Source organism: Denticeps clupeoides, chromosome 12, assembly GCF_900700375.1.
Source record: "Denticeps clupeoides chromosome 12, fDenClu1.1, whole genome shotgun sequence".
In the NCBI taxonomy this organism is placed as follows: Eukaryota; Metazoa; Chordata; class Actinopteri; order Clupeiformes; family Denticipitidae; genus Denticeps; species Denticeps clupeoides.
In genome coordinates this window covers 19,391,711-19,445,210 of record NC_041718.1, presented here as the reverse complement: position 1 = coordinate 19,445,210, position 53,500 = coordinate 19,391,711, and the positions used below count along the sequence as shown (strand labels likewise).

General features: G+C 45.5%; 2 protein-coding genes across 3 annotated transcripts; both read right to left on the bottom strand.

Annotated features, from left to right (window-relative positions):
• Positions 1-3,693: 3,693 nt before the first annotated feature.
• LOC114801025 (immunoglobulin-like and fibronectin type III domain-containing protein 1) lies at positions 3,694-16,948 on the bottom strand. Its single transcript, XM_028998969.1, has 24 exons — positions 16,855-16,948; positions 13,004-13,077; positions 12,703-12,825; positions 12,494-12,633; positions 12,304-12,403; positions 11,013-11,054; positions 10,875-10,920; positions 10,603-10,786; positions 10,403-10,516; positions 10,075-10,237; positions 9,717-9,989; positions 8,923-9,384; positions 8,538-8,662; positions 8,167-8,308; positions 7,767-8,060; positions 7,394-7,690; positions 6,787-6,966; positions 6,570-6,698; positions 6,000-6,308; positions 5,833-5,918; positions 5,071-5,263; positions 4,690-4,986; positions 3,902-4,228; positions 3,694-3,698 (listed from the first exon to the last, which is right to left on the bottom strand). The coding sequence occupies exons 2-24, from the start codon at positions 13,041-13,043 to the stop codon at positions 3,694-3,696; spliced, it is 4,071 nt and encodes a 1,356-aa protein (XP_028854802.1). The 5' UTR covers positions 13,044-13,077; positions 16,855-16,948.
• Positions 16,949-18,231: 1,283 nt separating this feature from the next.
• On the bottom strand, positions 18,232-37,025 carry LOC114800966 (immunoglobulin-like and fibronectin type III domain-containing protein 1). 2 transcript variants are annotated; one of them, XM_028998904.1, is made up of 26 exons: positions 36,755-37,024; positions 33,715-33,789; positions 32,684-32,710; positions 31,626-31,745; positions 30,984-31,123; positions 30,788-30,887; positions 30,680-30,721; positions 30,560-30,605; positions 30,294-30,471; positions 30,101-30,214; positions 29,858-30,026; positions 29,496-29,768; positions 28,412-29,104; positions 26,286-26,546; positions 25,112-25,236; positions 24,892-25,033; positions 24,511-24,807; positions 24,137-24,433; positions 23,522-23,701; positions 23,310-23,438; positions 22,234-22,542; positions 21,951-22,036; positions 21,674-21,866; positions 21,087-21,383; positions 20,563-20,889; positions 18,232-18,530 (listed from the first exon to the last, which is right to left on the bottom strand). In XM_028998904.1, the coding sequence occupies exons 2-26, from the start codon at positions 33,746-33,748 to the stop codon at positions 18,526-18,528; spliced, it is 4,584 nt and encodes a 1,527-aa protein (XP_028854737.1). In that variant the 5' UTR covers positions 33,749-33,789; positions 36,755-37,024; the 3' UTR covers positions 18,232-18,525. The 2 variants fall into 2 exon arrangements, with proteins under 2 accessions (XP_028854737.1, XP_028854738.1); XM_028998905.1 differs by lacking the exon at positions 32,684-32,710 and having other exon boundaries at positions 36,755-37,025.
• Between the last annotated feature and the right edge of the window lie 16,475 nt (positions 37,026-53,500).

The following is a 53,500-nucleotide window of genomic DNA, read 5'->3' as shown; positions in this document are numbered from 1 at the left end:
TTTTACTTATACATATACAACACATCTGCGTACATGTAAAATTAAAATACTTTGCTTGGTTCTGCTGAATCTTGGCCTTCACAATCCAATAAAAGTAAAATCTAGCAGCATGTGCATGTCTTGTAATACACATGTCTGATATTCTTGGGTTCCTGGCATTTGGACGTGGCAGCAAGATACCTCGACACATGATAGGTCACATGGCACATAAAAACGATCACAAGTGTCGTGATGGCCCTGATGAGTCGGCGCAGATGTGCTGGCCATAACCTCCTCAGCTGGACCAGGAGCCATGTATTGTGTGGGTGTGGCATTTGAGACTCATTTAATGTCCGGATGATCGCGAAAGTAAATTTGGAATCGCCACCCTTCAGTGACATGACATCTGGTAGTGTGGCAGCAGGGGACAGCGTTTCTCACCCCCTGAGATCATCGAATTCATCCTCTGGACTGAAATTTATTTCATTTCCGCACAGGACATGGGATTTCATAAAGTTTTTCACCTTTGACCTGGGAGGTCATGAAACCTCTTTGTTCTTCTGAATGAACAATGAGGTTTGAGTTGGATTAATGTGAACTGGGATTTAGGGCTAAACCTACATCCCACTGATGTAGGTCACACGCACTAAACCTGTCATACGTACATTATCACAGTAAATCAACAGTTATACCAGCAGCTGATCTACATCCTTAGAAATTCAGACACAGGCCCGGCAGTAAACCATGATGAGTGCTGAATTAAATCAGACTTCACTTCCATTGTTCATTTCAGAATAAATTCTGCAAGGTCTGTGTGTGTGTGTGTGTGTGTGTGTGAATACAAACACAGCTGCTCAGATGAAAATCAGTCTCTGTGTGTCACATGCAGTCCCCTCACTATTCAAACATCCTGACGCTTTTCATCTGCAGTTACTATTTTTGGGACAATTTTTTTATAAATCTTTTGCATCCTTGTCTGTATATAAGCCTTTACAACTATTCCTATATACACATTCATATATGAATTTCTTAAATGTTCATTTTTAGCAGTTTTTGCTGTTTTTATACAGATTAGGTCACAAACACACAGGTGTACGGAAACAGAAACAGAAGTCTTAAACGTAAAAAGTCTTAAACTTAAAAAGAAGTCTTAAACTTAAAATTCATATCTATAGGTGGAGATTGCAGATATGCGTGTGTGTACATATGTGTTTATGTGTTTATTCAGTTCCTCAATTGCTTTTCCTTTTGATACAGAATAAAATTTTAAATTTAAAGCAAATCAAATGGAAGTGAACCTAAGTAATAAAGCAATCAATTGAGTACACAGATGCCGACACTAATAAATACATAGATTTCTAAACTTTATAAGCAAAAAAATCAAAGAGCATCAAGTGAATGATGGTTCACCCATCGACCAATGTCTTACCTTCAGCTGGGACACTCGCAGCTCCCTGCAGCTCAGGCTGATACTGAGACTCAGACTCCCAGATCCGGCACCTAATAAATCCTTCTAGGATTGGCAGCGAGGGCAAGGACCCCATCATCAGAGAGAGTCCGTGCCAGGTGGGTCTGCACCGCTTCATTTTTTGCCAGAAAGGGCAGTCCTGCGGTGGGTTGGGGGTAGGGGCTGTCAGGAGGAGAAGATCTAGATAACTTTTCACACCTGTCAGTCATGTAAAACATGAGAAAAGTCAGGCTTCATAAACAATAGTAATAACACAGAGACAGCTAAATCTATCATGACATGTCACGTGAGTGAAATGCAGATGAAATGTGTTACTAACAGTGTAAAAGGTCGTCAGGGCATTTGTGGTTTCATTTAGGAGCGATTGGCCCAAGGTGACTCTATTTATTGGTGCATGTGAGAACTGCAGCACTGTATTTGCTCTATGACAAGGTGGAGATGAGCAGCACATCCAGCCATAATCCCTCCTTCACTGTCCAGACATAATAAGCCAGAGTGGTGCATTATGGGGGATGATCCTCTCTCCTGTAGAACCTCCTGAGCAGACCAGTAAGGGTCCAGTGTATGTGACCTGTCCCATTTCTGCATCACAGCATGTTGTAATAAAACGACCATGAGGAACACGACTCATCTTTTATAAACTGGCGCCACGTGCCGCCACCAGCCCTGCGCATTTACTGCATATGGTCACGCTTGTGACCTGTGACTTTACAGGGACCCTGTTATGGGAGACAGCCGAGTATTTTTGGCAGTCAGTAAAGCAGGTATGAGAAAATGTGAGCGTGCAAGGAGCGTGACGTCCTTGCTGTCTGGACAAAGCCTTTTCATGTCCCTTGCAGAACAATGTGTGCAATGTTCCTCAGCTAAATGCGTGTAAATTCATATAACCAGTAAACATTTGGCTGAACCAGCCAGGCCAAGCGTCCCGATCTCCTGGACACCAGTCTGTTCCAACGTCATGTTTCCGTAAGGATGTAGAAGAACCCTCTTTTTTTGTTTAAATAACCCCTGGACCAGCCAAATCAAGCTTCCTGGCTCCTGTTTTTCCATCAGTAGAAGAACCCTTTTCATTTAAAGGACCCCTGGACCAGCTTCCTGACTCCTGAACCTCAATTTGCACCAATGTGTTTTTTCCATCAGTAGAAAAACCCTCTTTTCTTTTAAAGAACCCCTGGACCAGCCAGATCAAACTTCCTGGCTCCTGGACCTCAATTAGCACCCATTAGATTTTTCTATCAGTAGAAGAACCCTCTTTTCATTTAAAGAATCCCAAAGGAACCAAATACAAAAATCAATAATTGAGAGGAAGGTTGTTGTGCAAGAGATAACTGTAGCTTTCTCAGCAGAGTCATGTTCTTCCTACTCTTCAAGTGAATAAATGGTCTTTGATTTTATATTTTTTTATATATTTAAACCTTATGAAAAAATACATCTAATTTATGAAACCACTCTCATGTCATTTAGCTTCAGATTGATTTACGGTGTCAGATCCACATGGTCCCGCTTTTCAGTTTTACTGCCGGCCATATTGTGGGTTATTCATGGAAGGTTATAAACTGGGGTCACTCAAGGCCAAACGTTCAGGCATCTCCTCCCAGTGTCCCACAGGTCACCAGTACTGATCCCCACCAGTGCTGCAGCGAACAGTCTTCCCAGTCACAGTTTTACTGAAAGTGCATTAGCGCTTTATGAGCAGGATAACGGGAGGCGATGACATTTACAGGGAAACTAAACCAAATAACATCTCACCTCTCACAGGCCCACACAACAGACAGCACTGCACAGACGACATGGGAATATTCAACAGGCATTTTCACGAGCCACATGCTACCGCCGCTTTCGAAGCAAGGTTAAAGCAAGTCACTATATAAAATGAAGAAATAAGATGGTAAAAATCAAGACACATCTGTAGTTAGCTGGAAAAGTTCTCAAACATCAGAATTGTATTTTTAGGTTTACTGCGTCATTCAAATGGTGAAAAATCCATACCTTCTAAAATTCAAACAAGGAGAATTCTGTGATTTAATTTTAATGAAACATGTATATTTTCTATTCAATTCAGGGTTCATACAGTTTCATGAACAATAATTGAAGAAGTGGTACATGATAATAATTAATTATATAAATACAAGAATTTGAAACTTATCTGGATTAAATGACAATCCCAAAACAACACAAAACCCACATTATATTAGTAAAGCTTTCAATTGAACTCTATTGCTCTCAGTCTTGGCATCTTCATCAATTCACTCTGAAAGAGGAAGAGGGGGAGAGGAAAGAAGCAATTACACACCCTTCGAATTTTGGCAACAAATTATTTTTTTTACAGAAATAATATGAGAGATTCACAGAGAGAAGTGTGAACCCATCCCAGCACACCCCAGAATTCCACCTTTTCCATACCTTTTTCCATACAGAATTGATTTCATAGATAGATCATGTGTGCGTGTTTACCTCGGACTGTCAGTGTGGTGGAGCACTCGGCTCGACCCAGCGGACTCTCAGCCACCACTTTGTATTCTCCCGTGTCTTTGGGTCCCACTCTGAGGATGAGGAGGGAGCAGACGCCGCAGGTGTTGGAGATGTAGTAGTTGGTGTTGGTGTTGAGGCTGACGTTGTCACGGTACCATGTGATGTGGGGGGCAGGGTCACCCTTCACGGCGCAGCTCATGTAGCACTCGTAGCCTGGAGGGTTGCTGTGTTTCTTCAGGGGGAGGAGGAAGGACGGTGCTGCCTCGAATTTGCAGTTTTTGGACTCGGGCAGGGTCAATATGAACTTTTCTGGGGGAGGGACAAGTATTTTTTTATTATTTTTTTAATTTCCTAAAATATGATATTAAATTTACTATTCTGCATTACTGAAATGCAGAAAAATGTACATAAACCGATATATTGTAAGTACCTAAGATGCTAAAAATGATCCACTGACTTGCTATTAGAAAGTGAAGTGATTGTCATTGTGAAACACAGCACACGTTGACACAACGAAATGTGTCCTCTGCATTTAACCCATCACCCTTGGTGAGCAGTGGGCAGCCATGACAGGCGCCCGGGGAGCAGCGTGTGGGGACGATGCTTTGCTCAGTGGCACCTTGGCGGATCGGGATTCGAACCGGCAACCTTCTGATTACGAGTCTGCTTTCTTACCTGCTTAGCCAAACTCCTCTTATGAATATTTAACAGGCTGTGAATTCAGTTGTTACTTTTTACTTTCCATGTCCAATCTGCAACACTGCACCCACCTTTCTTGCAGACCACCTCCCATTTGTTGGACTCGGTGGGCTCAGAGACGCCCATGTCGTTCTTGGCGTAGACCCGGAAGAGGAACTCTCTCCCCGGCAGGATGTTGGCGACCGTAAACTTGTTGTTGTAGAGGTGGTCAGCGACGGTGCGCCAGGTTTGTTTCACCGAGTCTCGCTTGGCCACCATGTAGTGGAGCCGGTCGTCCCGCTTCTCGTCAGGAGAGGGAGTCCAGGACAGGGTCACCGTCCCGGGGACGTTCTGCTCCAGCTCCACTGGGCCGGGGGGCTTGGGGTCATCTAGGGTTAAGAAGATCGATGCTGTCTACACTGCCAGAGTGGTTGTAATGGCACTAATGATAAATACTATCCTGCAGAAGTTACCTGTGACTCTGATCTCGATGCTGCAGGTCTCCTGGCCAACCAGATTGCTGACAACAATGGAGTAAACCCCAGTGTCTAAGCGCTCAGACGAAGGGATCAGAAGCTGGGAAGATCCCTCCGTGTTGCTAATGGTGACTCTTTTGGACACAGCCATCCCGTCCTTCAGCCACGTTATCGTGGGTAATGGCGAGGCCTGTCACACGACACAAACTGTCACTTTCATCAGAAACAGACTTCAGCAGGACGTCAAGGAAAAAAAACTTGGGTTGGGCTGTTGTTTTTTTAGGTGAAGTGGAAACAGAAGTAGTGGAGTCAGAGGATCTAATGCAGATGCTGTGATAGAGAGAATTCTTTTCTGGCCAATCTCCTGTCCTATCCAATATGGCCGTGTGCATCATCTGAAGAGTTCATTAGCTGATGGGGGGGTACGTGGTCTGTCTGTGGAACGCGATTCATTAGAGTTTTAACGAAGCCCTGCAGCCTCCACCGCAGGATTCATGTCTTTTAATATTAACTTTGACTGCAGATCTCAATTTTTTTCATGACCACTGGAGCACATGCTATTACTCTTAATAACACAGTGGCACACGGCTTTCTGCACCTTCTTTTCCAGACTTTACATTACTCTCCCCATCAGAGCATCACTGCCACTGTTCCTTTTTTGCTAATTTTGTTAATTAACATCCTAAAAATTGACGCAGAGTGCGAGCTCCACAATATTGGCAACTGCGTGTAATTAATCTCTGTTTTAAAGCACCATACCACAAAGTTGATGTTGACTCTCGCTGAGTTTCCAGCTCTGATCACCAGGAAGGTCTTCAGTTTGCGGTCGGTGAAATTCGGCCTCACTGGGTAGAAAATGTCACCAATCAGTGGGGCAGCAGGAACTTGTGTCCATGTGTGAGTTTGGGGGTCACCTTTCTACCCACCTGGAGGAGGCATTGCAATGATGTAGTTGTCCAGATCTCTGGAGAGGCCTGGTCCGCCCTCGTTGATGGCGATCACTCTGACCCAGTACATGGCCATGGATTTCAAGCCCAGGATGGTGTAAGAGGTCATGGTGATGACGTTTAGGTTGCAGCGCTCCCATTCCAGACTTTCCGCTGGTCTGATCTCTACGCAATAGCCCTTGGCTTCGTCCTGTACACCCTTTTCCTCTTTTGGTTTTGTCCACCCCAAAGACAAGGAGGTGTAAGTGGAGTCAGTCACCTTCAGGTCAATGACCTTGCCAGGGGGCTCTAGAATATGAAAAAGGAGAAGAAAAGTGACTGCTGGGCAGAGACTGCTATTTTAACAGTTGTAAATTATTCAAGTAAGGCATGCTGATATTCATCTACCATAATTTTTACTACAAATTTTAGAACTGTTAGATTGTTAGATCAGTTATGGCTCAGTTTTACAAAAACAAATGGGTAATTTAGCAGAATTTTGATAAATCTTCCTGGGTGAAAAGTACTGACAGAATGAAAAAAATAATCATACGAAGTGTGTATTTATACTTTTTGGGTCTCTTGCAAACACAAATTCAGAAGGGGGACTTGGTTCTCCAGCACCAGAGAAGTTGATGGCCGAAACTCGAAATTCATACTCTATTCCCTCCACAACGTCCTTCACAGCAACCTGTTTTGCTGAAAATATCAGAGAAACAACAATCATTTCAAAGTTGTCCTGCAGAAGCATTTGCAAGAAAAAAGCAAAAAAAAAAAAATATTGAACCTTTAATGGGTTCTTCTGGAGGGTTTACCGGGCCCCACAGGTTACTTCCACGCTTGCGTTTCTCGAGGTTGTAGCCAACTATGTTTGTGCCACCAGTGTTGGCTGGAGGAGTCCATGACAGATTTATGCAGTCCTTGAAGGCACTGACTACTTTAGGCGCGGATGGAGGACCAGGATATGCTATAATACAGACAGACAATACATTGTGATAGAACTTAGTCAATCAGCATAGCTTCAAACAGAAAAGATGGTCCAAGGACAGAGCTCTGGGGAACCCCAGGCAATTGGTATTACTTTTTTACAGTAATACCAGAGGCCAGGACGCCTTTTATTGTAAAAAATACCCAAGATGCCCAGTGTTGTTGACCAAATGTCAGGGAGTGGGCAACATTAACAGTGGCATGATTAAACATGCTACTATTTTGCTGGCAAATGAAATGAATTAAGAAAATAAACACCTAATTTATACAAGATAATTAATATATTTCTTTATTAATAGGAATTATGTGACTATATTTGGGGGAGGGGGGGCTATATTCACTGGATCAGATTTTTGCGGGGGTCATGAATCAAATCATGTCCCATAATCAGAAGTGAGGCTGGTTACCTTTAGTTCCAGCCTGGATGTCATCAGTTTCCATCACTTCGCTGGTGCCCTCTGCAGTAACTGCCCGAATGCGGTAGCAATACTTCCTTCCATGATCCACATCTGTGTCCTTGTAGTGGGGAATGCCGGGAATCATCCCAATTTTCTTCCAAGTGTTGCGTCCCAACTGCTGCCGCTCCAAGTTGTAGTTAATGATGGGAGAGCCTCCGTTGTCCTTTGGAGCTCTCCATTTGATCTCAACACAGTGCGAGGAGGCCTCAACGATTTCCACTGGATTCTGTGGAGGTGTGGGCTTGTCTGAAAAATATAGGGGTCTTTGTGAGCATATTTACGTTGTTCATGAATGATGAAATGAATGGCTTGGGCCACTAACCAAGGACAGTGAGTTTGGTTGTAGCCTCAATGGTCCCAAACACGTTTTTGATCTTGATTTTAATTTCCCCCGACTGTTTGCGGACACACTTTGTAAGGATCAGGCGACTCTGAGTCGAGGATTTCTCTATTCTGACATGGTTGTCGATAAGGACTTCCTCATCCTCATTGTACCACTGGATCTTCAGTGGCTCCTGACCTACAAAGCTCAGCTGGAAGGAAGCATTTTGACCAGTTTTTATTATAACAGGCTCAGAGAACTTTGCCAGGTCATCTGGATTAATCCTGGGTGGGTCTGCAACACAGAGAAGGACACTGAGTCTGGACCCCATTTATCAACATATGTAAAAAGACCACACTTGGACAAATCCCTGCAAAATAAATGAAGCATAATACAACACCTTCTACTGTCAACATAGCCTCAGTTTTACGTCCATCTGCCTCAAAACGGTACTTTCCAGAATCTTCTTCCTTGCAATTCCTAATGACCAGCTTGTGAAAAGCTCCATCTCTGACAAGCGACACATCCTCTGAAGAGGATAACTGGCAAAATACAAATTTCTCAGTTAAAAGGTTTAAACAAAGGTTAAATTGCATCTGGAATTACGTTGGGAAAGAATTGAAGCCCAAGACTAATGCCAATGAAATCGTCTTTGTGAAACGAGTGAGATCATTTGCATGCATGTTGTTTCGTTCATCTTAAATGTAGAAATGCAATGCAGACATCATTCATACTCAGGTATCATGCTGTCCTTGATCTCTGTGCTTTTACCTCTTCTCCATCTTTGTACCAGACTCCATCAATGTTCTCTTTGCTCAGCTTGCAGATCAGCTCCGCTGTACAGCCTATGATGGCTTTGACATCCTCCAGACCGCGGGTGAAGTGAACCCCAGGATCTGGTGAACACAGTAACACACTGGACTGAAAGAACATAAGTCCCCTCTAGAGCCTCCAGTTTTAACGTCTTCATATCAACTGACACTCTCCTGAGGTTAGGAAGTAATAAACAGTTACATTTTTCTTTTTTATCCTCAGGGAAAAACGACATGGAGTTATTACTGCATTTGAGCCGTACGAAATTAAATGAGAAATTCATAAGGCCCACAAGTCAAAGAGAACTTTAATTTTTTTCTGATTTATATATGTGAGAGCTCACCAATGACAGTGTCGGGTACTAGCGGGCCGTTCCTGACCCTCTTTTTCTTTTCCCCTTCTTGGACATCTGCTGTTGTCTCCTCCTCAAGCTCCGGTACTGATATGTCTTCCCCAGCATCTCCATCCCCACATTCTTTAATCTCCTGCTTGGTTTCCACCACCGCCTGCTTGACCTCAGGCTCCGCCTGCAGGTCCTTTGGGGCTGAAGCTGGTTTAAGTTGCCTTGGCCTGACAGCATCCTGATTGGCTGTCACAGCCTCCGCCACAGCCTCCTCGCCATTTTCTGCCATGGCCGCCACCATCTCAGCTCGTTCCTGTCTCATTTTCTCCAGCATTTCCTCTCTCGCCTTCTGAATCTTGGCATTCTGCTCTGCTGCGATCTTCGCCAGGTCGGCTCCGCCTCCACCGGCCTGTGTGGTTTTGCGAGCTTTCTTCTTACCATGAGTGCTGGGGTCATTGTCAGCTGGTCAACCAATCAGAGCGTTACAAAGGAGAAGGAAGTAGCTGTTTAGAAATTTTTATTGGATTGTATGTTATCTCATCTAGTGCTTATTCTTCTCTACTTTTAATTCTTTTAATTGCCTATTTTTAAGATTCTCTTCAGCACTTTGGTCCTACGTGGTGTTTAATGTTCTACAGAACAATATGAAAATGCCAAAAACTATAATGTGCTTGTAGTCATTCTGAACATATGCTCCGAGCCAATTCCTGTCCTATAAACCATAAATCACCAGCACTGAGGAGAACATGGGCTGTAATTCAAATGAGCCACTGAAGACGCGGTGGTGGTCTCACCTTCCACCACGAGCCAGGCGTTGCAGGACTTGATCCCAACCACGGCAGTGTAGATGCCCTTGTCCAGCTGCAGGCAGTCCTTCACCACCAGCCTGTGGATGAGTTTGTCCTCAGACACCGTGATGTCATGCTTCTCGCCCTGCTGTAGTGGGACGTTCTTCCCCAGCCAAGTAATTTGCGGCATGGGGTTAGACAGCACACACTCGAACACGGCATCCTCTCGCTCTATGGCCTTCACTTCCTGGATTTTCACCAGAAAGTCCACACTGGGGACTGTGGGGAAAAAAGGGAAGTGCATTTATCTAACTTGCGAATGTCATTCTTAAATCTAGATGCAGTAAAATGTGGGCGGGCTCACTTTTGAAGTCTGTGGAGAAGACGTTAACCCCCTCGACGTCCACCTGGTAGAGTCCAGCATCCTCAGGATCGAGGTCCTTCACGGAAAACACAAACTTCCGGCCTATCTGCTTCAAGCTGTGCTTTTCACCCGTGTCCAATGTGAAAGGAATCATCTGCCCATTCTGTATGGAAGCGGGTTCCAAAAACCAGATATTTGAAATGTGACCACAAACCACTATTCAAGATGTCTAAGTGAACCCAGATCCACCAACACGCTCAGCAATTGTTTGGCTCACGAACATTAAATATAGGCCGAGAGCGTTTAGGGCAAATAAAGACTTCTGGACCTTGTAGAGAAAAATCCGTGAGTTCTGGTCTTTCAGCTCCATTTCAAACTCAAACTCGGCACATCCCGGCGTTTTAATTTCGATGGGCTTCAGGTTACTCAGGTGTTCAACGAACTGTGGGAGCAGAAAGGAGGAGAGACGGTTATTCTGGCAGGATCTCAGGTGCAAACATGCCATCCCCACGGAGGCCGAGTCCCCACCTGCGCCTGCTCCTCTTCTCTTTCCCTTTTCTTTTCATTCAGCTTCTTCAGCATCCAGCGGAAGTCGGTCACGCCGTACTCCGCGCAGATCCGCTCGTAGTCCTTCCTGTCGGCGCTAAGCAGGAGCTCCCAGAAGTGCTCGTCGGGCTCCCCAGGAAGCCGATCCTCCTTCTGCCGCTCACCCCTTCATGGAAGACAGTGTTCCAAAAAAAAAAAAAGGTGAAGATGAAGATGAAAAAAAAAAATCCACATCCTTCATCAGTCTCACTCACCGCGTTTTCAGGAGGTTTTTGAAATCGGCCACGTTCTCTCGGATTGCTGGAAGTTTTCAGACAACTTCAGAATTCACCAAACTGCCATTTGTCAGCGATAAATCATCTTCACAATGTACAGCAATAAAGTTTCCTTACCAGTCCTAGACTCTTGCAGTGCCTTGCCCTTCTTGAATCCAACTAAAAAAACACAATTATCTCAATTTTTTGGAAACAAAAATGCATGAAAATCAACATTTCACAGCAACAACAACAACATGTATTTCTTATAAAGCCCATAACCACATACAGTATGTCTCAATGGGCTTTGACAGGCCCTGCAGCTGAGGGGTCCCACACTTGACCCTTCTAGAGGGTAGACTGAGTGTGCAGTTTGTGTCAGTGCAGGGTTGTTAATGAAAAAATATGTAAAAGGATCGGTAAAAAAAAACAACATAATGTAAAAAACCAACATAGATAAATTAAGATTTATCATTTTAGAACTGTGCTGGAAATTCTGCAATATTACTGAAGCAATATTGATGGATGGAAACCAAAAGGTGACAGTAACGGAAAATGTATATGCTCTTATGATCTAGTTGAAACTTTGCTCTTAATGGTAAAACCTTTTTTCCTTTCCTCTGCACCATTGTCCTTCTGTTGAAATTTTTTTTTTCTATTTCCACTACAGTGACATTCTTGGGTGAAATAGAGATACATAACACATGTCTACTGACAAAAGGGATATGAATACATTTTTGATCATTTTAGATTTCTTAAACGAAAACCAAAATGGTGCTTGTGACTATTAAAAAAAAATCTCCTGTAAAGTTGACATAACCTTTTCCATATGGTTCTCACCCCTCAGCATTATAGTTTCATTACTGTGTAATATAAAGTCTTTGGGCCACTCCACACTCTGAATATTAATTTCATTTTTATTCATTTTAATTTGTCATGGCTGAATAAAAAATGGCTGAGAAAACTGGGGAGTGGTAATTAACACTGGCACACGCTTCTCCCACAGGAAGTTCCTCTTCCGCAAAAAAAAGGCAATCTGTGCTTCATTGCTTTTTCGCAAGGACCCAATAAACGGAAATTGAACTGTGAGAACTGAATTTGAGTTTGGAGAACCAAATTCGCATCACATTTTTAGGGATGTAAAAAAGCAGTTTCAATTTCACTGAAACTCAGATTCAGACAAATACATCCAGTTTGAACAATTAAAATTCGGATTGTGCAATTCAAAATCCGTTTGTGCAATTCGTATGAAAAATGCACAAATCTCAGCCCATAATTGTAATGCAGACTTAGGGCTGACTTCAAACGTGTGAGTCAGTTTCCTTCCATGACTTAAGTAAAAACACATTTCCCGAGTAAAAAATGGACCTTTTCAAATCAGATTCACACAGTTAAACACAGTTAAACAGAGATGTGGTGCTTCGTTTACCTTCAATAATGTTAAGTGTCGCAGTAACAACAGCTTTTCCATACTCATTTTCTGCAAAGCACTTATAGGTGCCGGCCTGGTCCACCCCAACGTCTGGCATCTGTTAAGAAGGTCAGGACATTTGGACAAAGTTTAAGCTCCACCGTGGTCCTTCCATCAGAGCCTCCACATGCAGACATGCTCGATGTACCTGTAGTTGATATTCGCCTGAAATGGTTTCATAGATGATCTTGAATCGATCGCCATCTGAAAGATCACCTTTGCTTCTTGTCCAGGTCACATTGGGACTTGGGTTTCCGGTGACTATGGATCTGAAAATTGCAGTCTTGCCTGCGGGACATTGAAATTGCTGTAAGTTCTGCAACCCACAGAACCCTCACAGCCGGAAAAGCTCCTCACCCTCTTGAATTGTGAGAGCAATGGGTTTGCGTGTGAAATCCGGGGTGCTCATTCCTTGTGGAAGGTTCTCCACAAACTGGGTGATCATCACACCAGGAACTTTGGACCTCTTCTTGATGGCCACTGAGGAGAAATGGAAAAAAATCTGTTCATGAAGAAACCATGCTTTTTTATAGTTTGTGGAAATATTATGATTTAAAGAAGCAATGTGAAAGTTTCTCCTGCTGTTGTGTTTCTCCTGCTGAACAGAAATGCCGACCCCTCCCTCACAGAAGGTTTAATATAATTGCCTAGAACTCACATTTCCCGGCGGCAGCAGGGTTGTCGCTTTTCGAGGTCATCCTGGTGTCCTGATACAGGCTCTGGCAAGAAAAACTGTGGGAAATATGCATTATTTTAAAACAATTTATTGGTTTTGATCTGAAGATTAAACTAAAAAAAAAAGGATAATATAAGATCTTCATGGTTAAAAATAAAGTTGCAGTGAAAGCTCTCCAAATATTACTCTGGTCTCTCACAACATTACAAGCGTTATTTGGAATTAATTAAATTAAATTGAGTCAGATATGGCATGCTTCGCCACTTGGCGCGGACCCCTGAGATGAACCAGGATGAATCACTAATGAACCAGAAGACCCAGGTTCAAACCCCACTTACTACATTGTGTCCCTGAGCAAGACACTTAATCCTGAGTGTCTCCAGGGGGGACTGTCCCTGTAACTGCTGATTGTAAGGCGCTCTGGATAAGGGCGTCTGATAAATGCCATTAATATAACATTTTGATTTGTTTATTAAATAATAACATTCATGTTCAGGAATATTTTATTTGAATTAAATTTTAGGCCCCTCCTGTAACTTGCCATAATAGATGGCTTTGAGATCTTTATAGGACTAAACGGTTTGTTAGAATGTATTTCATTTACATTTACGGCATTTATCAGACGCCCTTATCCAGAGCGACTTACAATCAGTAGTTACAGGGGACAGTCCCCCTGGAGCAATTTAGGGTTAAGTGTCTTGCTCAGGGACACAATGGTAGTAAGCGGGATTTGAACCTCGGTCTTCTGGTTCATAGGCGAGTGTGTTACCCACTAGGCTACTACCACCCTTTATTTCTTTATTTCATTCTGTCTATTTTTATATGTTGCTCTGAATCACTGCAGACCTACATTAATGAGTGTGTGCTTTTTAATGGCCGATGTATTGAGGGAATAATAATGTATTTGTGGGTGTTTTTATAAACAGCATGCATTAAAAGAGCCTGGTTAAAAATATAGTAGGGTGGCTGGCATTCCTAACAATTTTATGTACTGTCCTGGGGACATTCCTGCATTAGAAAATGTATGTAAAGGTCAAATTCTTCTAGAGCATTCCTGGACCTAAAATCCTTGATATTTTGAACTCCTATGGAGGCTGTTTTTTTAAGGCGCCTTTAATCTGCTCTTGTCTGTATTTGAAGTGCGCGTTGTACTATTGTGTAGTGTGTGTTAGTGTTGTTTTCTTCAAACAAATTATAACGTGATGGAAATTTCTCCTGGCTGTCCTGTCCTCCTCCAGTGCTTGGATCCCCTCTGAGCACAGCTGCCACCAGGGATCCTAGCACTGGAGGACGAAAGGACAGTCTGGAGACATCAGAGGAGGCTGAGCCGGGGAAACACACCCATGGTTGCCAGCAACACCACAACAACTTCCACATGTCCAACCTGCAAGGGGACATGTGGGTCCAGGATAGGATTATACAGCCATTAGAGATTTCGCCGCTGAAGGACAGAAGTGGGCATCATCATTGCATTTGATGGACAGCCACAAGCAAGCATAATGAGATATATCATGTAATAATGTTGATGAATGTGGTTAACAAAATCAAAAGTGTACTAAAGAGTCTCTCCATTTTCTTATTTATGTTATTTACACGTGGGCTTATTCCTCTCGTTTAATCGCATTCTTATTATGCAGTATTTCTTTTTCCTGAATAATAAAAAAATACTTGTTGTGGTGGCCTAGCAGATGGCTGGGAGACAAAGACAAAGCGACCTTTAGACACAATTGCTTTACAATTGGAAAAGTGGAAAAGCAGAATGTGTGGTCGAAAAACACAAATGGATGTAGAATGGATGTAGTGCATAGAGTCTAGAGATTAAAACTGGTATAAAACAGTCATGGAGGATTCTGACTAAAATAAGACTAAAATGCTCAGACGTTTCGTCGATGAAACTTGACTAGACTAAAACGAGTCTGGACGCGACTAAGACTGATAAAAAAACGAAATGACCGCTTGATGTAGAGACTAGAACTAAAACTAGAATTGGGACGGGCCGCCAAAACCATCAACAGTGTGTGTTTGTCCCTGGAAGACGCTGGACACACTTCTCCACTTCAGTGCTGGTGTGGACGCGTCAGCTTTCAGCAGCCGAGCGAAACTCCATCCGTCTTCAGGTAAACAGACTCCGCCGGAGCCTCTCGCCGCTGGACTCAGGCAATCTGATGACACCCTGCCGGCCCCGCTGAGCTCTTTATTCCAGTGTCCCCTTTTCTTATTTTACTTCCAATTTTCTGCACTTCATGTTCTGGCCGGTGGGCTGCAGCTGCTCGCGCTCTCGGGCCGAACTTGGCCACTCAGAAATGAAGGAATCCCTGTGATCTCACGGGGAACGTCTTCCTGTGTCTGCCATAGCTCACATGCCTCATAAAGCCATCAGTCACGGAGCGGCACATGGCAGGGAGGGCCGCTGACGCCTCTCACTTTCGCCCGGGATTTACGGCGAGGAGCCGCTCTGCGAACATTCAGTCCCGCCGCTGGCAACATCTCCGGTGGTGCTCTTCCAGTCCAGGCCACGAGCTTCAGTTTCACGAAGCTGATCCTCACGCAGTGTAACGTGCACACAACACACAAGGTCATATTTTGCCAGTGAATGTGTAATATTATTAATAATATTATTACACGTTGTGGGTAACACACTCGCCTGTGAACCAGAAGACCCAGGTTCAAATCCCACTTACTACCATTATGTCCCTGAGCAAGACACTTAACCCTAAGTTGCTCCAGGGGGGGACTGTCCCTCTAAATACTGATTGTAAGTCGCTCTAGATAAGGACGTCTGATAAATGCTGTAAATGTAAAAATATAAATAAAATAGTAATGGCCCCCCTGCACTGGTCAAGTTCAGATAATGTCCTGCCACCTCGTCCAACGTTCCCTTCCTGCTGCAGAACTTCTTTGTCTTTCCAGGATTTTCATTTCTCGACCACCCTGTCCCACTCGGTTCCAACCGTCAGGGAGCATCAGGACCCATTTTATACTGTATTAAATAAAAGCGTCGTGGCACAGAACTTAAAAAGGCTTTTCACAGTGTGGGGTTCTGGTGCGGGGGACTGGCGAGGGCCCAGCGGGGCGGCCTGACAGCGGCCTGCGCTTGATTTATAAAGCAGCATGTGGTGCCGCTGTGTCCTGGCGCTCCTGGCGACTTTTAGGTCGTTTTCACACGTTCCCCCGTTACGACGTTCTCGCGCGGATCATTAAGCTCCAGGGAGAACCGTCCAAAAGTGAACTGCCGGCTCTGCACTTATTATTATTAGTTTCTCACCAGTTGGCCATGCTGGTAAAAGATAGCGTTGAGAGAAAAGTTCGTATTGCTAATTCGAGATGGTGGCAATTGCGAATTTGGTTAAAAATAGTGCATGCTAATAAAATGGCGCTAATATGTTGATTATTAATCTCTTTTCTGGGACACGTGCTGCTGTTTCAGGGATGAGGGGCAAACAGCTGAAGTAGGACCCCAGGGATGATTTATTGCCGCCCCGATGACATTATTAGCTTATTAACGCCAGCAGGAACACATCTCTTAATGAGAAGCATGCAGTCGCCGAAACCTGACCGCCCCACGGAGATGCGAAGCCCCCCCACCCCGGCAAGATGGACTCATTATTCCACCATTCACATCGCATGGGCGATTTCTGGTTCCAGTTCTAGATTTCGGCTCTAGCAGCGCCTGTAACATGAAGATGGTTTGGTTGTAAACAGCTTGCGGGCTTCTGAGAAGCCGAACATACGGCGATGGGTCTCAAGTTCGAGACTTTAATCCACGGCGGAATCTTGCAAAAATGTCACTTGGACCCATCGAATCCCTCAAGATGCCAAACTGAAGTCCCTACCTGCTGTGGGCTCCTGCTTTCTCTGGGGTGTCCTCTCCTTCGGGCAGGACAGGAGAAGCTGGTTTAAGATGCTCAGGGCTGGTGTGGCGGCCCCCGCAGCTGCTCAGGATTGACTTACCGTCAGGCGTTGCCCACCAAGTGTGAGGGGGTCCCTGACCACTCCCTAGCCAAATATGAGGCTCCCACAGAATTATTCCACCGGCCGCCGTCACACGGACGACAGAGCGAGGGGAGGCCGGAGCTCTCGAGATGACCCAGGACCTCGAGGTGAGCTTCTGTACTTTTTTTAATTGCACGATTACCGTCCTGCACCACGGATTTCAGCCTTTTTTAGATGGAAAATGCTTTAATTGTCCACGAACCGGGACAATCATTATTATTATTATTATTTTTTAAATATGGACAAACGCATCTCAGAGAGACATCACGCTCACTGGTTTGTGTTGGGCGGGGGAGGCAGTTAATGTTTGTTCCATTCGCCACCGATCGCCGGTTCTATCGACAACATAGTCAGTTTAATGGAATTGCGGTCCGTGCGCAGGCAGGGAACGTTGGGAACAGGGGACGTCTGGTTGTTGTTGCACTTTCACTCGTTTCTGTCCTGCAGCAGGACACGTTTATTTTAAGAAGCCCTGCGTGCGCACGGCCTGTACACTCGCACGTAGATCGTATGGCCACACTTGTTCTGCGAGGCGGCGGGTAAAGTGACCACTCCGGAGGGTAATAACTCTGTCAGGTATAGATTCATCACTTTGGGGGCCAGACCAAATACGGGCAAGTCGAGTTAGAGCCCATGACCACATGACAATGGCCGCATTTAAACCTGAAGCAGTGGGACGTCACTGGACACATGTGGAGCAGGGCTATTTTCAGTTTTTCGCCGTTCGCATCTGAGCTGCAAAAAATGTCTTCGCCAAAGTGTAATGCCAAGTCTTTGGGCCTCCCTACCGCCCGAGCTCAGTTCACTGTCACACTTTAAATCCACACTTAAATCCAGAGTGTGCTTTATCTCTCTGATTCGTCTAAATGGCTTAAATTGTATATACCATTTAATTTTTTTACTGTTATTATGGCTTTACTGTCTGTTGCATGTATTCACTTTACTTAACTTAGCAGACGCTTTTATCCATAGCGACTTACAAGAAGAAGACACCAGCAATTCTCATTCGGTTTCTATAGATTTTTGTTACAAAACTAATAGCCCTAATAAGGCTTGTCAGGAAAAGAACATGCTAGGGAATTGTTAAGTGCTAGACGAAATGTTTTATTTTTTATTTTGTGCAGTGTGTGTGCATGTGTTAGTGTTAGATTTTTGATTGTATGTGTCTTGATTGATCCTTATGTGTCAGAAAGGTGCCTATAAATAAAATGTATTACTATTATTGTAATGTTTATTAGAAGCAGTAGTACGCACACAGAGAATGACTTGTCTGAGCACATGCTTTAATCCTCTTCACGAAACAGCACCTCCAGTCGTAATCCACCGGCGTCATTAGCACACAGACCACAGAAACCCTGTAAAATCATTTAAGCATTCTCAGCCTCTCACCTACAGAGAACTGATAACACAGTGTAAACATGTATAGAACTGAACACCACAATAACACAACAGCACTGATATGACATCAAAAAAAAAAAAAAATTGCAAGAGGAGTCAGCTGCCATGTTGCTTTATTCTGAAAAAAAGAAGAGAAGAAGAAGTAATGTCATAAGCAGTTGTCACTTCAGTCACATCATATATATTAACAGGATTCCAAATTGCACATGGGACATCTGCTTGGTGCTACGAAATTGATTGGGTCGGGTATTTGCTTTCATTTAACATGCTTTTTATAATTTAATGTCACCACAGCTACTATGCCTGCTGCTGCAGACGCGGTTATATTTTGGAGATGAACGCGTGGCCAGATTGGGTGATTTTGTGCTCAATTTGGCAACTTGTAATTTTTTGCCTATGTATGAGGCACCCAGCTCTACTAATTACTCATGTTTTTTAAAATACCGATCTAAACAATGATCCAAGTTTGGTCATAGAAAATCCATTTTAATATGTCAGTCTGACTAAAAATCTGCTGTTAATCTTTAAACTGAGAAAACAAACCTGAAAACAAGAAGAGGAGCCCTGCAATTTCTGTAAAATTTCTACAGTGTGTAAAAACCTAGAATAGCTCCTCCCTGACACGGACTAGATGTGCCACATGGAGTTTAGTGCAGACTGACCATGACCTCAGAGGTCACGTTTGCTTTAAAAGAGTGTCTGCATGACTCTCACGTTTACCCCTCCAAGTGGAGTGTTTATCATTAGCGGTGTGTTTACCTCTGAGTGTTGTCTATGTCTGTTTGTTGTTGTGTTTACCTCTGAGTGTTGTGTAAGTCTGTCTTTTGTTGTGTTTACCACTGATTGTTTGTTGTGTTTGTGGGTTTGTTGTTGTGTTTACCTCTGAGTGTTTGTTGTGTGTGTCTGTTTGTTGTTGTGTTTACCTCTGACTGTTTGTTGTGTATGTCTGTTTGTTGTTGTGTTTACCTCTGACTGTTGTGTAAGTCTGTTTGTTGTTGTGTTTACTTCTGAGTGTATGTTGTGTATGTCTGTTTGTTGTTGTGTTTACCTCTGAGTGTTGTGTATGTCTGTTTGTTGTTGTGTTTACCTCTGACTGTTTGTTGTGTTTGTCGGTTTGTTGTTGTGTTTACCTCTGAGTGTTTGTTGTGTATGTCTGTTTGTACCTCTAAGCATATGTTGTGTATGTCTGTTTGTTGTTGTGTTTACCTCTGACTGTTTGTTGTGTTTGTCGGTTTGTTGTTGTGTTTACTTCTGAGTGTTTGTTGTGTTTGTCTGTTTGTTGTTGTGTTTACTCCTGACTGTTATGCATTTCTGTTTGTTGTTGTGTTTATCTCTGACTGTTGTGTATGTTTGTTTGTTAGTGTGTTTACCTGACTGTTGTGTATGTCTGTTTGTTTGTGTGATTACCTCTGACTGTTTGATGTGTGTGTGTGTGACTGTTTGTTGTTGTGTTTACCCCTGACTGTTTGTTGGTGTGTTTACCCCTGACTGTTGTGTATTTATGTTTGTTGTTGTGTTTACCTCTGACAGTTTGTCGTGTTTGTGTGTGTTTGTTGTTGTGTTTATCTCTGACAGTTTGATGTGTTTGTGTGTCTGTTTGTTGTTGTGTTTACCCCTAACTGTTGTGTATTTCTGTTTGCTGTTGTGTTTACCTCTGATTGTTGTGTATGTTTCTTTGTTGTTGTGTTTACCTCTGTCAGTTTGATGTGTGTGGCTGTTTGTTGTTGTGTTTACCCCTGACTGTTGTGAATGTTTGTTTGTTGGTGTGTTTATCTCTGACAGTTTGTTGTGTTTGTGTGTGTGTGTGTTTGTTGTTGTGTTTACCTCTGACAGTTTGTTGTGTTTGTGTGTTTGTTGTGTGTGTGTGTCTGTTATTGTGTTTACCTCTGTCAGTTTGTTGTGTATGTCTGTTTGTTGTTGTGTTAACCTCTGACTGTTTGTTAGTGTGTTTACCTCTGACTGTTTGTTGTGTTTGTGTGTTTGTTGTGTGTGTGTGTCTGTTTGTTGTTGTGTTTACCTCTGTCAGTTTGTTGTGTATGTCTGTTTGTTAGTGTGTTTACCTCTGACTGTTTGATGTGTGTGTGTCTGTTTGTTGTTGTGTTTACCTCTGACAGTTTGTTGTGTTTGTGTGTTTGTATGTGTGTCTGTACCTCGGACTGTCAGTGTGGTGGAGCACTCGGCTTGACCCAGCGGACTCTCAGCCACCACTTTGTATTCTCCGGTGTCCTTGGGTCCCACTCTGAGGATGAGGAGGGAGCAGACGCCGCAGGTGTTGGAGATGTAGTAGTTGGTGTTGGTGTTGAGGCTGACGTTGTCGCGGTACCATGTGACGTGAGGGGTGGGATCTCCCCTCACGGCGCAGCTCATGTAGCACTCGTATCCCTCGGGGGCCGCGTGCATCTTCAGGGGGACCAGGAACTTCGGAGGCCGATCCAGGGTGCAGGTCTTGGATTCCGGCATCTGCAGCTTGAATTTCTCTGAAAAGCGACAGCGGCGACGAAGAATTTATCAGGATTAAAAAACGTTAGTATAAAAACGTTAGTCCTGCTGTGGGGGACAGCGGGACATTTTCATTAAAGTTGAAGCAGGCCAGCAACTTCCCTTCCCTCTTTGGCAAGGAGTCAAATCTCAAGACAGTGAAGTTAAATAGATGCTGAGAAAGGGACGCACGCACCTTTCTTCTCTGGAATGAACCACTTCTGTGACTCGGAGGGTTCGGACAGCCCCATGTCGTTCTTGGAGTAGACCCTGAACTGGTACTCGCGCCCGGGCAGGATGTTGCAGACCGTGTGCCGGTTGTTGAAGATGCGGTCGGCCACTGTGTGCCATGACCGCTTGTTGGAGTCTCGCTTTGTCACCATGTAGTGCAGACGGTCGTCACGTTTCTCGTCCGGGGATGCTGTCCAGGAGACGGTCACGGTTCCTGGCACGTTGGTGTCCAGCTCCACTGGGCCCGCTGGTTTTGGTTCGTCTGTGTGCAGAAGAAAGAAAGAAGAAAGCGAAGTGATTGTCACAAGTGATACACAGCAGCACAGCACACGGTGCACACAGTGAATTTTGTCCTCTGCATTTAACCCATCACCCTGAGTGAGCAGTGGGCAGCCATGACAGGTGCCCGGGGAGCAGTGTGTGGGGACGGTGCTTTGCTCAGTGGCACCTCAGTGGCACCTTGGTGGATCGGGATTCGAACCAGCAACCTTCTGATTACGGGGTCGCTTCCTTAACCGCTAGGCCACCACTGAGAGTTCAACAACAGCTAACCTGTGACTCGAATCTCCACGCTGAAGGTGTCCTGGCCTACAATGTTCTTAACGATGATGCTGTAGACCCCAGTGTCAGAACGTTCTGCTGAAGGAATCAGGATCTGGGATGCTCCTGGAGCGTTGCTGATGGTGACACGTTTGGACACGGGAATGCCGTCCTTCAACCAGATGACGTCTGGCCATGGAGAGGCCTAGGGCAGGACAGTGGAAGGCGATTATGTGAAACTTTTAAGGATTATGCCAGGTCTTGTGATATAGTGTTTCTTTCACTTTACCTCAAAGTTGATGTTGAAACGTGTGGAATTGCCCGCTCTGACCACCATAAAGCTCTTTATTTTGTTATCAGTAAATCTGGGCCTCACTGAGAGGAAAAAAAAAAAAAAAAAAAATAAATAAATAAATAAATATATATATATATATATATACACACACACACACACACACACACACACACACACACATAAAATTTGGGATTTTCCAGATGTCTGATTCGAATGGCACAGAGGTATACCAGGTATACACTAGCAAACGCTGGCTAATGGTTCTACGGTTGCTCACCTGGTGGAGGCATGGCGAGGATGTAGTTGTCCAACTCCCGGGGCTCGCCCTCGCCACCCTCATTAACGGCAATCACCCTCACCCAGTACATGGCCATGGACTTCAGGCCCTTCACTGTGAACGTACTCATGATGATCGCATTGGTGTTGCAGCGGTCCCACTCGGTGTTCTCTGCTGGCCTAACCTCCACAAAGTAGGCCTTGGCCTCGTCATGCACTCCTTTCTCCTCCTTCGGTTTACCCCAAGACAGGCACAAAGTATTGTAGGTGGAGTCGGTCACCTTGAGGTCAACAATTTTGCCGGGGGGTTCTGGGAACACATGACAAAATCTTAGGGGGAGCATGTCAAGATTGGCTGGAGCGGCTGGGCTGTTGGATCCAAAGCAAAGATGGCAACAATGGCGTGTAGCAGCAACGCGAGTGACTCTGTGTTTCAACAGTGCAAGAAACGCGATTGTTTGTCAAAGATAATGTAGGATGCCAATGACAGACATTTAAGCAGCTCCAAAGCTCATTGTCGGTAATATATGACAATAGATTGTCACCTTCCTAAATCATTCACAAAAAAACATTGCCTATTTTTTTATGATGCTGGACACCTGTAGTAAAATCGCACGCACAATCAGTTGATCAGATGGTATAGGTCCTATATTGTAACACTTTTAGTATTGTGGGTGACTTTTTTGTCTTGTGTGCCATCTAACATTATTTTGCACTAATTTCACTCTTCACTCTTAGAGAAATAAACATGTATTGGAATGTTTAAAAAAAGTTATGTTTATGTAAATTAAGATATGTAATTGCATAAAATGCTATATTAGTCAATTAATGAGAACAATCAAGAATCTAAATTGAAAAACCAAACAATTAGATTAATCGATGGATTGTAAAAAATACAACACTAGATGAATCCTTTAAAAAAAATGATCATGTTGCCCAGCACAGGTCAAGAGGAAGCAGCTTTCAGTATTACTCATGAGATGATAGCTAAAGTGCATCTGAATTGCACTTACTGCATTGTATCCGGCGAGAGGCATTACGTAAAACAGTGATTTCCTAAGTCTTGGATTCACTTACTTTTGGGATCCCTGGCAGTGATGAACTCAGAAGGGCTGCTGGGTTCTCCAGCTCCAGAGAAATTTACAGCCGAGACACGGAATTCATACTGCAACCCTTCAATGACGTCTTTCACGCCAAACGTCTTCGCTGTGAAAAGAGTGCCAGAGTGGAATTAAAATTCTGTAAGTGTTTAAAAAAAAAAAAAAAGCCCTGTACTTCATAAAAAGCACCTTTGATGGGGTCGTCAACTGGGTTTACAGGACCCCAGAGGTTGCTGCCCTTCTTGCGTTTCTCCAGGTTGTAGCCGATGATGTTGGTCCCTCCTGTGTTGGCAGGAGGACTCCAGGACAGATTGATGCAGTCTTTAAAGGCGCTGACCACCTTCGGAACCGAAGGAGGGCCCGGGTAGGCTGCAAATAGGACAGAATAAGTGACAGAATCTTGCAGGGATTTGCATCACACAGTAGCGCAACGCAACTTGTGTTATCTTGGCTGCCATAAGGCTCCCTGCACTTCTGATCAGAGAACTCGCCTTAATTACTCGCCTCCAGCATCAGAAACCGGCAGAGATCCCACGGCACCCAGAGCTGTTTTTTTTTTTACTGACAGACATGTTGAATGAACCCAGAGACCAGTCAGAAAATAGCTTCTGAACATCTCTACATGAAACGCAGTAATGGATCTTCAAAGGCGAGGTGGTTTATGACATCTGTTTGCCTATTTGTGACAGAAACGCTCCCTGTAGATTCGCATTGGAAGCACTAATCACCTTGAGGAGCTGTAGCACCGCATTTTTGCACTTGTTTCACTGGTTCTCTGCGGCACTTTCGGATGGTGCCACGTACCTTTGGTGCCAGCCTGGATGTCCTCTGTCTCCATCAAGTCACTGGTGCCCTCGGAGGTCACGGCTCTTATGCGATAACAGTATCGCTTGCCATGGTCCACGTCAGTGTCCTTGTAGTGGGCGTCACCTGGAATCTGCCCGATCTTTTTCCAGGTGTTGCGCCCCACCTGCTGACGCTCCATGATGTAGTTGGATATGGGCGCTCCACCAGCGTCCTTCGGAGGTCTCCATTTGAACTCAACTGCACTGGACGAGGCTTCAATGACCTCCAGGGGTCCCATGGGAGGGGTCGGCTTGTCTGTGAACAAATGTCTTGCAGATCTACCGGGCGTCACACTGACAAAAATAATCGAAGAACGCAGAAACTGTACGTACCAAGAACCACCAACTGTGTGAAGGCCTCAACTGTTCCAAACTCGTTTTTGAACTTGACCTTGATCTCCCCAGAGTCCTTGCGCTGTAGCTTGGAGTTGAACATGAGGCGGGTGTAACCCGGCTCGATTTCGATCCTCAGGCTGGTGTCGGGCACCAGCTCCTCCCCTTCCTTGTACCACTGGACTTTGACTGGCTCACGGCCCACGTACGGGATCTTGAACTGGGCCCGGTGGCCACATTTGATCACAGTGGGCGTGGCAAACACCTTCAGTTCCTCCGGATCAAACCGGGGGGGATCTGGAGAGCAAATGGAAACGTATTCGCTGAGAAGATGAAAAACAAAACACTGACTAATAGAAAGAAAGAGAGAAAGTGCCAGACCTTCAACAACAATCACGGCTTCAGTTTTGCGGCCATCGGCTTCAAACCGATATTTTCCGGCAAACTCCTCAGAGACTTTGTGGATTTTCAGCTTGTGGTACGCACCATCTTGGGAAATGGTCAAGCCGTCCGAGGACTGAATCTGAAACCAGGAGAACGTTACCCGGTCAACCCAGCTGCCATGCCAAGGATTTTCACTTCGAACCTAAACCAGACCGACCTCGGTCCCGTCTCTGGACCACACGCCTTTGGCCTCCGCGCTGCTCAGCTTGCACACCAGCTCCGCCGGTTCCCCGATGACCACCTTACAATCTTCCAACCCCGCCGAGAAGTGAACGCCGGGTTCTACGGTGTTTCATCACATGTTAAATGAACATGACGGTGGCTTCAAATGGGACATGAGGTTCATAAAAGCATCAAATCTCATCAAATCATCACTAAAAGCAATCATATCACACTACTCTAGTTATCAGTATGTGGTTTGGCTCGGGTTGAACTCTTAAATATTGATGATATCACATAAAATATTAATCTAATTAGTCGATTTATGCCAAAAGATGTGATCATGATTCTAATCAGTGTTAACCTACCAAATATATTGATGCCATTTTTTCCCCACACACAGTAACATATAATTACATGTCCCCTGTTACGTATAGTTGTATTTATTCTAAATGAAACTGGTTATGCTGTTGAACAGTTATATTTTGGATTGATTTCTGCGGCCCTCAACATCCCTGATGCATTTGTGTTAAAAAATAATACTAAGATATTTTGACGCTCCATGTAATTCTTTTTTCTTCTTCAATCTTTTGTCCAATTTGGTCTTCATTTTGTTCTTGTCCTCTGCTCTTCAGAACTGATGATTATGGACACATTTCAGAAAATGGCCTCTCCGAGCAAGTTGTTAAGTGACTGCAGCAGGTTGGAAATGTCTGTGTTCGCACTCTTCACTCTTCTGAGCTTAAGCTTCATTCTTCTTCTGTCCTCAGACGTTTTCCTTGTGTTTTTTTTTTTATTCTCTTTAAATTTAAACGAGCCCAGTGGGAGACACATTACATAAAAGGCAGCCAAACGTGGCACAGATCCACAGAACACAGCACACAAAAGCAAAATGTGCTCCCACTACTCTGCGCCCACTGCAGATGCTTTTTATCTCGCTGCGCTTGAACCGTGCATGCAAATGTGTGATAGCGAATCTGGCTTTTATATCGGAGCTGTTCGAATTTAATCGTATTTTAACATGTGATTGTGTAAATTGTGCAAATTCATTTCTCCACACATCTTATGATCACATCCCCAACCAATGGCAAAGTCATTTGATCACCAATGACTTTGACATGCGGCATCACAGCCACCATGCATTGGGCTGAGTGCCCTGCCCTGGCTCTTACCAGCAACAGTCTCCTCCAGCAGGGGGCCCTGGCGAACGCGGCCCGGCGAGCCCGCCTCACCGCCGCCCTCTGCCCCCTCACCGCCACCTTCCCCTGGATTCCCATGTGGGTTTCCTTCCGGATTCCCATGAGGATCCCCTTCTGGATTTCCATGAGGGTTCCCGTGCGGGTTTCCATGCGGGTTCCCGTGCGGGTTTCCATGGGGATTCCCGTGCGGGTTTCCATGGGGATTCCCATGTGGATTGCCATGTGGATTTCCACCTTCCGTTTTTTTTTTTTTTTTTTTTTTTGCAGTAGGTGTGAAAATGTCGAAATTCAGATGGAATGAGCGAGGAATCAGAAGATAGTAGACACAAGACATGAACAATTATCACAGCATGAGTGGGACAGCAGCAAACCTCCAGACCCCCAGTTAAACTGCTTCATTCAACCAGCATCTGCCAATCATGCCACTTTTCAGAGTGTAGTGCATGGTATGGATGAATGACATGTGTGTGAATGTCGGGTCTGAAGCTGAACTGGCATCCATTTCGCACACAAACAAGCAACCCACAATCCTACAGTGGGTTAGACAAACAAATGAACACTAAGGATGGGACAAAACATCAAAATTCCTTATATTGCACTATGCAATGTGATTTAAGACAAGAACTCATTTCAATTCACTCACAATTGACAGATGGGCCAAAATGTTCATTGGGAATATAAAAAGGTGACCAATCATATTGATTAAAAAAGCATATTGTCCGATCCCTAATGATCAAACATACACAAAAACACATACAGAACATCAACAATATACACAACAATGACTGAAATTCAGCCGACAGGCATTTTTCATATTCCTTCGATTTAGGAGGATATTTTCCCATGGCTACACAAGATGGAGCAGATGGGGAACATTAATACTGTCACTGGATCTGACAAGATTAAGTTAGTGCAACTTATGTTATTAAATATTCAATTTATGTCGAGGTGAAATTTACTGCAAAGGATGCAGCAAAGTAAATGCAAATAAAAATACAGATATAAAAAATGACAACAAAACAGACATCTATAATGCATACAAGTGTCCTGAAGTACGCTATGAAATAGAAATAAAGCAGGTAAAGGACTCCCCTTATATTGCTGTGCTTCATCTTGAACTAAGAACTAATCATCAATGGCAGTGGCTGGCACTCGTATGCAGGTTCAGAAAAGAACCGATAGGTGGTGCTAGCGAGCATTCAACTTTGCGTTCTTCAGCACAAAAGGGAGACAGAATAAAAGTAAAAATATGGTGATGGAGTGAGGTGATTGTCACAGTGAAACACTGCAGCACAGCAAACGGTGACACAACAAAACGTGTCCTCTGTTTTTAACCATCACCCTTAGTGAGAGGCACCCGGGGAGCAGTGTGTGGGGACGGCACTTTGCTTGGTGGCACCTCAGTGGCTCGAGATTCGAACCGGCATCCTTCTCATTACGGGGCCGCTTCCTTAACCTCTAGGCCACCTCTGCCCCCAGAATGATCCCAGAATGGGTGTGTCCCTGGGAATATTCCGGCTTCTTTCTCTTTCTGAGACAAATTAAACAGCGCAAAAAACTGTACAGTGAATATTAACATTGCACAAGCAATAATAATATTGACTCAATTCATTTTTTTTAGAAAGTGTTTACTGGATGCACTTCAGTCAAATTATTTTGACTTCAGTCTGTTAGTGTCACTGTGGGATCGAAATGCGCCCAGAGATATTTTTATTGCCGGTGCTGTATGAAGGAAAGGTGGAATTGAGTAGAATATCAGAGATTATTGTAAACGATATGCTGGTCTATACTGCCCAGCTGCCATAAATGAAATACATCACTTTTGTCATGGTGATATCATGGCCTAGTGGGTAAGAAGGCGGGCCTGTAATCTCCAACTGCCACCGTGCCACTGAGGTCCCCTTGATGAAGGTACCGTCCCCACATACTGGTCCCCAGGCTGCCCACTGCTCAGTAAATGCAGAGGACACGTTTCGTTGTGTCACGGTGAGATGTCCCGCTTTCGTCCCTCGTTAAGCCACACCCCTTAGAACCTTGACAAGCGTGTCATTAAGGTGAGTTCATGTTGAATCGGCGAGTGTGAGGTGACGGTTCCTCACCTGCCGCGGTGTCTCCGTCCAGCTGCCCTGCTCTCTGCTGCTTCCTGCCTTTCCTCCCTCCGCCAGCGCCATCTTCGTCTCCTCCCGCCGCCGCCGCCGCTGCGGCCGCCTCGGCCGCTGCCGCTTGTGCTGCCGCCGCGTCGGCCGCCGCCGCCTCGGCCGCTGCCACCGCGGCTGCCGCGGCTCCGGCGGCCGCGCCCTCAGCTGCTTTCTTGGCCTCCGCCTCTGCCTTCGCCTGGGCAGCGGCCTCCGCGGCCGCTTTGGCGGCGGCCTGCGCCGCGTCGATCTCCTTCTTCGACGCGCCACGCTTTTTGGCCAGCGCCGCGGCGGCCTCGGCCGCCTTCTTGGCCGCCGCCTCGGCAGCGTCGGCGTCCGTAGCCGCCTTGGCTGCGGCCTCGGCTTCCTTCGCCGCCCTGGCAGCTGCCTCCTTCGCCGCTTTCTCCGCCGCCTCTCTCTCGGCGCGCTTCTGCGCCTCTTTCTCGGCCTTCTCCCTGGCCGCCTTCTCCCTGGCGGCGGCCTCGGAGGCCTCGCGTTCGGCCTGGCACTTTTTGGCCGCTTCCACGGCTTCTTCCATCTCCTTCTTCAGCTTCTCTTGCTGCTCTGTGGCTATTTTGGACAGGTCCGCTCCGCCACCCCCGGCTGTTGTGGTCTTGCGGCCTTTTTTCTTCCCCTTTGATGCCGGGTCGTTGTCAGCTGCAGAAGATGATCAAACCACTACTTAACTAACCTAAACTAGCACACAACTAATGCAGCAAACTGACTTCATAATCGAGACCAAACGAGTGAACAAATCAATTGGACAAGTCCACCGATTCACTACTAATTTAAACAAACTACTAGTGAAATGATTCGCTACTGATTCAAGTAAAAATCTGGTGAACTGATTCACTACCAATTGAAATGAACAACTGGTCATTCAAATGTACACAATAATGGACCCCAATATCATACCCTCATATTCCCGAAGCTCCACCCTTCAAACTGAACACTACAAACAAGCCTATTGGATGCAGATCCCTATAACCAGCTATTCAGAAGGAGTCATTCTAAAAAGTTGATCTAATTAGGGTTAATAAGGTCTCACCTTCAACTATCAGCCAGGCGCTGCATGACTTGATGCCCGCGATGGCCGTGTAAATGCCAGCGTCCACGGGCATGCAGTCTTTGACCAGCAGCCTGTGGATGAGCTTGTCCTCGGACGCCCGGATTTCGTACTTCTCTCCCGACTCGAGGGGGGTGTTCTTCAGGCTCCAGCCGATCTCGTTCAGGGGCAGGCTTAAGACACACTCGAACAGTGCGTCCTCCCGCTCCTCTGCCTTCACTTCTTGGATTTTGACGAGAAACTCGACAGGAGGAACTGGGAACGCAAATCAGACGGCTGAAGGCTGGCAATTTTATACGACTTATCCTGGGAAACTTTAGATAAAAAAAAAAGAAGACACGTACCTTTAAAATCTGTGGAAAAAATGTTCACGCCCTCAACGTCAAGCTGGTAAAGGCCAGCGTCCTCGGGACTCAGGTTTTTCACTTGAAACACGTACTTCTTCCCAACCTGCTTCAGGGAATGCTTCATCTCCATTTCCACATCTTTGCTGTAGGGAATCATGACTCCATCCTGCCAGGGGAGAACAGATGGAAGGTTGAAATGCCACGACTGTGGGTGTGATCTGACAAGACGGTAGTACCGACTTTATAGAGGAAGATCTGGCTGGTGGGATCCTTGAGTTCCATGTCGAGCTCGAACTCGGCCAGATCCTCAGACTTGACTTTAATTGGCTTCAGGTTGCTAAGATTCTCGATGAACTGTGATAAAGACATGAAACAGACGTGTGAAATCGCTGCTGATGGATGCACGGAAGACAGGGTCGTTCCCATGATGCACCTCCGCCTGCTCTTCCTCCCTTTCCCTCTTCATCTCCTGCAGCTTCTTCAGCATTCCACGGAAGTCCGTGATTCCGTACTCAGTGCAGATGCTCTCGTAGTCCTTCTTGTCTGCACTCAGCAAAATGTCCCAGACGTTCTCATCAATGTCCCCTTCCTTCTTCTCCTCTTTCTTCCGTCTGAAACAAAGCGATCAGCTCAAATTGGTCCTCTGGGGTCAAAATGATTGAACCCGCTCATGGAATGTCCGTTAACTTGACACGTTACCCTTTGCGTAGCATCTTCCTCAACTCTGTAGGATCTGTTCCTGGAGCTGGAAATCAACATGGACGAGTTAAAATGACCGTATATAAAAAAACTCTTTTAGGGGGCAGCTCTTCAACGTACCGGCCTGAGAAGCTTCCATCGCCTTCTTCTTCTTGAATCCAACTACAAAACACAGAAATATGAAAATGTGCATTTGATTTGAACGAAGTTGCTTTTGGTGGCAAATACCTTCAATAACATTGAGGATGACAGTGCAGACGGCCTTGCCGTACTCGTTGGTGGCGTAGCATTTGTAGGTATCTGCCTCGTCGCCGGTCACTTTCGGCATCTGCAAATACACGAGTTCAACAGAGTGCGTTTTCTCGACGATTTTTGCCTCTGAAAATAAAGTGGCTGTTGGCTTTCGTCACGTATCTCTCTGCACCTCCAGAGTGTGTTCGTTTGTCACCGAGTCATATTTGCTCTGAAACTTCTCTGGGTCGTTTATCTCCCCGTTGGCTCGGTTCCAGGTCACTTTCGGCGTCGGGTCTCCCGTCACGATGGCTTTGAAGATGGCCAGTTTGCCTGTTTGACGTGCAGAATTTTTAAAGCCTTGTTTCATTTCCAGGAGATGACGTTTCTAAGCAAGGCCCGGCTGTGACAGGCGCTGCTTCTGTAAGGCGCTTGTAATAATGAATTATGCTTCATATTTAGGCAGCGAGCAGAAATGTGATAGCGACTCTCCGGTGTCGCTTGGGAATGCAGAAAAAAAGCTGTGATAAAAATGCACTGGTGATAATCGCATTAGGTTATATAATTCATAACCTGACCACACCCTAGTTACGTAAACCATCACCGTATGACGAATGTCTGTTTCAGCTGTATGCCAAAGAAATAGAAAAAGGGGCTTATAACAAAAATGACAACAGAAGCAGAGACATTTAAAAACAGCCCCAAACAGTTATAACATGATCTGAATGATCAAAAATAAACCAGATCAAAAGTGAATAAATTAGTATTCTACATTGTAAATTCTATAATTATGAACGTAAAATACCGCATTCAATGCCTGCTGTGCAGCCCTTACCCTCCTGGATGGTTAACGCGATGGGCTTGCGTGTGAAGTCAGGAGTCGTCTTGCCCTCTGGAAGCTCTTCGATGTACTGCGTTATCATCACTCCCGGGACTTTAGACCTCCTCTTGATGCCTGGCAAAAACCCGGCAAGTACTAGCAGTTAAAACTCAGACGCAGGAAGTCAGGGTTGATTTCTGTCCGTGAGGAGCCGTTCACCATTTCACTTCAGGATGGGGCGTGCAACGTTTCTGACCAATAATTCTGTATCTGTATGAACGTGTATGTACGTATTTCATAGTGGCGAGCCTTGCCAATGCTTCATGTTTAGCTGGTGTTCTTTGAACAATGGAGACATTTGTTCTTTTTTTTTTGGGATTGTGCACAGAGTATCTCCGTATGGATGAGCAACGAAGGAAAATTCCTTCTAGGCTCTCCACACAGATATACCAGTGACTTAAATATGGTGAACAAACATAAAATCCTCAAAAGCAAGTTTGAAGGGAGCTATTCTGAGGATTCAAGTCCTTTTTGGATAATCCACTTAAGGAGTCCAACAGTGACATTAATCCCCTGTAAGCCGGTAGACCGTCTGTAAACTCTCAGCTAACTGCATTAAAGTTCCCCACCAGATGCAGATTTACATTTTTCAGATTATACACTTAGAATATGAATATGTTGCTTTTGTGCAGATTTAAAAAAAAATGGAACCTCAGACATTTTAAATCCCAAAGACTCTTATTTTGATTCCCATGAATATGTTCATTCAAACTGCGCTCACAAAAGCTGTGAGAACATGCAGCCTGTTGAACTTTTAAACCTGGTATCAACTTGACATAGACGGTACTCACACTTACATAGGTTGAAATCAAGGGTGCTGATTTATTCGTTGTTGGTATATAAATCGGATCAACCAGAAACAAAATCTTTACGTAATAAGCAAAAAAAAAAAGCGGTCTGCCATAACATAACATCATGAATGTGAATTATTAATTTTGCACAGAAGCAGTCCGGGGAAGCAGGAAACGTTTGCATAAGCACTCTCCATGCAAATGCCCGAGTCCGGGGCGTACCTTTCTTTTGCGGGGATCCTTCAGCACCTGGTTGTTTAGTCAACAACACATGGGCAAAGGCGGGTGTGGCGGGAAACAGCACAGAAGATGGTGAGAAGGGACAGTGGGTGGGGTCCAAGCGGGATTGACACACAGTGAAAATGGGTTAGACATGTGAATAGACAGGTGAAGGACTTTAGTGGTGTGGATGAAATTTCGGGGGGGTGTTATACTGGTTACACTGAGGGAGCTGGACGAGCTTTAGGATAAGAGAAGATAAGATAACACGATCCTTTATTAGTCACACAAGTGGGAAATGTGCAATTTACAGCTGGGGCAGTGGTGGCCTGGTTCGAGTCCCTGACCGCCAAGGTGCCACTGAGGTGCCACTGAGCACACTCCTGCTCCCCAGGCGCACAGCTGCACACTAAGGTGATGGGTTAAAAGGTCAGGACACATTTTATTGTGTCACCGTCTGCTGTGCTTGCTGTGAATCATAATAACTTTCACTTTCAGGAGGTTGTTCCTCAGGGTTCCTCGCAGCTATCATCCTCATCATCATCGTATGCTTCTTCTTATATCAGATAATACTAATCGGTATCATTTTAGTCAGGCTCGGGTCAGATCCGGCCATTAGCATTAGAGTGGAGGACGAAAGACGTTTCCTTGGGTTGTTGGCAGATTTGCGAATTTGTTATCCTTAAACCACAGCGACCACCATGAAAAGAAAGACAGAGAAAAGTAGGGCCCTATCCTCCTGCAAATATGACTCCTGTAAACTCACAGAAACAATATTCTCAACTAATCTAGTCTATGTGAAATTAATGAGCTATTTAAATGTGACTTGTGTTCACGTGTTCTTCCATGTGATCTTACATGATCTCATCTTATAATCGTTTAAGCTATTAAGTCTGAATGTTGTCTCAAATTAGTTAATTTAACAAATTACTTTAAAATGCATCCAGTTTGTCTCCTATGGATTTTTTTCCCAGAATGCAATGCATTTTGAGCCCCTGTAGAGAGGAAATTGCACAGGGACTTCATTTTCTTACCCTTCTCGGCAGGCTCAGCCACTTTCGACTTCATGATCTTGGTCGGGTTTGAGGCTTTAGAGAATCAGATGGAACCTGGGACCAAGGGAAAGTGGAAGGTTAAATGGACAGCAGTCTTGAAAATACTATATAGAAGACAATGTAGAAGACAAATGAAATGGACTTTTAATGTGGCGTACCATTTGCTCATTTCAGTGTTCATATTAATTATAATAGTGTGTGATAATATTATATTTAGGTAACTTTAGTAACTTCTGCTTTCAACCCCCCCACCCACCAAAGAGACAGACATTGTCTCAATCAAATGAAATAATTTATGAGAGGGACATGTGCTCGACCGTAAATCAGCCACTGGCTCCTGATCTGCAGTTTTAACTTTTAAATGGCGCAGCATCATGGTGACACGTTGTGTGCTGTGTTATTTAAACCTGACAGTAAAATAAAGGAATTAATAAGATCACATGGGCCCGAGAGGAAGGGTCTGACCGAGGTCACCGGGCTCGTAAAATAAAGCCATTTCATTTTGCAGTAAAACCTGACCTTAACGGCATTTCGAGTCGCTTTTGAAATCGGTCATTGGCTATGTCTGAAAAAAAGGGGAGGAGCTAGAGGTGGTATGCCATAAAAACTTAATTTTACCTTTCACCTTGCAGCCTGGAGCTCAGATGAACAGGGAGGGGAAATGGGGTAAGTGCTGAGTTCAGAAGTTAAGGGGTCAGAATTGCTAATGGGTTGATGTTCTTGCTCTGCTTTTATTCATTTTTTGAGATGAATGAATTAGGGCTTTATCTCTCTTTATGCAGCAGCTTTATTAATGGGTGTGCGTTATTATAATTACATTTATTATACAAACAAACAAATTTCTGTACTGCAGGGTGTACTGCAGGGTGATTTCTGTGGTTCCATTCGGCAAATAATTGGACTCCTTGTAAGATAATAAATTGTTGTTAAAATTAAATTAAATTATGTGATGTATCAGAACATAGTTGTTTTAAAGTACAGTTTTTAAATAACATGTATAACATGTAATAACATGTCAGGTGACATGTATGTATTGGGGTGGTAGGAGCCTGGTGGGTGACACACTCGCCACAAAGTCACAGGTTCGAACCCCACTTGTGTCCCTGAGCAAGACATTTAACCCTGAGTGTCTCCAGGGGGGACTGTCCCTGTCACTACTGAGTGTGAGTCTCTCTGGAGAAGGGCGTGTGATAAATGTCATGTATTAAATGACGTTAGGAAAGTTCTGACCCCACCAGTCTGCAGGTGGACTTCAGGTTGACGGCAGCCATTCCAGGCAGCCCCTGCTTTATTTATAGGTAATTAGCACATGCTAAATTTGGCCCTGCGTGCCTCGCGCCTTGTGACCTCTGACACTGAGCCGTGCAGCCCTTCAGAATCTGGAAGGAACGGGCTGACAGTGGAGATAGACGGGTCAGCTTCTGTCTTCACGCCTGCGTCAAACGTAGGTTGTTGTTGTGGCCGTGAGAAATCGTCATGTAATCACTCATCAGATGAGCTGCCGACAGAAGTGCCGTGCGAGTTTCAAATGGTGCGTGAGTAACAGTCGGGGCCATGAACAGTGGCCACGCCCATCGTCAACAGCGACGACTCTTCTCATATCAGGATCACCTTCCTGGCCCAGTTGATGTCTCTCTGGACGGTTACCGACACAATGCAGTCCCAGAGTTGTCCAGGTTTCAAGGTTTAAGTGTAACAAAGTCTGTGGAAATGTGGACAGCGCCCCTGGGGTCCAGGTTTCTTGGCGCAGCAGCAGCAGCTCTGCCCGTGCCAGTATAAGTGCCAGTGTGTTCCACGCCACCTGTACCAGTCCTGCGTAAAGCCAGGAAATGCTGGAGATGAATCCCCAGAGAAGCCTCCCTCCTGTGTTCCGTTCTCAAGTATCCAGCCCCCACCCTCCCCGCACACACACACACACACACACACATACACACAACACACACACAACACACACACACCGACCTGACTGAGACTCCTGTCACATGAGCTGCGCTCGGCGACAAGGACCATCTGGCCATAAACAAGTGCGGGGTTTACAGGTTAGCTAAATGATTATGAAGCTGACCAACCCCCATCCCCACTCCCACCATCGTCCATCATCAGACCACAATATCGATTCACTCCTTGGGTGAACGTGTTACATTCATATTCATAATGAATATTACATTTGCTGCTAGATGTCAAGATTTTTGTACATCAAAATGTAATATTATTAATGAGATATTGTAAAACGGAAAGATTTTTAAAGTCCAATTTCTGCAAGCCCCCTGGATCAGGCACTGGTTATGTATGGGGGCCTATTAACCAGAAAAACCACAAAGTCCCAGGTTCAAACCCCACTTACTACCATCATGTCCCTGAGCAAGACACTCAACCCTGAGTGTCTCCAGGGGGGGACTGTCCCTGTCACTGCTGAGTTCAAGTCGCGGTAGATAAGGGCATCTGATAAATTCCATAAATAAAATTACATTAGGTGTTCTGATACCCCGAGTCCACCAGTTCCAGGCTTTAGGTTGACCGTAGCCATTCCATTATTTATATCAGTACATGCTAGATATAATTTTAAAATTCCACTTCTGCAACCCCGTTTCCGGCACTGGTACACCATGCTTGTGCAAACATCATAATTTTTTCATATAATAACATACATTGTGTATTTGTTGTAAATTGTCTAATTTTTTTTTTTATCTTGTGTGTTTCTATGGTTCAGATTTACCCAGAGAATCCTGATGCAGCAAGAAAGATGCAGCCGAGGGCTGAAAGTGAGACGCAGACGGCCAACTGCGCAGATGATTTTAACCCTGACCCGCCAGAGTGGCAGGGCGCCGCTGTAACACAATCCCTTTACAGCATGTACCACTGAGCCCCCATAATAACCAGTACAAACATTACACGGCTTTTAACTGGTCTCCGCGGCACATTGTAAAAACCGGAGAGAAATCGTCTGCCCTGAAGTGGCCCCTGCAGACCCCCTGCTGTGCGATGAGAGCCACCGTCCACAGCGAGGGACGGCACCTACCTGTCGGTCGTCCTCACTTCTCTCTCGCGGGGCTGCGTGGCCGTCCGCTGGCCACCCTGATAGTTGAGTGGTGCCCCTAACTCGTTTCGGGGGGTAATAAATCCTTTGGGCGGCGTGCGCTCGCAGCCGAACGCTCGGCCAGCTGTCAGGACTTTGGTCGTGCCAAGAGAAGCTCCGTCGGCTGTGCTGTCGAGCCACCGGCTCCGACAGGAAGGTGTGCTCACGCGGTGGGGCAGTCCTCAAGCCTGGGGGTCAACAGCCCATATTACACCGTGACCTCTGACACTAAACCTGACAGGAAGAGCCGAAAGTCTTGTCCAGTGGCAGAGAGGGACGGCGAAGGGGCGGAGCCTGTCCTGATCCAGCTGCTCCACAGCAACGTCAATCAGTAGATAAGGAGGGCATTGTCACTCCCAGGATTCCTCTCAGCCAATCAGGACACCAGATCCGGTCTATCTGTACACACAGATACCATACAGATATTAAAAAGTGTCTCCGGCAGAATCCAGACACCTGACGTTCTCGCCGTGCTACCTGTCAGCTCAGTAGCTGGCAGTTATTGACACTGAGCTCACATCTCCAAGAATTCATCTCTTTTCATATTTTCACTCTGGCAGCATGGCTGCACGTCCTCTAAAAGCTGCCAAAGTCGCAACCGATGTGTGGAACAATGTGAAATGATGGAGTAAGGAAGTTCTGGGATAATAATTAGAGACGGAGAACATGAAGATGGATGCTGTAAACTGATCTTGTCTCCTCACGCCCAGGATGCCCGGACGAACTGTCACCAGTAGCTGCTGTGCTCAGGACCTGTTGGTGACTCTGGACCTTCACATGACACCTGATCCACGTGTTTCAGGATTATCCAGCAGAAATCCAGGGAATGGTCCAATGAAACCCTACTCATTGTCCCGGGCGCGGCCTCGTAGGAGATGGCATGCGGCTCTGAACTTTGCCACCGTTGTACAACATGTTCCAGTTCAGGCTGACGTCTTCCTGCTATTTGAAAGGCGTCTGCAGCAGATGATGTGTGCGCCGGCGGTCATAGAGGGTTAAATTCCTGAACCGCTAAACGTCACGGCACAGTTGGATCCCTCAAGACCGGCACTCAGGTGCCCCATACACGCCGAAAACATTTCAGATTTAACATTTCATGACAAAGAGCTGGCGGAACGAAGGCCATTTCCCCTAATGAAGTTATAATTCATCAGACATGGTTTAGTTTTTGAATAATTCATGCTCTCGCCGATTGGACACATCATCTGCAAAGAGACGGCTCTCCGGAAGCTCCGGACAAGGCCGGTTTGTAATCCAGTGATCAAGGGAGGACTTTTTACCTCCCTTTTTTCCCTACTGAAGCCACATCCTTAAATGTTTTGGATCAAGAGTAGATAGCAAAATGCTGTCACCTCATTATTCAGCAAAACCCCAAAAGCCACATTTTATGTTTGGCTTTGACTAAGAGGCCATCAACATACGTATACTTCCAAAAACAGTTGGAATTGCATAAAAAATTATGTAACAGTTGTAATCGGCATACAACAAATGAATAACATGACATACTATGAAAAATGCAGATAAGTATTCTACACGAGTGCTTGAATTGAAAAAACATATATGTATATATATATATATATATATATATATATATATACAGCTATTAAGGAAAAACAAAGATTTCAACTAAGTTGAAAGTATTTTGTTTGCTGTAAATAGTCAGAGTAATAATTTAGTACGAATGTTGATTTTTAATGAGATACAGGCACAAGAAAAATTTGGACCCCCTAAACCTCACACAAACAAAATGGTGGGCTTGTGGAACTGTTGGAACTGTTGGAGCGGTGAGGATTACGGAAAATCCAGGATGCGGATGCAGCTGCGCTGGGCTTTTCAGAGAACAACAGACGACGAGACCCTGTTAAAGCTGTTAGCACGCGGTATATTTACTGTGTCTGTATGGGGAGCTGCCACTCAGGGCGATATTAATTACTGCAGTTCAACCACATTAAATCCATTCAACAGTCAGACATGGGTGTAGAAAATATGAACGTTAGGGGGAGCCAATCATTCAAAATTCACTAAATTTAAATTGCTAATCTGCTGAAATGAGTTTATGTCTGAGAGTCAGAGTCAAACTCCGGGTCACACGACCCGTACAACTCTTCAGAAAAACAATAGAATTGTGATTTGTGTGGAGCGGGCCGCTGCGTCCAGTGGCTTTTTTTTCTGCTATTTTTGGAGTCTGACAGATTCAGGCCAGTTACAAGATGCTCCTGGCTGCTCCATCAGGATCCAATGTGTTACTGTACTGTACTGTACTGTGTGTGTACACGCTGCTAAATCTCTTCAGTCAGACTATCAGTAAATCTGTTATAGTTATTAGTCCCTAAAATAAGAATCATGACCTATAACCTATAAAGGTCTTGAAAAGATTCTTTGAATAAAGAAAAGCTCATCTATATCCTCTGAACTGTCTGATCCGAGAGGTCAATGCCAAGGTCACAGCAGGTTGTCTCAGATGGATACAATATTGTCATATTTTCAGATTATTATTGTGATCAAATGTCACCCATCTTGGGTATAGTTATTTATACTTGATGTTGTGTGTATTGTTGTATTAAAATCAACTGCAGGCCCCGATAACAAGTGAGGAGTGACGGTTCCCAGCACTCACTCACCCCAAGGCTAAAGGTCTCCCAAGCACCCCGTTGGGTGTCTTGTGTGGGCAGCTCTAAGTACTTCAGGTCACACCAGGCATTAGAATGTGTCTCTGCATGCGTCTCAAGTGACCACTTGAGCACGTCGTTGTTGCGCTTACGAGGGAACGGGGACGTACCTCCACTCACCATGTGGCCCAGGTCACGTCTGACTGTGATCGGGTCTCAGCAGTGGATGCTCAGTCTGTCTACTGAGAAAACGTGTGGCAATCCTGGCATGCAATATTAAGAGTTTATTATTCCCACAGGTTTGAATACTGTGTCCAGGTTTAATTACCTTACCTGGAAAAGGACTTTAGTGCTGTAGAAGGAGACCAATCAAGAGCTACGACGACTTTAGAGGTGGGGTGGTAGTAGCCTAGTGGGTAACACACTCGCCTATGAACCAGAAGACCCGGGTTCAAATCCCACTTACTACCATTGTGTCCCTGAGCAAGACACTTAACCCTAACTTGCTCCAGGGGGACTGTCCCTGTAACTACTGATTGTAAGTCGCTCTGGATAAGGGCGTCTGATAAATGCTGTAAATGTAAATGTAGAGGTCTTTAGAGCCGAGGTTAACTGAACTGAGCAAGACCAAGAGATGGTAAAATCTAGACATAGAAGAGGTCTAGATGCTGTTCAATTAAACTACATTCTGGGTTCCTTTTAACCTGAAATACACATGATTTTCTTCTCAATCATTCATTATTAGCAAGCTTGTTGGGCAGAATGGCATCCTTTCTCGTGTTCTTCTCTCAAATCTTACAAATCTTACATTTGTGAACGTCCCCAGTTGAACCACATCTTGTGCAGCAGAAATCCCGAGGTGGGCAATATTTTCACTACATGTTTCACGGGTGTGAGGTCACATGTGTCAAACAAGAACAAATTTGGGGTCTCCCAGAACACAATCTTCAATAATCTTTTTATCACAAGCCCCGACATCACAAACAATCCTGTTCATTTGTCGTTTTATAGATTTATCTCTTTGAATCCTAAGGACACCTTTGACCTGACACTGCAGAAGAAGCTCCATGCTTAAACGCCACATTGAAACAAAGGGGGTCTATTGTCATTATTCTCCCCTCATCAGGGTCTCTATTCACACACATGCGTATCTTGTAGGTTGGTATGTGCATCAGAGGGCCATGTGTCTCCACCTGCCGGCGTTGAAACGGATATTAATTAGAATGGATGGTTAAAAATGAAGATTTAATGCGTGCCAGGCTGAGAGATACCAAGCAGCGGCCATGGCATGGGTACATTAGGAATGCGCACCTGCTTGCGTGGCCGAACACGAAACCCCCATCAGCCCAACTTGGCGAAGCTTCAGCTAATCAGGTTTGGCCGTGTCCTTGTGGAAAGCCGGGCCACTAAATATACATCGAACTCTCGGTCAGGCCTTTTGCACAGCAGGACGTCATGCGGGTCCTCCAGCTTTACGGCCACCTCGCCGGTGATTTACGGAGGTGTCACGGAAAAGAGCTTCTTCGAGCGCAGCTCCGCACACGTGCGTAAATCAGCGGTTATTTCGGTCAGAGGGGCCGTAAATTGACCGACTGCAGAGGGCCTGCTGGAAGGTGGAGAGATCATCTTTAGGTAATCTGCATGCATTCGCACCATGGTGCCACACATGGCTCCGGCTCGCCACCGTTCGGACTTTTCGGTGATAGTAAAACGTGAACATTTTCCCTCGTTTTATTTCACGAGTACCACCCTGACAATCTTATTACGACAACCATGTAATTTCACCTACCTAAAATACCCCAATCGGGTGATATTTGGTAAAATTGTTGGATTAACTGTCGGATTAATGGCTCACCCCTGCAACTTCTGCCCCTGCTTCATAACATCTCTCCAGACTCATTCTGGTCATTCTGGCAACCAACCAGTTTAAAGCATTTTGGAAGAGTGAGCGGGAACCAGTCGGTTTTAAGATTAAAGGGCTGCTCTGAGGAACGCCAGTCTCCAGGTTCTTCCCAGGCCTCTTCTCGCTCGCGACACCGCAGAGAACCTTTGGGATGCTTCGCATTGCGCCATCAAGCCATGTGAGCCTCCGCCTGCCAGGGGCCTTTTCAGGCTCTGCTGGAGTAGAATAACAGAAGACAGTTTGAGCGCCTCACACCATGTCCAAGGTATGAACTCCAAATCATCCAATATCAGTCGTGTCAAGTGTTAGAAAACACAAAACAAAGTTGAAATTGTGCATCAGAGGCAGAATATTTCATAACACCCGTTACCAGACTGGATTGTATTCTGGTCGGTCAGTCGATGAATTACAAAATAGTTTACAATACACGTACACGATGAACTATATTGTATTGTATCAATTGTATCAATTGATCGGTTTCGTCTCGTGTAATGTTCCCTGATCGTGTTCACCTGGTGTATATTTATATAATTGTATAAAACTATCCTGTTCGTGTCTGTTCGCCGTCGGGTTATTGTGTGTGTAGATGTTCCCCTGTCTCGTGTATTTTATATTAAACCCCTGTCCTGTGATTGTGCGAATGCGTCCTCCTTTAGAACATAAAGTCTAAAGTTTGCGATAATGCATAATTAAAACTGTGTAAGACAGAATCTGAGATGGTGAATGAATGGGAGATGATCTGTTTTTTAATAAAGACACCCTGCAGACTCTGGCAACAGATGAAATGCACGTTACTTTGGTTTTCTCACTATTATAAATACAATGCAGCAATGAAGACATGAAATATATTAGAATATTTGTTGCCGGGTTTGTCTTTATTTGTAATGATTTATTCGGTCCTCTGGGTAGGTCAGGTTAGCACAACATGCCACCTTTAAGAAAATCTCTCTGATGGAAATCAGCCCTTTGATCTGGACAGTGACAGGTCTGACTCGGGCCCGGCGCATTGGGGACCGTTTTGTCACTCTGCTAATCGGCGCTCGCAGCGACCGGGCGCTATTTCAGACACAGACGCACGGCAGCGCATTCGCACCAAAGTTGTGAAGCCGGCCGTCGCGGCTCGCCTGACAGGGGCCGGCCTTGCCGGGACTTATTTAGCTCCGGCGTGAAATGAAGCTCTGCGGCGTGGCTCGCTGGTGAGGCAGCCGACCTTCTGGGGCTCTCCGGCCTCCGTCTCCAGATGGAAATATCACCCGAGGAGCGCCCCGCTGGGCGAGGGGGGCCGAGCATCATGTGGACGTGGATAGCTGAGATGTCTCTATTTCCAGCCGAGGTGAAGATGATACATTCCTCCCTCCAGGATGCAGAAGGAGAGGAGCTCGCCGGGCGTCTGGACACCCTCGGGGTCCTAATGACCTACACCATTCTGCAGTCACACCTCGCCGTCCGCTACTGAAGTCCCCGGGTCTGGGGGAGCCCATAAACGCACCACCTGTTGCCTGTAAATCCCTTGGCGCAGTAGCAGGAATCCTGAAAACACGGCCCTCTCCTGTTGACTTGACCTTTCAGAGGCATGTCCACCAGGGACGTGTCCAATTAATGCCACTCAGTCCCGTGCTAATATGGGAGTAATTAGATTGGTAAAGGTGAAAGAGTGCTGGGGACACTTGTCAGGATGGGATCAACATTCCCTGGCCTGGGGCGGAGCAGAGCCCCGGAAAATAGAGGAGGGCCAATAAAAACAGGACAAGTTATTTCCATTTCCACGGGAATTTCTGGAGCAGGTATTTTCACTCAAATGATCATGACATGTCCCATGACAGGGACTTTCATTATAACACACTGCAGAGTACAGGGGAAGGGTTCTTCCCACAGATTCCTGGAAGGTGACAGCAGCAACGTCACACATTTTCTTCAGCCTCTGTCCATAGAACATTCCCGTCGCTTAACAAGCGCCTGTAAAAAGTTTATGGTAAATTCTTTACTTCTTTATTGCACTGAACATGAGTGATATTAAGAATCTTCATGCATTTTTATTCATGGAATATTGACGGCGGCAAAACACAAGGACAATGCCACTCTGTAGCCTTGATAACCAACAAGCAATTTTCACGAACACGCTTCCAATAACTGCGGAAAAATGCGTTTGGGAACCGAGGCTTCAAATAATGTTTTAGAAGAGATTGCGTTTATGGGTGAAAGGACCTTCGCATCAAATCTCGCATTTTCTAGCAGTACTTAAATAAGCCATAAATAAGACGTACAAATATTTTTTTTTGTTCAGTTCAACAATGAAATAATATGAAAAGCTAAGTAGAAAACACATGTGGTGTTTAAACATGTTTTACAAGAGCGCTGCATCTCCCCCGCCATGCAAAGAGCACGAAGCAGGCGGCTGAATGGATGAAGGTGACGTGGCGGGTCGCTACCGGCGAAGAGGGCCGACCGCGGAGAGCGCGATGAGTAATAAAAATACCCAGCAGCCCCTTGGGCGCTGCTCTCCGAGTCTGAAGTGGGTTCTCTCCCACGTAAGGGCCGGGGGAAGACCAGAGGTGTCGAGTAGAGACATTCATCTCCTGAACGAATGTACGGTCACGACAACGCGCCCGGGCTCGCACGACCCGGGACCGCCTTTCTTGCCTCTCGCGCTCGGTACCGGTTCATCACCAGCGGCCTCGGCGGCGTCTTAATGGACGACGTTTGATTGGCACCGCGCGGGTCGAACGTACAGCCGCAGAATCTGCTGAGTGGAAAAGGCGCGAGATTAATCCGGGCCTTTCTCTGGCGCCGGGCGAGAGAGCAGCTGCCTCTCCAGGCGGTTCCATTTCCACCCGACTGTTTCTCGTAACGGGCCGAACCGGCGGCTCGGCGCTTTTTTACGCCGTTTTTCTCTGTTCTCCAGTCACGCAGGCGTTCCCAGCGGGCCTGAGCACGTGCAGCGCCGACCCGTTCGGGAGGAGGAACAAAAAACGAAAAAGAATCCAGCCTCCTGCGGTTCTGTCCTGAACTGCGTCAGAACGCATTTAAACGAGCGCTGCGGCGTGACTGCCCGCTCTTATCGGAGCGCCGCAGAACCGCTCCGTGCGGCGGCCTGAATGCGGATTGGGAACCGGCGCCACGGGAGATCGCTGGAGCCGAAGTCTCCACTCATGGTACCGCAGTGGGGCCTTTATAGCCTTGTCCTGAACAACGAGTGCAGTCGTGAGTCGGGGGACAAGGACGCTCCTGACGGATTCAGGTGCTGTTTTAGGCCCCGCCCACATGAGAACCGGTTCTTGGCTTCGTTATCTGAAATGTTGTTGTCCACACAGAGATGCGGAGAACGTCCCGGACGCTTTTTTAAAACGTCAGGTTGGAGGCTGGGCTGATACGTCAGCGTTTTCACAAAAAAGCCGCTTGGCCATCCACGCAAACAAAATTCTCTGTTCTGGGTCCCCCGAGTTGTTGTCTCTTCTCTGTGTGGACGCAAGACCAGATCGCATAGAACTGTTCCTGTTTTTGGGAGAGAAACGTTCTTGTGTGGACGGAGCCCCAGTCTTGAGATCACTTCTTCGTGTGCTTGGTGTCAAACACGTTTCTAGTTGGATTTCTGCATCGGACCTACACGTGTGGAGATTCACTGCCAGAAGAGAGGACATTGGAACCCACCAAGTACCACAAAACTACAGAAGATCCCAATCACAGCACCTATCTTTGTGGATTTGAGCCTGATGGTTGGGAAACCTTTGAGCCCTGAGAGACCTTGGCCTTAGGACATAGGACCATCCCAACCGGCTGCCCAACCGGCTTCACTTTCCACCTGGGCGTGGCTGTGGGGCAAATTTTAATACATTCATTCGGAAGGCATAGGGTTTTTTTTTTTCTGACACACACACAGGCTTTTTGTCCAAAACATCCTACCAGGTCCCATCAGGCAAATGTGAGCATCCACCCTTTCATAGTGTCTGCTCTGGGACTTTGGATCTTCTGCATGATTGGAGTGAATAATCAGTGTCGTGAGGGACACAGGGACACAAACTGAGATTAAATCGAAAACGAGTCACCAATCCATCTGCTCTCCTTCACTGTAGAGCCAAGGTGATTCTGTTTCTCTCACTTAATAAGCGGACGTAGACAGTAGTGGCCGAGAGGGTGACACACCCACACCCATGAAAAAGAAGTCCCAGGTTCAAACCCCACTTACTAAATGAGCAGTCTGCAGTGGTTTTTAGGTGAATTTTGCTGTTATGGTATTTTTGCAGGTGAAAGAACATTGCATGCTGGGAGTCAGATGTTTTAATTGTTTATATGATACTTTGGTGTTTTCTGGGATCAACAAAACGGCTTTCATTCACCATTTATATGGGGCTCGGACCATGCTGGTGAGATCGGGGTAAACCTGGGGTGAGGCATGTCAGAGGGTTGTAGAGAACGGTCCACGACATGAGGATCTAGATACGATTTCAGTCTTCTGCTCGCAGAGCTCGTCGTTGTCAGTCTGCGTTCGCTGAGGACTGTTACCATGACAACGACGCACAATGGGAGACCTTGACCTAATCGCAGCACGCCGCTCCGCTATGGACGCGGTGTTATGATGATGATGAGATTTGATTATCCTCTTTAACAAACTCATATGCTGTAAGCTGGTGGGAGTGTCGCCCACGTTTGCTCTCTAATTACACAGATGAGTAGGTTTACACGGGAGCTGTCAGCTGATCCCTTCAAACAGGAAGTTCGGCTCCATGCTTCCACATGATCGATGTTATTTCTGCCTCAATTAGTCGCATTTGTCTGGTTTATATCAAACTGAAATTAAAAACACAGATGCGCTGCTGTGATGCGTACGCGTCTGCAGATGGAGGACCAGCCCGAAGGCAACGTGATTCTTCTGAACTCAAATTGTTTCTGTAAAAATCATATATATTTTTTGCATTACTTAAGGAGGTAAGAACATTGCCCAAGGCCTCACACTGCCTTAAACAGTTTGTCTTCTTCCCATGAGTTGGTAGTAGCCTAGTCGGTAACTCACTTGCCTATGAATCAGAAGACCACAAAGTCCCAGTGTCATGATCCGGAGTTCGGACCGGAGTTTCATGTTCGTCCTGAGTTATTATGTTTCCTGATCGTGTTCACCTGTGTATGATTGTATAAAGCTGCCCTTTTCGTGTCTGTTTGCCGTCGGGTCAATGTTTGGTGATGTTCCCCTTGTCCTGTCTACCATGTATTAAATCCCTGTCTCATGTCATCGTGCGAGACACCCAAGTTCGAACCACATTTACTACCATCGTGTCCCTGAGCAAGACACTTAACCCTGAGTGTCTCCATGGGGGGACACTCTCGATAAGGGGGTCTGGTAAATTCCAGGGTTAAAGCCATGTCTTATGTGTACGTTTCTGATGAAACGTACCGTGATTTCATGTCAGCGTATGGTATTAAGTGGCCTTTGATTTGTAGGTTGGTGCATTATGCTGATCATGAACTATGATGAAATGAGCTTTTAACATCCGTGACTCACCGTTTCTCCTCACCAACCTTCATCCAGCCTGATGAATCTGTGAGCTGCCCATGAGCTTCGTTAATAATTATGGCTCCTTCTCCCCGCAGCGTCTGCATGCACGATATCTGGTACCAGGGGCTGGGCGGCTCTTCCCCAGCCTGATAAGGGGCACTTGGCCTGTCTGCCGGTCCACTTCAGGTCAGTCCTGTCGGTGTGAGAGACAGCAGCGGACGCCTGTCTGATGAACGAAGCTTTTTTTTTTTTTTTTTGGTTGGAGCAGAGTGTGGAAATAAGAAAATGGAAAGTCAATTTTGCACACCTTGTGAAGGTCAAACACTTCTCAGATTTCACTCCACAAACAGCCACTCAATAACAGGCCACTGACCTACAAAATGCAAAAGGAATACATTTTCGACAAATGACCGGATGTGCGAAGCAAATGAATAAAATATAACATCAAGAAAAACAGTAGTGAGGTAAATAATTCATTAGTCAACCCAGAACATTTCCAACAGATCTTATGGGGTGTTGCTGGTGTGCGGTGAGTGAAGGTTGCTCCATCTGGTCTGGTCACACAGTTTCAGAACTCCTGAAACCTGCCACAGATTTACATTATCCAGAGTGACACAATGGTAGTAAGTGGGGTTTGAACCTCTGACCTTGTGGTTTTCTGGTTTATGGGCGTGTGTGTTACTACCCCCCCTACCACCTAGAATGACTATGCTGCCCCCTGTCCACCACCAGAAGATTTGTGCCAACTGGAAAACTTGGTCCTAGAGCATGTGCTCATCTGATCAATCATGTTTTAGAAAATGTGGACCAACAGGTAGTTGAGAATTTATGGATTTCAGCAATACTGAACTTTGCATTGAAGATTTCTGCAGATTATTGGACCTCTTCATGCAGGTGCCACTTTCAGAATGATCCCTAAAACGTTAAATGAAGTCATTTATTTCATTTGCAGTCGCAATGCTGGGGTACTAAATGGAGAAAGCAGGTCGTTTCCTGCCTATTCTCCCACTAGGTGGCACTGTTCAGCTTTATTAAGTCTTTTGAAGTGGCGCTTGACAAAACACACACACGCACACACACGCACGCCCACCCACACGCTCAAATGTCTGCAAAACTGCACACTGTGTTTGGGTAGATAAGGACAACTGTGGTTCTGACCCATGCTGACGGTATAATGTGGCTATATAGTCTAAATGAGCAGAAGAAAGGAGGGGACACCTCACAATTAAGATGCTCCTGAGAAGCGCCATTCTGCTCGGGCACTGATAAATTAATGAGCGCTCACCCTCCTCCATAAAGTCATTTCTAACCGGGCTGGAACACAGGAAAGCGGCACCGTTCAGACTAAATGAAGAATGTAATTGCGCCCCGAGTGCGTTCCCGCTGCTGATTTATTGAGGAGCAGCTCCGGCTCCTGCAGCAGCAGATGTCCTCCAGGCCTGATTCGGATGAGAATGACGTGCTGTTGTGGCTCTGTTGCCTGTCTCAGTCTTCATCCATCTCGTGGCTGTGTCCACCGCAACTTCTCATTAAACGAAGCCTGCTTGCGTAGGGTTCCTCAGCAACCAGAAACTCCTGGTAGAAACATCTAGAACATAACACCAATTACAGGAACAATAAAAATATTGATAAATGATCCAATGACACCAAGAACAACGATGAACAAATTTAAGGTTATAAAGAAGCAAATCTGATGAATCATCCAAATGAATGTTAAATGAGGCTGATATGATCCAAATCTCAAACACCGGAACCTGTCTTGTGAACATTGGAACATTTATGGAAGAACATTTGTTTTGAACACAATATATGAAAATTAAGAATAGAAATAATAAAGATGAAGGTGGTCATAAGATACTGGTCCAAATGTGCAACGTGTTCTGTTGGGGGCATGCTGGGTTGGACTTAAAACGTTCCTGATGTTGGGTGGAAAGAAGGTCCAACAGACCTCTGTGGCCACTGATCTAAAAGCCCAGTTCACTGTACTGGACGAGGCTGATCTGGGTGGTGGTGGCCTGTTCTGCATCACCACTTCACCAGGCCCGTGCACTGGTCTGGATGGAAGCCCGGGATGAATCGGGCTCCTGCATCGGCTCTTCTTCTATAAAACGCTGCTTTTCAGGACGTTTACGCTTGTAAAATCTGATGTGAATTACCCACGTTCCTCTGCGTGCTCCTCTGCCGAGGGGGAGGTGGCGGCGAGGCTGGTGCAGGAGCCCAGCTCCTCTGTAAAGTGACAGCGGTGCGGCTAAAGGGGTGGGCGGTGAACAAGCAGCGCAGCGGGAAGGAAGCCCGAGGCTCTTCTCTCCGCATCACAGCGCCGGAGTCCGGACCGGCAGCGCCGTGGACCGAGTCCACAGACAGCTCCATCTACACGGCACCCTGGGACTGACGCAGGGGGTTCGGCTTCGCCGCAGATCACAGGAGAGACGCAGCCTGGAAGCCACAAAACCTGAACACGGAGAACACGAACTGTTCTCCCGTAGAACAGATGAAAGGAAGAAGGCAAACCGTTCAGATGAAGGATAAGTGAATTTGAACCGCACATCTCTTTTCTGTATGAAGATGTCTGAAGGTCGAGCATTCACCATGAGATGAGTCTAGCACATCTGTCACCAAGCAGTGGGCAGCCATGAAAGGCCCCCAGGGACCAGTGTGTGGACCTCGGTGGCACCTTGACGGCTCCACAACCTTTCGGCTCCATCACCTCTAGGCCAGCACGGCCCATGATGCATCTGTTGCTTCAGTGGATTTACTGCAGGTGTTGTACGTGCCTTCGCCAGTGTGTGTGTGTGTGTGTGTAACCTACAGTAACCCCGACCTGGACGAGATGCTGCAGGAACCGAATGAATATTTCAGGACGCTGCTGATGCAGGATACTTGCCCTTGTTTTAAAGCAGGAACAGCAGGACGGCTCTCCACCCTGAAACCCGCATGAAATTATCCAGCCACCTGCCAGCTGATTACACCGTGCAGCAGGGCTAATGGCCACCGTTCGTTTGTCCCACACTAGCTTCTAAATTTGAGATATTCCGTTTTTTCTTTTTTTTCTTCCTGTGGGGTGTTTTATCCAATCACACAGCTCGAATAGATGCCAGCCAGCAGCAGAATCACAGCACTACAGAACGAACTGGAAATGTCAGTAAAAATGGTGTAGGTATTCTGTGTGTGTGTGATGGACTATAAAAGGTTGTTCCTGTCAGAATCTCTAGGTTGGGCTCCATCTATTCTGAACTGGAACAGCGAGTTGAGGGAAATGGAAGTTGGACGTTAACTAATGCAGCGCTGACTTCATTCTGTTATGATAAACCTTTTATAAAACATACAAATGTACAGTTAGAATGTGAGTTTTAAATATGTTTATTAGACTTTTTACAGCATCCTGCATCTCACAGATGTAGATGTGAAGTTGTAAAAATTGATATATTTTAACACCAATATCTTATTTATCTTATAATGCACCAAAAATCTCCATGTTGGTAGTGAAGTGGTCTGTCAAGGTTTAAATCATGCAGAATGAAGGAAGTAGGGTGTGTGAGAGATGTCAATCTACCCAAAGGCTCCTCCACTTTTTAAAACTTTGTCATGAAAAAAATAATTATACCCCAGTAAAATGGACTGTGTGGGTAGATAGTTGCTCTTCTCCGCATACAGCTAACCGCCATTGAAGACAATCTTGTTTATTGATCATGTCTTACTAAGCCTCAGAATTCATGCTCTTCTAATAAATGCACAGCGTCATGACCTTTGCACAAATCATGTTTTTTTTTTCCCCGATGATAATTTTGTCACACATTCCATGATGATCACAACAGCCAACCCCGAACCTTTTTTTCTCCACACCCTTTTCCCACACCCTCGGAATGGGGAGCTATTGACCAACGGCCAGTTGTTTACTTGCACTGGGTGTGTGTTATGGCACAGTTTATGAGGCTCTAATTCGTTTATGCACCCTGGGATTACTTTATTATTGTCGGTAATTTGCTAACCCACAGTGAAGGCAAATTGAAAAGTTGCAGGATAGGAGGAGATGAGAGCAGCGGACCACAGAGCCAATCAGAGGTCCCCACTGCTTCATGTGTGGGCCCTGCGAACACGTTGTGAAAATGAATTATGACTTGTGTAATGTGTTTCATTCCGGTGGAAATAATTATCGCAGACGAATTGGAGCAGCTTAGCGAGCTGATTGAACGCGGCTGATTAGAAAACACGATCGTCACAATGGGTTGTAAGCACCCACACCTTCTTTCACTCAGAAGACACTGGACCTTTCATGTGAACTGAGGTGCATCTTCTCACAGAGCTGATTCAACCTGACCCGGAACTGCTCTGCGTTCATCATGTTAATTGGATTGTCATTTGTACTTTGTACTTGTATTCAATTACAGCATTGCACCACGTTACCCAGACAACACCCAACGAGGTGCATCCGGGCGTTCACTAATAACCCCAGTAGCACAGAGCTTCATTAAAACTGTCCTTACTTAAAAAAGTGCTTGAGGAGAACCAATTAGCATCCCGTGTAAATATTCCAACTGTGTAAAGCAGTGATCCTGGAACATCCTGGGTTCTCAAACAGCAGGTGACCACCACAACGATCACGGCCAGACGGAGAACATCATCTTGATACATCTACATTTACATTTGCAGCATTTGTCAGACGCACTTATCCAGAGCGACTTACAATCAGTAGTTACAGGGACAGTCCCCCCCTGGAGACACTCAGGGTTAAGTGTCTTGCTCAGGGACACAATGGTAGTAAGTGGGGGATTTAAACCTGGGTCTTCTGGTTCACAGGCCAGCGTGTTACCCACTAAGCTACCCTACATACCTTGATACCTTGACTGGAGGCAACAAGGATCCAACTGCTGGGAAACTGTCACAGAAATCCTGGCAGAGGTTTCGAAATGGAGGCAGCCGCCACCAATTCACGCTGGCACTTTCCTCATCGTTCACAGGGAAAGCGTTTCGAATTCAACGAGAGTGTAAGTAAGCCCAGAGGAGCTTTAGAGAGTTCTCACGTCTGGCCACATCAGGTGAAAAGCTTAAGAGTGATGGACCTAAGGTCATCTTGTAAAGGTCAAAGGTCTTTGATTGTGTCTCGGGTGCAGCGTAATTAGGGGTGGAATGTATTAAATTAAATTATAGATTATGGAAGTTTTATAGGAATTATTGCATTTAAATTGGACATGTAGATCAGGGGATGGTTGTCTGCTCAATTGATTCGCCGAAAGTGTGATGCTGGATGCCCTGTGACAGAAACACGTGACAAAAATACTGTGACATGTGTCCTTAGTGGCTGGGTTCTGAAAATACAGCTGTAATTCACAATAAATATGGACGCGGAGTCGGGAATTAACATAAAAGTCGTCGGTGTGTCGGCACGTCAACTTCAGTCGATGCCCCCTGAGAGAAGATGAAAAGTCGTGTGGGTTTTTTTTCCTTTCTCCGGTGCTTGATGGAAGGCGGTCAGACATTTTACTAAACACCTAAAGAAGTATGAGCGACCTCTCCCAGCGTTACGCCCAGCTGAACCCTGCCTGGCAGGGAGGAGGACGAACTTCCGGTCTGTGGTACCTATCTTTTCCGTTTTTTTGCTGCTTCTAAATTTGTTTCGACGATTGGTGTTTCGCACGTTGGTTTTATTCAATTTGTCAATGTAATAAAAATTAGCTAAATTTAGCTACAATTAATAAATAAAATGAAATAATAAAAATTTTGTTGTTTGTAAAATTATATGTTAATCTGATTAGCAATTCTCGAGTCGCTGCTGCCATCTGATGTGTTTTTAACTATCGCAAAAGAGAGATGCGAAAATGGATGCTGAGGAGGTGAAACGGAGGATAGACTATATTTGATTATATTTGAAACCTGCAGATTTCCCAACATTTCCATTCCCTTTAATCGAGCGCAAAACAAAAGCTGTGTTTGTCGGGTCAAGTCGAGCTAAGTTTTTAGGCCTGATTACAGCTGTACCACAGCGGTCCTAAAATAAAAGAAACCGACAACCAGAGACACTCATCTTTTTTTCTATTGTATGTTCCAGGATCTGAACGATTGCGTTCAGACATGTTTTATAGAACGCAGATCTTCATGAGACCTGAGGCTGAATGTTTCTATTGATCAATTAATACAATTTTAAAAGAATAGAAACTTTAATATTTGATGAATGTATTTAGAATGAACACAAAGGCTGTGTGGCGCACAGGCAGAGTTGAATAAAAGAAGTACTGCTTGCCATTGTATCTTTTTTATTAATGATGCTGCCTAGACACGTCACACTAAAACAGTTCCTCTCGATGTACATCTGTCGGTTCTACACCAGAGTGTTGTTTATACAGGGCAGCGGTGGCCTAGCGGGTAAGGAACTGGACCGTGCCGCCTTTCATGGCCACCCACTGCTCACTAATGGTTAAATGCAGAGGACGCATGCTTTCTGTGCATCGTAATGACAATACGATGACAGGCGCCCGGGGGAGCAGTGTGTGCGGGACAGTACTTTGCTCGGTGGCACCTCAATTTCTGATTATGGGGCCGCTTCCTTAACCGCTAGGCCACCACTGCCCGATAATGGCAACCAAAATAAATGACACGAGAGTAACGGGGCTGTTTTATAAGTTTTATATGTTTGTAAGTAGATATACAAAAAGCACACAAAAATGAACAGAAACTAAAAGCAAAACACAACC

What these genes read in the sequence shown, in the direction of transcription:
- LOC114801025 (XM_028998969.1), bottom strand. Translation starts at nt 13,043, where the DNA reads ATGACCTCGAAAAGCGACAACCCTGCTGCCGCCGGGAAAT. An exon ending in CAGGCGAATATCAACTACAG is followed by an intron (nt 12,404 to 12,493) that starts GTACATCGAGCA and finishes CCTTCTTAACAG; the next exon opens with ATGCCAGACGTTGGGGTGGA. An exon ending in CGCCTGGCTCGTGGTGGAAG is followed by an intron (nt 9,385 to 9,716) that starts GTGAGACCACCA and finishes TTGGTTGACCAG; the next exon opens with CTGACAATGACCCCAGCACT.
- LOC114800966 (XM_028998904.1), bottom strand. Translation starts at nt 33,748, where the DNA reads ATGAAGTCGAAAGTGGCTGAGCCTGCCGAGAAGG. An exon ending in GATGGAAGCTTCTCAGGCCG is followed by an intron (nt 30,606 to 30,679) that starts GTACGTTGAAGA and finishes GTTGATTTCCAG; the next exon opens with CTCCAGGAACAGATCCTACA. An exon ending in AGCCGTGATTGTTGTTGAAG is followed by an intron (nt 24,808 to 24,891) that starts GTCTGGCACTTT and finishes TTTGCTCTCCAG; the next exon opens with ATCCCCCCCGGTTTGATCCG.